Below are 72,089 nucleotides of genomic sequence, written 5' to 3'. Positions count from 1 at the left end.
GGTGTGCTGAATCACAAGAGATGAGGGAACGACTCATGACAAATTAGAAGCAGAGTTCACAGATTAGAAGTAGAGTATAGCTTTATAGGAAATTACCCTTTCTTAGATACCTAAACCCTAAGATAAATCAGAAGTAGACCTTCTAAAAAAAAAGAATAGAGATGTAATCAAACTTCTCTCTCAATTTTTCTTGTTTCCTCCACAAACCCTAATTTTTTTTCCCAATTAATTTTTTCCCAATTAAACTTTTCCACAAACCATATCACCTTCCCCAATTAATTTTTTCCCGACCCTCCATCCCCAATTTTTTTTCCTGACACCCATACACTCATCCCTTTGCTCTTCCCACCCCTCGTTCACTCTTACTCTCCCGTCCCCAAATTTAAAAATCCAAACAAATAATAATGAAATTTTAGAGAAGAGAAGCTTACCAAAGGAAGGACGCCGAGCCGGAGAAACCTAAAGAACGAGAGAGATCGCTGGTTTTTGGAATGAGAGAGATCGCTAATTTTATGGTTTGGGTATTGCAAGAGCGTGCTGAAGGCGAGAGCTGAAAGTGTGAGGAAAGAGAGGCAATTTTGGGTTATTGAAAAATTCATTAAAACTTGTTTTTGAAAATAAGCTGGTTTTTGGAAGATGATATTTGCAGTTTTAAATTTTTAGCTTATTTTCATTCAAAACTTTGAAATAAAGCTGATTTTGAGAGTTTATTAAACACCCAAAACCTTCCTAACTTTTTTTCATGCCCACTTTTTTAAAAATCACTTCAATCCCAAACCCTGCCTCAGTTTTCCTTCAACTGGCTGCAGGCTCCATCAAACCCTAGAAATCGTTTTGCCTTTTTTGGGCACCCTCCTTTTTCTCCCTGCTCCTTGCTTTCCCCAACCTAGAATCCTCCTCCTTTCCCCGAAAGAGAAATCTTAAATCCACAACCCATAACTCAGTCATAGTTGCCCAACAAAGGTAGATTAATTGAAGAAAGATTGCTCCATCAGAGCGGGCAAGATGGCTGGATGAGTATAATCCATTTAACTTGGTAGAGGTAAATTGTAGTAAGTTAGGTTACCCCTCTTCGCCTCTGCAAATAAATTTGATTATCTATCAATTTCCCTGAAATTATTTTTGGTTTCATGTGTGTTTTTTGTTTTAAGTGAAATAGTGATCAGTATGATCACGCGAGCTTGATGAAGTCAAAGGTAATCCGCAATATTCCTTACCATTTTTACTATTTTAGATTCTGGGAACCAAATGTATTGTTTATGTTAGTTTGGAAGATTTTTATATTTTGAATCAATTAGTTTCTTTATTGAAGTTGTTGTTAGTTCATCTCGGTTTCTTTATTGAAGTTGTTCTATTTGCTTCCAGTTGCTTCCGGTTGCTTCCATCTGCTTTCATCTGCTTCATCGCTCATGAAAAAAAAAAAAAAACCTGCGTTCTTCCAATCCTAGAATCCCGAAACCAAAATTCATCCAGATCGTTCCAATCAACGGCAAATCGAAATATACAGTCGCTTGATTCTCTCTCTAAAATACCCACTCGTCGTTGAAGCTTCAATTTCCATTTAAAATTTTCCCTGTTGAGGTAGACTCTCTGCTAAAACCTTCTAATTCATCCTTTATTTCTTTTTTTCAATTGGGCAAAATTTTTGATGGATTTATGTATTTTTTTTCCCGTTGAATTCGAACTCGAATCTGAATTATGGATTCAGAACAAACAAATTGATGAATTTTTTTATTTGCGTGTATGTCGGTCCTGTCACCGCATGATTTGATAATCCGACCGCGAAGCTAATCGTTTCTGTATGTTTTTGGGGTTGCAGACCTGGACTGTCGAATGGAGAGGATGAAAAGCAACTGCCGGAAAGCAGCAATGGAGACACGGCAGCAACATATTCAAGTCGATCTGGGTAATCTCATGGCCCTTGACCCTCATGACAGCTTCCCCTCCGTCCCCTTCTCTAAAGTTATTCTTCTTTACTTATTCAATATATCTCTATTTTTCGGTAATATTTTTGTATACTTATGGGCTTTTTGAAATGACTGCTTTTGAGAAATTAATTGAAAATTTACTTTTGGAAATTGGGATTTTATTTGGAGTAAATTGGCAGTCTTTAAGTGAAATAGTGATTTTTTCACACTATGCTGATGGGTTTTTGTGCAGTGGATGAAATTCTGCTTTGTTTTTTTTTTTTTTTTTCATGGTATTTAGGGAGGAATTAGTGAAGGAATGTATAACGAAAGGGACCGAGTTGGTTTAAGCTATTGCGAATAGCCTTTTAAAAAAACATCACAAGTACTTCCAGATTTAGAGAACAACTAAACCTCTATTCGTTTCCTATAATTGTAAACTCAATTTGCAATGTGAAATCCTGATACTCATAGGTGGTCTGATGTCCCCAAGTTGATTGTAAGCTGTCTTTTAAAATGTATCGTTTTTGGAATAAAAAGTAAATAAATTCGGTCTGCCGGTCATAACAATGTCTACTAAGTTCATGAAGAATATTGTTTACAATTTATTAAAAAAATGTTATATGCTCTTACAATACAAGAAAGGCTATTCTCACAAAATGTGTCAATTAATGTGCTATTTTAAACCATGCAGCTTTTCCAAATTCACAGAGCCTTTAAAAATACTGCCACCCTCTTCAAAACAAGCCAGTAAAGCTCAAATCTTGCAGACAGCAAAGAAGGTAACAATTGAAGAGTTTGGCTTTTTTATATCCTGATTTGTACAAGGTATTTAATCTGTTTATCTTTTGTTAAAAATGTTGAATGCATTTGATATTAATTAATCAAGACAAGGTCTCCTTGGGGCACTTGGGGCCAAGGAATTAAAATTAATCTGATTAATTAGTTTTAATTTCGAATTAAGTTTTTAATTAAATTAATTAAAAACGTTTTGATTAATAGACACAACTCTTTGGAAAGAGTTGTATAGCTTCAGATACATCCAAAAGGTGTTTGAAGAGGTATGAAAGAGCCTATATAACTGGAGTCCTCAGTTCCATAAAAAATCATCTTTTTCTTCCCTCTTGTCTTCCGTACAAAATTTCCAGAGAGTAAACACACAAAGCAATTCGCTAGAGTTCTATAATCCAGTGTGGGTTGTAGAACCACAACCACACGAGTGGGACGGAAATACTGTTCGAAGGACATAGTGTTTGCGCTAGCCTCTACCTTCAATTCATTCAAGTTAGTACCATTTTAATTTTTTGTTACTAAAACATAATTGCATTCTGTATTACAAGTATTTTTGAATAATAAAGTATAAATATTTCGGTTCTGTATTTCTGTTATTTTATTATTTTTAAATTGTTCTCCAACATTTCAAACAGTGATGTAGAAGATATCTCAGAAGAACATGTGTAGGACTTTGACCAAGTTCCTATCAAGCTTTTGAAAGAAAAAAAAAGTCGTCTCCAACTGCTGCAAAAACAGATTCCGGTTCTTCCAAAAAAGATAGGTAACTACTCTTTATACTTGCTTTTTGTAGAAGGTTTAATTTATATGTATACAAATTTATTCTCATTTTTCAATTTTTTAAGAAGCTGTCTATCAAACTTGCTATAGTCGAAATTTAAGATTCTTAGCACATGCTTTGTTTTGAATTGGTATCCTATTGTTCATTTAATTTTCCTCGAAAGCATTTTATCTGTTTCTGCCTTAACTGAAAAATAGTTGCCAAATGTTGTAATCTCACTGTCTTTTTCTAGCTTCTTACTTGAAACAACTCCTACTTATATTGTTTATTTCAGATCATTATCAACTTTCTCCTGTCCATTCTGCTGCACAAAGAACGTTGAATCTTCCTTTTGAACAGAAGTTACCTTGGCACCTCTAAACTATATGCATCGAACAATGTTTCCCTTATTTTTTGGTTATGTAAATAACTCTTTCTAATCTAGGTTCCAGCATTTTCCAATGCTCTCTGTCTAAATGCTGGCAAAAATGTGTAGTCTAGCTTGACCAATATTTTATGCGTGTACATAGTCCAGCATTTTCTAATCTTTTGTGTACAAATGCTTGTCCCAGTTGAAAATTGGGTGAAAGCAATGAACCGCAGTGAATGATTACAGTGTTTTGTATATCTAAATTTATTTTATTGTTTTCTTCGACTGTCTCTGCTTTTTTCAAGCATAGTAATCAACAGAGTTTTTGATCCCGCTGCACCGCGCAGGCAGCATTGCCTAGTCAATTCTATATGGCAATTCTTAAATGCTAAAGGTAGAATTCATATTTTTATTTATTTTTTTCTTTCGGGTTGAAGGGTTACATTGCTAAGTGGGTTATACTTTGTGTACCATATTTCAGAGAAAGCTTAGGCCTTGTTTGGCACACCCTATAAGGCACCGCATAGTACTAATAATACGGAGTACAGTGTTTGGTGTCCGTTTGGATTAAATAGTCACCGGATTAAATAATCCGGCACCACCTCCTTTATCCAACTGATACCCGTTTAGTTATACCGTTCAAAACTATGGTATTATTTAGTTAAGTACACGCCTCTCTCTGTTCCGCCCTCCTGCAACTTCTCCTCCTCCTTCTCTGATCACCGCGAACGGCGTAAGCAGTGGAAAGAGAAGAGTCGCGATGGACTGACGAAACTCGAATGGTTTTAGCCGTCCTGCAGCAAAGGTGGCAGTAACCGAGATTATCTTCTCTGCGTTACCCTTCGCCGCGGCTGCTGCACGTTGTTGTTCCGATACTTCGATGGCTGCAGCATTCCCGTTTTGGCTTCCGTTTGACATCGGCGGTGATGCTTCAAATGACAGAGAGGTGGAGATTTAAGAGGCTTCAGTGTAGGACTTGATGAGGACACGAACGGGCTTTAGGGTCTGCTTCTACATCTGAGGGCGTTGATGCTCTTTGTAGAGTGCCCGTCTCCATTTCATTTTGCTCCGGGAATGGGAGAAGCAAAGTGCTTCTTTTCTGCAAAGTGAAGAAACAACAGTATAAATATTTTGAATTCCATTAATCATCAAAGTGCTTTATTTTGAATTCCATAAATATTTCTGCAAAGTGCTTTTTTTCTATTAATCATCAATTTTTTATCTTAAAAGTATTAATATTTTGAATTCCTCTTATCTGGTATAATACCAAACACATTATAAATAATACGGTTATAAGTCCGATACTGCACCAAACAACCGACTAATTTAGGCAGTACTATCCGGTGGCTATTTATTCTATCTGATAGAAATAGTCAGTACAGTTCGAGCTGCCAAACAAGACCTTAAATCCAAAGGATTACTTACTAAGGGTACTAATTATCTTCTTCCTTGAAAACCCTTTTTTCCCTATTCTTTGCATTTGGAATTCAATTGCAAGTTGGTGTAATGAAGCATGCATTTATTTGTTAATCTTTTATAATCCAGATGTAAGTTTTCCAAAAAAAATCATAATCCAATGTCCAAATTGCCCCCCCTCCATTATAAATGGGTTTTTGCCCCTCCCAAGTTAGTTTGTCTTTATAATTATAATGGAATTCTGCTATCGTTTCCGATGTTGGTTCACTGAAAAATATTTCCTGAATAACTGCGTTAATAACTTTCTGTAACTTTTCAAGTCATCGTGATTGCGATCATGACCCGGTAAATGCGCAATGTTTCCGATGTTGGTTTGCTTAAAAATATTTCCTAGATAATTGCTTTAATAACTTTATGTAACTTTTCAAGCCACCGTGATTGCAATCACGACCCGATAAATGCGCAATGTTTAGTGAGTCGTATTTCATAATCATTCGGAAAGGATATATAACCACTCATGCACATTGCATGCTCAAAGGATGCATAATGTCATGCACACTTCATGCTCAAAGGATGCACATGTCATGCACATTACATGCTCAGCACATGCACATGATATGCACATTGCATACTAAAAACATGCACATTGCAAGATAAACACCGATCCTTTAAGTATAAACACTGTGAAGTGTGAAACACAACCCTTTTGACATGAATTGAGATAATCACCCTTGACAAATCAAAATACTAGCATTTCCTTAAACTATGGAGTGTTATTTACGTACAGCAAGCATCCCAAAAGATTCATAGCTATCACATTCCATTTATTAGCCGAATGGAGTACACAGCACAATACAGCCGATTTTTTTCAAGTTTGAGCACGCACATCGTGGAGCCAAAAATAATCACAAGACGACATGTGGATTTTTGGATATAAAAGGACAAAAATACCCTTGAGGTATATCGGGATTCCTACTCGCAAGCAGCGGGCAATCATCCCTCAACCAAGTCAAAAGTGCCCAAAATAGGTAATAATTCAAAGCCTATTTCATCTATCCTCATCAAATCCTCTCCACAAGATAACTCTCAAATCTTTCCCTTTTTATTATATTAATTGACTAATTAATTAGTCAATTATTCAATTATACCCAATTAAACACAAATCAAGAACCTAGCCCACAAAGAGAGCCAAGTGGCCGGTCCTCTCTAACCCAAGGAGGCTGGCCACACCCCTATAAAAGGCCTCTCATTCTCTCCAAAACACAATGCCAATTCTCTTGCTAGACTCTCTAAATTCTCCAAACACTTTTCCCTCAAAATTCTAACTTTGGCATTGGAGGTTCTTCAGCCAAAGCCTCCCCCCCCACCCCCCCCAAACACCATTCATCATGGGCTCGCGAGGTTCTTGGCCTTAATCTAAGGTGTTATTTGTTTTGTAGGTGCAATTTTGTTCAAGAACAAGAAAGAAGAAATTTGCATCCACACGTCATAAAAACTACTCGCTCTGTCTTGGCTGGTTCCCAAGGTTAGTACGTGGTCCAGTCTCTCTGTCCTGGATTGAGGTTGTGCCCTTTGGAATCGTAAGTAAATTCATCACATTCCCCCGGTGAAATTTCTTTGTGTTCAATGCCGTACCTCTTTGTTTTTAGCATCAAAAGTTGCAACAGAATTTGAAGAACGCCGTCGTTGAAATTGTACAGAATTTGAAGGGGGAAATGTAGAAAACACTAAGCATTTTGAGTGTCAAGCTTCTCCTAATATTTATTGCCAACAGTATCAACACCTACGAGCCTTGCCTCAATGTTGTGGATCTTAGTTTGCCTAAAACAATCAAATAAAATTTGTTAGATACACTAGAGAAACAAGAATGACAAATGCACCACTCGAATTCACAAAATAATGCACCCAAGGTTTTCTTGTCAATTGCACGTTCCCATTTTTCCAGTGCAACCATACTTAATAGTCAACACTGGACATTACATAATCAAGTTACAAAATATTAGTTCTCCAAGGCCCATGACAAATGCACCCAAACGAGAAATTTGAATGTAAGTGAAGTTACAAATCCAAGACCTAACATGTATATGGAAGTTGAAAGGTCAGATATACATTGTAAAACTAAAACAAAACAGAATCACTGAAAACGTATGTTTTGACAAGAAACTAAGCATATAGTACACACGGTGTGCATATTATGAGCATATCGTGTGCATATCATGTGCATGTCGCGTACATACAGTGTATATAGTGCGTATTTACATATTTGGTACTCTTCGCATTAAGGTAGTTTAGGGCATTGTAGGCGCTCAAGATAACAAGGATACATAGTCCTCGTTTATTATCATATAATAGTTAGCAAATACATTGCACAACTATATTACATTGCTTAACATTCTTGTAGTTGTTGACTGTGGCGAAGCCAGGATTTGCGGAGGGGAGGGGCGAAATTCAAAAGAGTGCAAAGTTCAATCGAAGCAGTTGCTTTCACATTGGAGAGTGCAAAGTTTTGAGTCAATATTCATAGCAGAAAATAGTCTCTCCATCAAAGCGGTTGTAAGCAATAATATCAAAGCCAATGTAAGAGGCTTAAATTGGCTACGATTAGATCCTCTTAAAATATTAGGCGCTAGTCAAATAACGGATTGGAACCTAGTAGCTAGGTGCCTACTGAGGCGAGATCTAGGCAGGAACTTAGATGGATTTAAACTATCGTAAAATAAGCATTAAACAATATTTACATTGTTTTTAAAAAGTAATACAATATTTATAAATAATGTGAGAGTTTAAGATAAATACGATGAGAGTCTTAAAAGAGAAAATAAAAATACATACAAAAGTAAAAAAAAATTAATAATAAATGAAAGAAATGGGTTAATAAACCACAAAAAAAAAAAAAAAAAAAAAAAAAAGGGTGGGGCCAGACGCAAACCAACCCTTTTAAACCCCCCCCCCCCGGCCCCAGGCCCCAACCTTTCCTCCGTCTTCGTCATTCCTTTGCAAATCCAACCAAATTATCGCCCTTCCTCCGCAAATTCGACCAAGACAGCAAATGGGCTGAACCAGCATTCCTAGGCGTGTTTTCCGGCGAGAGGAGGGGCGACCGCCACTCCTCGCCCTGCTACGCCACAACACTACATCTACCATGACTAAATGACCACAAACATATAAAGTCCGTTATAAAAAGTCAAATTTAACCACAGACATTTGAAGTTCGTGGTAAATAATTATCATAACAATGGGCATAAACAAACCCGTGGTTGAAATGGTTAAAATAACAATGCGAGTTTAAAGCCTGTTGTAATTTATCTAAATATTACCACAAGGAAAGCCCGTGGTTGCAAAAAGTTTTAACAACAATGCCTTTTTAATTGTACGACGGACTATAATTGTTATCTTTGTAATTTAAATTTTTTATTTTTTAATCAACTAGTATCTCTAATCTCTAATATTAGAAAGCCATAAATCAAGTTTGGTGTCTCAAGGCTTCACCAAAAATAATTAGACTAAAAAGCCCCTTAAACAAAAAAACCCAAAACTGGCTGAAAATAATAGAATCAAATTCTCATGGGTAATTTTGTCATAAAAAATAAAATAAAAAACAATTTTTTTAAAGGACTAAATAAAATGGATTAAAGCCATGTGGGTTATGTTAGAGTATAAGGTTGATTAGATTGTGACAAGTGTCAATTGTAAAAGAGTGCCATGTGTCAGTTTGTTATTAAGGTCTTGATGTCAGATGTTAGTTATACTGTGAGGTATTTATATGGTAGAAAAACTTGTAGTCATTCAATACAACAGAGATTGATAACTCTTCGTTGATATGGTATCTTCACTGACTAAGGTTAACACTGTCGATTGACGATCTTTTGCTTCTGCTCATTCATCCGTTCTCTGATAGTTGTTGTAGTCGTTACTGATTCAACTTGGTCGTGGTTGTCTTAAATGACTGCTTTTCTAGTTGTCGAAGACTCGAAGCTTGTTGATATGTGGCGAAACCCTAGAAATTTTGGGGGTTTTTGCAGCTAGTTGTTGTGATTGTTGTTCTGGCTGCTTGCGATACTGAGGTGATATCTCTATTTGATTCTGCATAAATTGTTGTTTCTTGTTCATCTGCTGTCTAAAATATTCGTATTTGGAGATCGTTTTGTGAATCATTGTTAAAATTCTTCAAGATTTGTGTAAATTCTTGTCAAGATTCTTCAAGATTGTGTTCGATTGTTTGGAAATGGTTACCCTTAGTCAGTTGGCTCTCACTCAATCACCGATTTCTTCTCTAATTCCCAGTGTAGGAAACATTGTCACTGTGAAACTTGATGATTCTAACTATGTGACTTGGAATTTCCAAATGGAATTAATATTGGATGGAAATGGAATTCTAGGTTTTCTTGATGGTTCAATTCCTTGTCCAGCAAGATTTGATAACTCTGATTCAGATCATGAAGCTGTTGATGATCCACTTACTTTGTCTGATGCTTATAAAGTGTCGAAGATTATGATAAAGCTTTGATGACTCTCATCACTGCTAATCTGTCCACTGCTGCTTTGTCATGTGTGATTGGTTGCAAAAGTTCTAAGGAAATGTGGACTAATCTTCGTGAAAGGTTTGCTAATGTCATTAGAACTAGCATTGTACAAATGAAGATTGATCTTCAAAACATAAAGAAGGGGTCTTAATCAATGGATGGTTATCTTTAACGAATTAAGGATGCTAAAGATTAATTAGCTACTGTTGGAGTACTTATTTCTGATGAAGATATTGCAATTGTTGCTTTAAGGGGTCTCCCTCATGAGTTGAATACAATTAAGGCTGTCATTCGTGGATGTGAAAATTTGGTGTCCTTGAAAGAACCAAGGTCACAGTTAAGGGCTGAGGAAGCCACATTGGAGGAAGTTCATAAGTCAGTCCCTGTCATGTCTGCTATACTTGCTCATACTTCTAGAATTGTTTATGAAGCTGGTGGTTCATCTGGAACAAAAACATTCAACTCAGGACAGAATCTTGGTGGTTTTTCTGGAAATCAAACAGGTTTAATGATGACTCATGTTCAGACTGCTACCCAGTTTCAAAAGTTACCCTTACCTTCTTAGTTTCAACAATTACCATTTCCTGGACATTTTGCTTTTGTGTGTCAAATTGGCTCGGGCACTTATAACAATTTCAGGGGAAACAATTACAAACCAAAGGGTAAAGGCAAAAAGTTCTTTTCTGGTGGAAATCAATACTTCTCGCAACCTGTTTCTGGTAATACTTCTATTTCACAACAGCATCAAGCTATGTTTCAACAACCAAGACATCAATTGCAGGCAAATCAGGGAAACCAATCACTTCAAATTTGTCAAATCTATGATAAGAAGGGTCATTCAGCAATAAATTGTTTTCAACATGGCTGCCAAATCTGTCATAGAGTGGGCCATACTGCTGGCACTTGTTTTGATATAAACAGTTCTTCTTCTCAAGGTCAAGCCTACCTCTCTTCACAGATCTATCAACAATTCTTTTAGAATTATCAACAGTATCCTCAACAATTTCAGGTTCCTCATTCTTCTGTGTATCAGAATGGTCAGAACTCAAGCATGCCTTTCATGTCATATTCATCAGGTCCTATGATGCACTCTAATACATATTCTGCACTTGCTATGCCTACTCAGTCCCACACACTGATTGCCATGAATGCTCGTACTAATGCCACTTCATCTACATCTTAGCAAGAATATTGGTTTGTTGACTGTTAAGCAACAAATCACTTGACACCGAATTTGTCTAATCTTCAAATGGCAGCTCCGTATCCTTCCACATAAACTATTACTGGTGTTGGTGGTGAAGGTTTGAACATTGCTCATATTGGCAACTCTCAACTTTCCACTCCAACTTATAATTTTCGATTAAATTTTGTATTTCATGTAGCTCGATTGTCACATCATTTATTATATATGCATCAATTGTGCAAAGATATTAATTGCAAATGTATTGTTGATGAGTTCTCTATATGTATACAAGACAAGGTCACCAAGAGAACATTATTCCAAGGACTGAGTAATAATGTTGTCTATCCACTTCCTGTGATTAAGCAACCAAAAGCCTTTCCAGCAGCATATCTTGGTAAAAAGGTTTCTTCTACCCTGTGGCGTTGTCGTTTAGGTCACCCTACCAATCTAGTAGTCAAAGCAGCCCTTGATAAATCTTCAATTGATTTCAGTTGTAATTCTCCTTCTTAGATTTGTAATAACTGTTTACATGGAAAGTTTACCAAACTTCCATTTCCTCCATATGCACCAAAGTCTGTCATTCCCTTTGAGGTTATACATACAGATGTATGGGGCCCTGCTCCTTGTTTGTCAATAGAGGGCTATAGGTACTATGTGTCCTTTATTGATGAATGTACTCGATACACTTGGATTTTTCCCATCATCAATAAAGCTGCTGTCTTTGGTATCTTTGTAGAGTTTCAAGCCTTTATTTCTAATGTTTTTGCTACTGAAGTTAAAATTTTGCAAAGTGATGGTGGTGGAGAGTATATAAGCAATATTTTTCAAACTTTTCTTAGGGATAAAGGTATTTTACATCAGAAATCCTGCCCTTACACCCCTGAGCAAAATGGGTTAGCTGAATGGAAAAATTGCCATGCTGTTGAAACAGCGATAACCTTACTTCACCAAGCCTCTTTGCCATCCAAATTTTGGTACCATGCTTGTGCAACTGCCACCTATCTTATCAATAGGATGCATACCTCTCTCTTAAAGATCTAATCTCCTTTTGAAGATTTATATCACTCTCCACCTAGGTAGATCATTTAAAGGTCTTTGGCTGTGCATGCTACCCCTTTATGAAACCCTATAGAACAAATAAGCTTGAACCCAAGACTGCTATGTGTATTTTCTTGGGATATGCAGTGCAATACAAGGGATATATTTGTTATTCTATCAAAGATAACAATTGATTGTGTCCAGACATGTATTGTTTGATGAAACACAATTTCCTCCCCCACAAACAATCACTCCTACTATGTCTTCATTATCCATATCTTCTACTTCCACACCTACTGTTATTCATCCCAATACTTTTGTGCATTCTCCATTAATACCAATAGATTTACCACTTGCTTGTGTACCCCCTTCCAATGCTCATATCCCTAGTGTTACTCAGTCATTCTCTCTCAGAAATGGTGATCTTGTCTCCACTACTTCCACACGTTCTGAGACAGCAACTCCACCAAATATTGAGATGGCAACTTCATCCAATTCCGAGACAGCTGATTTACAATATTCTGAGCTACATCCAGACATTACCACATCTCAACTTTCAACATTACAAATGGTGTTATTTCCTCCTCATAATTCTCATCCTATGCAGACTAAATCAAAGTCTGGGATTTTTAAGAAAAAGTAGGACTACATTGCTACCAAGTCTGATTCTAACATAGAACCAAAGTCTTTTACTGCCGTTTCCAAATCTATCTAGTGGAAAATTGCTATGATGGAAGACATGGATGCTTTGTTACAACAAAAGACTTGGAAACTTGTTCCACTTCCTCCAAGTAAAAATCTGGTTGGCTGCAAATGGATTTATAAAATCAAGAAGAATCCGGATGGTTCAATTGCAAGACACAAGGCTCAGTTAGTGGCAAAGGGATTTTCTCATGAAGCTAGTTTGGATTATTATGAAACTTTCAGTCCTGTGGTCAAGCCAACTACTGTGAGGTTAATGTTGTTTTTAGTAGCAACTCATGGTTGAGAACTCAAGCAATTAGATGTTAAGAATGCGTTTTTACATGGCTTTCTTGAAGAGAAGGTTTACATGTCACAACCTCAGGGATTTATTGACAAGAATCATCCTACCTATGTTTGCAAGCTAGAGAGGTCCTTGTATGGGCTAAAGCAAGCTTCCCGAGCATGGAATGACAAGTTCACCACCTTCTTACTCTTTTTGGGGTTTAACTCATCCTATGTTGATCCATCCTTATTTGTTAAACATGATAGAAAACACATTTTTGTGTTGTTGTTGTATGTGGATGATATAATTCTAACTGGAGATAGTTCCACTTGTGTTCAATCTGTGATAGCTCAGTTAACAACTGAGTTTGATATGAAGGATTTAGGTGTACTTCATTATTTCCTTGGTTTACAAATTGACTATCACGCTCATGGGCTGTTTGTGCATCAATCCAAGTATGTTCAAGATTTACTGCATAAAACAGACATGATGCAGTGTAAGCTGTGTATAACTCCGTGTCATCCCAATAAAAAACTGTTGAATCATAGCAGTCCTTGTTACTCAGATCCCACCAATTGTAGAAGTATTGTAGGGGCTTTACAATATTTAATGTTTACTCGACCAAACATTGCTTATTCTGTAAATCAGGTATGTCAATTCATGCATTCCCCTTTGGAGTCTCACTATGTTGCTGTCAAAAGGATTTTGAGATATCTTCGAGGCACCTTAGGATGGGGTATATGTTTTCGACCTGGTTCATTAGCACTAAAAGCATACACAGATGCTGATTGGGTAGGTGATCCCAATGATTGACGGTCTACTATAGGTTTTGTTGTCTTTCTTGGCTCAAATCTTATCTCTTGGAGCTTTAAAAAATAGCATACTGTTAGTAGATCATCAACAAAGGCCGAGTCAGGGCAATGGCAACTACTGCTACAGATATTGTGTGGTTGCAGCAACTATTAAAAGATTTGCACATTGACATTTCTTCTCCTCCTTTACTACACTGTGATAATATATCTGCCATGGCATTAGCAACAAATCCTGTCTTGCACTCAAAAGCCAAACATATTAAAGTTGATTGTCACTTTGTGCACGAACGTTTTCAACAAGGAACCATTTCTCTCCAATTTGTTGCTTCTGCAGATCAGCATGCAGACATATTCACTAAAGGCTTATGTTCTCCTTTGTTTACAACTCATTGTTCCAATCTTATGCTTGCTTGTTCTCAGCATAAGATTGAAGGGGAATGTTAGAGTATAAGGTTGATTAGATTGTGACAAGTGTCAATTGTAAAAGAGTATCATGTATCAGTTTGTTATTAAGGTCTTAATGTTAGATGTTAGTTATACTGTGAGGTATTTATATGGTAGAAAAAATTGTAGTCATTCAATACAATAGAGATTGATAAGTCGGTTACTATTTTCTCTCTCTATTTTCTTGTGCATTCTTTCTCTCTCTAAGATTTCTTAGCTTTGTTGATAGGTTAAACGTGTAAAGCGAAGGAGTTTTGCAGAAAAGAGATAGTCGTTGACCGTGTGATTCAAATCCAAAATTATCTCCACGTTCTACAAAGTTTTCCATCAGTTCAGGTTCTTTTCTTACTTAATTTATCAGGAGTGAATGATAACCATTACTACCTCTCCCAATTATGGTCCACATAACAATCCAAGATCATGGTAGAGGGATTGAAAACGCATGCAGGGAGTACTGCTGGTATTGTTTAATTTTCATTTGGGTTTTTCTCTCAAGTTATTTATATTTTTTTTTATTGTTGTTCGCTGCAGAAACGTAAAGCAAGCAAAGTCAAGAGAGTAAATTTGTTTACACAACTTTTATGTGCTTTTGAAATTATTCTCGGATTTTATTTTTTGTTTATGAATCATGACAGGTGTTTTAGAATCAAAATTGTGTTGCATGAACATGACAAAGATCTCTCAAAAAGGTATGTTCTTCCTCCTCTTCTCTCTCCCTACGTGTTGCTTTTCAGTCACTCTCGCTCATAATAATTTCATATGTTGCTTATTCAGTTTGTAATCTTATAAGAATAATTTCATACTTATTCTTTTTAGTTCAGTTATTGTTCATGATAAGTTGCGGCACTACAAGTTCGATATTTTCTCATATGCTACTTCTCCATGTAGGTACAAAAGCATGCAAACCACAGACTATCCCTCCACCTAGCCTTCCTAAAAGTTGCGTTAGGTTTTGGGTTCATTTACTTTCAAGTTTGGAAAAATAGGTGCTCATTCTATTTTTATTTAATCCACTAATTTAAATTGCAAATTGATCCACTAATTTACGGTTTCTATGTAATTGTGCATAGATAAAGAAGAACGAAGACGAGGGAGAATGGGGAGATCTACAGTAATTTACAAAGAGTTTTTCCCTTTGTTCTTCTGTTGTCTTATGGTATGGATCCCCTCATTTAATTTTGTGTTTTTTTTTTACATGAGCAATTTGAAGGAATTAAAATGTCCTCATTTGGTGTTGGTGGTCTTGATTTCTAAGCTTTATATTTTTCCTTGTTTGTCTCATATGTGGTTAGTGGGTCTAATTCATGAGGGTTTATAACTCAAATATCAACTACATTTACAGTCACCTGCAAAATTAAAGTGTGATTGGCTTCAGGAGATGTTTGTCTTCTTGAAGAAATGATTGCAAAGAAGACGAATATCATTGGAGGACTAAGGTTGGAACTAGGACTTGAGTTTTGTTTTAGAGTGTGAAGCAAAGTCTCTGCATATTTTGGTGATTTGGTATATTTCTTAATATAACTACTCATTTTGTTGTTAATTGTAGTGTAATATTTGAATATATGAATTTTAATAAAGTTAAATTTACAATTTTGTATATATATATATATATATATATATTTTAAATTTATTAAATCATTTTTAATTGTTTTTTACTTTTGGAAATTTTTTTATAACGAGCATTAGCTGTGATCAATTTGTAATCCACAATGGCCATAGCACGTGGTCTTAGATCCCAATCTACTACAGGCACAATCTGTGGTTACATTGCATTTAACAACGTGCATAGTCCGTGGTAGAAACAAAGACTTTATATCACATCCAGAATACTAACGGGCACAATGCCTGTGGTAGATTGCAATTTATCACGGGCATCCACCGTAATAGGTGAGCTTTTTTCTTCTAGTGCCCTCACGTAGCTTCGCCACTGGTTGTTGATGATATATGGTTGTCGAATTCCTCAAAAACAGAAGGGGATACCTGAGTAGGGCCTGTTCCCTTTAAGGGGATTGCCAGAATAAGGATTGTAAGGATTGGAGCACTACCCGAAGGCAGAATTATGGAAGGAACTTGGGTTGATCGATTCCTGTCTTCTGCTATCACCCTTTCAAATTCCTCCATTTCTTCTAAGGACTCCATTTAGACTGAAATACAGAAGGCAATGTCAATGACAAGTGTCTGATTGATAAGAAAAAATAAATCAAAGTAAGAAGTTGACATGCATATCAGAATCCGGAAATTTTTCTCTAGATCATTTCTTCCTAGCTTTCAAGGCTAAGATTTGAAATGAAGCAGTTAGAAGATCCTGATGTTGGCCCTAAGGGGATCATCTTTATACTGGGCTAGGAATTTGACCTCCCACCACACCATCAACTCTAAAACACACTCAAAGTTCATGATAGTGGGCTTATAAGAGATTTTAGAGACTATCTCATGCCTCATTCAGTTTAAAAAATAAATGAAAACTACTTGAGTTTTCAAAATTTGGCCTTGAGTTTTACTTTTTGATTATTATTTAGTTTTTTAAAACTGAAAGTAGTTACCAAATATTGAGGCCCAAAATGTTACATGTAAACCCAACCAAGTCTCAAGGCTCAGTTGTCATGTAAGCCTCAAGTCAAGCCCAAATACATGCAAAGGTGTGGGATCGAGAAAGGAATATATTAACAATTATGCCACACTACGGTAATTAAGCTAGATATTTATATAAATAACGCCATGCCATGCAAATTCGTCATGCTAAGCTTTATAACGCTAATCGCTATTCACGCTAAAATAAGCCTAAGTCAGATGCTTGGGGCTTGTCAAGTGAATTATGGTGTGGCTAGCTATAGAAGTTTATCGGGCCTATGTTGAGTCAAGATTATGGAAGACTTTGGGCAGCTTGGGAGCCCAAAAATCCAAGCCCATAATCTTTGGGATCCATGAAGGTGAGCTTGGGAGAGAATCCTTTTTCCCTAGGGAGTTACCAACTTAGGGAGAAACCAAATCCTTCAGCCTTGTAATCACGTGAATGCCCAACCAGAAATGCATTAATGGTTGACCTTCCCTTCCCACCTCAAGTAGAAGTTTAACATGCAAAAGCCATGAGGCATGCTACCAGAAGTAGCGCTTATGGAAAGTTGACCAATAAAGGCAGCACCTTGGTAAGAAGGCATGATGCAATTTCACAAGATGGCAATGCCTAACAATCTTGCACCAAAACGGGGGGTGGCAGAAGAACTAGGGAGAAATGGAAGAAAGAACCAAGCCACAATTAGAGAATCATCATAATGCATAGCCTCAAAAAGCCCAAAAAGTAATAGCCCTACAACCTCAGTGTTTTTCCATAGCTTTTCCTTTGAGCATTCTATCAATCAAAACATTATGCCTATACTTGGTACACTATCGTCGTGCCAAGATCCATCCAAACCTGGGAAGAGCTAGCACACAAGTCTTGTAAAAAGTAGTTCTAGTATAAGGAAAAAGTCACGACAACTTAGCTCTACAACACATGCCAAAAGCATAGGGAAGGTCCTGTGACTTTTGTCAAGAATTTTTGAGATCTCACCTTTGACTACTATGATGAGAATGATGAGGAAGCACTCGTGGGGATTTGTATCAACAACATCGTTGCTGACTACAAATTATACTTGGAGAACATTAGTATTGCCCAGTTCTCAAGGCTTTTTATGGCAGTAAGAAAAACCAGCATGTCGTTCAAGCTTTTAACAGGGAGATCCTGGAAAATCGACAAGAAGGAAACTCGTCATGCCCTAGCCATATATGATAGATCAGACTACAACCCACAAAAAATAAAGGAAAAAGATTAAGATAAGGAGACCTATCCTCCGCTAGAATGCAGTAATGAGGAATTCCTGGCTATCCTAGATACTATACTCATAAATGAAGTTATGAAGCCACCCATACCCTATAAAGTCTCTTCCATGGAAGATAGGAAAGATCCTAGGTACTGTTGTTATCATCAGTATATAGGACGCTTCTCTATCACTTGTCAAATTCTAAGAAAGATTCACCATGCAAAGATCTATGAAGGAACACTAGAGCTGCCATGTAAGATGCAAGCTATTGACACTGACCCCCTACCAAAACGTCGAGAGAAAAAGGTGGTAGCTGTTGTGATATGCTTTGGAGATGATGACGTGTACCATCTATGGAGCAATAATCCCAAGCCACCGGAGCCAGTTTGGGAGCCTTTTAAAAGCATCGAAAAGGCTTTCCGGGGCAAATACTCCAAGCTACAGAGCTACGATACACCATGGCCCCAAGTTGAAGGATGGGGAGATGAAGGTGAAGACATCATAGATTTCATCCTAAGCTACGGCGATGAGGTCTTCACCATCAACATACCAGAAGAATACAACTTAGGAACCCTAGAAAGACAGCAAATTAATCAGGAAAGAACGGCTATAACCTTGCACAACTTCTCTAATATGGAAACTAACATAGTAAAGTGCTGATTTTCCCAAGGTCAAAGACCTAACGTAACATAAGTCCTCCAGGGAAACCCAAAATTCAAATCTTTCTTCGATCAACTTGGGTATGATGCAGAGGCAATGACTACTGCTACTAAAGCTCTCACGCATCTTTCTAAGGACTATGGCCTTTAATGCTACGCTGCCCAGCCATGAAGAGCTTTCTTGGAGAACAACAACGTCATTGTTTTCACTAATGAAGACATAGAGCTGGTTTTCCCTGACCACCGAAGGCCAATGTACCTAGAAGAGCAAATTAATGACGTCTTCATCAGGCAAGCCTTGGTTGACATTAGTTCCTCTGTCAACATACTACCATTGGTGGTGCTCACAGCAGCAAGCATCCCAACTTCAAGGATAATAAAATCGTATATCTCCATTAACGGGTTTAGAAACAGCTGTAAGGAAACCATCGGATATGTCGAGATCGACTTGAAAATTGGGCCCATCAGGTATTTCACTGAGTTATATGTGATCGACATTAACATGGCCTACCATGCTTTGCTCGGATGACTATGGATAAACAAGCATAGGCTCATGGTGTCCACCTATCACCAATGTGTCAAAAGAAGGATTGGCATGAAGCCTATTCACATCCCAGGAAATCAAATGTCGTTTAACTAGATCGAGGTTCATTACTTTGATGCCGAGTTCTATAATGATTTCTCAAGTGCTGTAAGTGGGATATCGCAAGCTTCAGGGATACCTATACCCCCATGTGAAGAATTCTGGGATCTCAATGACCCATGGGAAGAAGTCTAGAATCAACATCTTTGCCTACACTCAATGTTGCAATGTCGTGCTATCTAATGGGTAAGTAGCTTACCGTTTATGGCAAGTTAGGGGCCCAACCACATCATGTGGAAAAGCCCCAAGTGTGTAAGTATTACACACCAAGCAAACGTAGCCCCTAAGAAAACTGAAGACGTTCATACGCCCGCTGCTGAGGATGGATCCCTACAAAAGATTATGCATGTGCCAAAATGCCTGCAGGATGGGTTTACTGCAGTGTTAGAAAAGCTTGAAGATTTAAACCTAAGTGATGATCATTCTATACAAAAAAATGATTTCCATTAGTGTTTACTTGATTGTCGAGGAAAGGAATGAGATAGGCAACCTACTGAAGAAGTTCAAAGATGTCTTCTCAGGAGATATGAAGAGATGTTAGGCCTTGATCCAAATTTGGTATGCTACATGCTAAACATTCAGCCAAGGATCAAACATGTGGTATAGTAAATGAGGAATTTCCATTCGAAGAATTGAAGCAAAAATTAAGATCAAGGTAAATAAGCTTTTGGATGTAGGTTTCATAAGCTTATGAATCATCCTCTTTGGATAGCCAACGTTGCCCTTGTGAAGAAAAAGAACACCATCCAAATACGGATATGTATTGAATATCGAGATCTTAATGCAGCATGCCTAAATGACGAGTCCCCCTGCCCAATATGGACATTATGATTGATTCAACCTTAGGGCAAATCCTGATATCATTTATGGACGACTTCAATGGGTATAACCAAATCAAGATGTCTTCCAAAGATGGTGAGAGATGGTTTTTCACACGCTATTCAGAAACTTCTACTCCACGATCATGCCCTTCGGACTCAAGAACGCCAGTACCATCTACCAACGAGCAATGATGGTAATATTTCACGACATGATGGGTAAATAAGTAGAAGATTATGTGGATGATCTTGTTTTGAAAACCAGGACCAGGGATGGGTACTGGAAGTACTAAGGAAGTGTTGAAGAGATGTTTATCATATGGGTTGATGATGAACCCCAAGAAGTGTGTCTTCTGCGTTTCCTCCGATAAGTTCTTAGACTTCTTAATGCCTCAGGGCGACATTGATGTAGATCCAAACAAGGTGCGCACCATTGGAGCCCTCATGTCACATCCCGACCCGGGAGGGACCACTTCCTGGGCCCACTCCACCACCGTAGCACGATATTATCCGTTTTGGGCCCCGACCACACCCTCATGGTTTTGTTTCTAGGAACTCACACAAGAACTTCCCAATGGGTCACCCATCCTGAGAGTGCTCTCATGCGCTACTCGCTTAATTTCGGAGTTCCTACGGAACCCAAAGCTAGTGAGCTCCCAAAAGGCCTCGTGCTAGGTAGGGATGAGAATATACATTTAAGAATCACTCCTCTGGGTGATGTGGGATGTCACAATCCAACCCCCCTTAGGGGCCCGACGTCCTCGTCGGCACACTCACGACCAGGGTTAGGCTCTGATACCAAATTGTCACATCCCGGCCCGAGGCGGAACCACTTCCTGGGCCCGACTCCACCGTAGCACGATATTGTCCTCTTTGGGCCCCCAGCACACCCTTACGGTTTTGTTTTTGGGAACTCACACGAGAACTTTCTGATGGGTCACCCATCCTGGGAATGCTCTCGCGCGCTACTCGCTTAACTTCGGAGTTCCCATGGAACTTAAAGCCAGTGAGCTCCCAAAAAGTCTCGTGCTAGGTAAGGATGTGAATATACATATAAAGATCACTTCCCTGGGCGATGTAGGATGTCACACCTCATGCCACCAATAAATGCAAAATAGCTGAAAATCATGATGGGGAAGCTATCATTCATTCGCCATTTCGTCCTAGGATTGGCAGAAACAATAGGAGTCTTCGCCCCACTACTTAGGAAAGAGAAAGAGTTCATGTCGACCAAGGAATGCACTAAAGCCTATCAGCAAGTCCAATAACTAGTCACCAATTTTCTCACCATGAAGGCACTAATCCCGAGAATCCCACTCAAGCTTCTCCTAGCCGCAACAAGTATTGTAGTGAGAGCCTTGTTTGCCCAAGACAATCTAGATAGGGAAGAAGCATCAATCTACTATGTCAGCAGACAATTAAAAAGGGCAGAAACTCGCTATAAAAAAATAGAAACCCTCTGCCTAGTACTCGTCTATGCATCCCACCAACTACGCCACTATTTCTTAGCCCATAAGTTGCATCTGATGGTAAAGTATAATCTTGTAAAGTACTTACTCACTAGACTTGTATTATCTGGTCATTTGGTTCGTTGATTACTCTAACTTTCTAAGTTCGATATTATATGTGTAAAGCTAAAGGCTAAGCTATAATAAACATGTTAGCATTGTTCCTTGAGGAAGAAGAGACCACCATTTCCATGGAAGTCCTCGGTGCACTATTAGAAATGGTTGTCGTCGCTGTGAAAGATGAGTCATAGGTCATGCATTTAAATGGTTCTTCCACAGCCACCGGAGAAGAACCTGGTATTGTACTTGTCAATCTAGAGGGTTAGGCTACTGCCCTATTCTTCAAGCTAAGTTTTCCCTACACAAACAATGTAGCTAAATACAAGGCTTTCGTCATGGGCCTTTCCACAACCAGGGAAATAGGTGCAAGAAGGATGTAAGTTATGGGAAACTCAAACTTAGTCCTGAGCCAGGTTTAGGGCTGATAGGAGCATATTCATGCGACTTAAATGGCTTGTTCTCGTACATTTACGTTATGTTTCTTTAGTTATTTTAGTTCTTTATGCTTCTTTTGTGTGTTTTCAGGTTCTAAGGGCTTAGGGAGCAAGAAAGTGCATTTTGAGGCCATTTGGAGCATTTTTGGGCATGGATTGGATAGCTTATCCATGGAGCCAAAGTTTGGACGAATTTGAAGGCCTTATTTTCACTTTGGACATAAAACAAAGGGCCTAGCCCATTCTCTCTTATTCTATCCCTTATAGCCATGCAAAGAACCATCCATTCCATCAAAAACAATCCATCAATTCACATGCAAAACCACCATTAACATACATGCACCCAAACAAAGCCAACCTAGCTAACCCTACATGCATTATTTATTAGCATCTTTACAAGACATTATCATTGCATAACATTCCACTTCCACCTCTTTCCAACCTAATTCACATGCATATCAACCCTACATACATTAATTAGTCATTCTTTTCATATTACACTCAAATGCATTCACATGCATTTCAAGAAGCAAAACAACATTGTGCCGTGAGCTTCCCTTGCATTTTCAGCTTTCCTCCTTGCATTCACATGCATAACCAACCTAGTGTCACTCCCATTCATTCCCTTTAATTATTTAGCCATTATCATACATTTATTCTCCCATAAACAACCCAACAATGCCGTGAGTTCCCACTCCCATTTCCAACTTTCCATAACTTTTCCTAGTTGTTTTATTACATACATTCCCCCTTCATTATTCCAAACACATGCACCCATAATCATTCATCCCCTCCTAGCTGCAATATTCCCTCTTTTGTTCCCCCATTTCACCTATAAATAAGCATCCAACACTCCTCAAAATTCATTCACTCTTCGATACACATTTTCAGTTACAAACACTTCCATTTTCTGTGCAGTTTTTCTCCTTCATTGCAGCCACTATCCAACCACTTCCCATCCCTCCAAAACACTTCACATAATCCCCAAAGCTCACCTTAGACCTTGTGCTACAACAACGAGGAAGAAAAGAGTGCTTAAACGTTCATACAATTCAAGTTTGAGTTGTTGGAATGTTTAGGTGTTTCTTTGATTTCAAAGTTTAAATTTAATTCTCTTTGTTTTGTACGTATGAGAAGGGAAGAGAAGAGTGCCTAAACGTTCATACAATTCACGTTTGAGTTGTTGGAATGTTTAGGTGTTTCTTTGATTTCAAAGTTATGAGGAACTAAACCCCCTTTAGCTAGGGGGTGATTCGAAACTATGTTTATATTTGCATTTTGAATTGATTACGTTTGGTTGGAATTTCATAAGTTGTGGATTCAATTCGTTTAACTGTTTGATTGATAACTTATTTATGTATGTTCATTGAGATTGCAAGCTTAATTTTCATGCATAAATATGACGCTAGAATATAAGTGAATTTCACCTAATCGTTATGAACTTATATTCACAAGTAGTAGAGGTTGCTTATAAACAATCGCGTTAAACGAATTCTTGGCATAAGTTTCATGCGTATTCCATAGTAACGAATGCCTCGTCGATGTTTATGATTTCCGTTGAACTTAATGATCTTGGTTAAATGTCTCTATCATGCGTATTCCATAGTTAGGGACTTTGATTAAGAATAATTTGGTTGTAATGCGTATTCCATTCAATCCAACGAATTTAGGGAAATCTGAAAGTTAATCTAAGCGGATCTAATTAACTTGGAGCATTGAGTTTCACAACTTATCGAAAGACCAACTGAGAATCAATTTTGTTTGCAAGTGTAACATGTGTGGAGAAGAACCCCTTGGCTATTCCATCATCCATATTTTTATCACATTCATATTTACATTTTGCCTTTAATTATATTCTGTCTTTTTAATTTAATATCGTCCAACCACAATTCCCCCCCTATTTTGTTAAGTCTTAATCATTCGTATTTGTTTTATTTTTGTATCTTTAAGCTTTTGGAGTCATAAACAATTGCAAATTCGTCTAAATCAGGTTCTAGCTTCTATTTGAGTCAATTTGATTGTTTTAGACAATTTGAGTTTTTCAAAGCCATTCTGAGTCATAGTAGTCTTGTTAAGAGTATTTTAATTTAGTTTTTATGTTTTTAAGTCAATTTAGAAGGTTTTAGCAAGCCCTCCTAATCCCCGGTCTAGAACGATCCCTCACTTATCCATTCTACTACAATTGTCAAACGAGGGTTTAATTTGAGTGTCAAGTAATTCTCGCATCAAATTTTGGCGCCGTTGCCGGGGATTAGCAACTTTGCTAATCCTTTGTCTTTATTTTTATATTTTGTTTTTCGTGCATTCTTATTTCAGATTCTTAGTTTGTTTGTTTCCTTGTTTTTTAGGTACTGTGTATGACTCGTAGCTCTCGGCCTATTATAGAGAACATCTCCGACTTTGACGGTGATTTTGAACGCACTTTGAGGAGAACGAGGAGTCAACAAGAGCCACCACAACCTCCACCACAACCTGGGCTTGAAGAAGAAGAAGTAGGTGTAGAAGAAAAGCCCACGGATCAGATTTTTGAAGAAGAACAAGCCATGGCAGCAGATAATAGAACCATCAAGAAGCTTTCGGCCTCGGGTTTGGATAATGCATTGCCTCTTTGTATCCAATACCCCACGGCTGCAGAGGGGAAAACTGAGGAATTTGAACTCAAGTCCAGTTTGTTACACCATATTCCGAAGTTCCATGGCTTGTCTATGGAAGACCCCAACAAACACTTGAAGGAGTTCGAGGTGGTTTGTTCGAGCATGACCCCCGTCAATGTGGATGGGAGTATATTGAAGATGAAGGCCTTTCCATTTTCACTTATGGACAAGGCCAAAGATTGGCTCTACGAACTAGCCCCGGGAACTGTGACTTCGTGGGAGAGTATGAAGCGTGCTTTCTTGGAGAAATTCTTCCCTACTTCGAGAGTGATTCTCCTACGGAAGAAAATTAGTGGTATTCAACAGAATCATGGTGAGACATTCCCGGCTTATTATGAGCGCTTCAAGGGCCTTGTAGCTTCATGTCCTCAACATCAAATGAAGGAGGAACTTCTCCTTCAATATTTCTATGAGGGCCTCCTTCCTATCGAACGTCAAATGCTTGATGCATCAGCGGGAGGAGCATTGGTGGACAAAACACCAAGGGATGCCAAGATTCTCATAGCCAACCGAGCGCTCAACGCTCAACAATATGAAGGAGTGGGCCAAAGGGAAGCCCCACGGCAACAAAGTATAAATGAGGTGAGTGCTATTTCTGAAATTCAATCACAACTTGCTAATCTTAATTCTCTTGTTTCTCAGGTTGTGATTGGTCCAAAAGCACAAGAACACCAAGTTTGTGGCGTGTGCTCAATTCAAGGGCATCCATCCGACAAGTGCCCTCAACTAATCGAGAATGGTGGTTGGGAATCTGCCAATGCAATTGGTTTCCAAGGACAAAATCAAAACAACCCATACTCGAACACTTACAATGCCGGATGGAGGGACCATCCAAACTTCAAATGGAGGGAGCCACAACAAGCTGCCCAACAAGGAGGCTTTAGGCCAAACCCCCCTGGTTTTTATTCCAAGCCGTATGCACCCCAACAATCCCAACAACCTTCGGCATCATCTCATTCAGGTACGTCTTTGGAAAGTAATCAAGCTATGCAATTACTAACCTCTATTTCGCAGGGGTTGCAAAATCAAAACAACCGGATAGAAAATAACGAGAAGGAGATGATGGATATGAAGAAACAAATAGGGCAGATTTCTGAGTTCCTTGGACAGATTAGAGAGCAAGGAAAGCTTCCTAGCTCAACCACAGTCAATCCAAAGGGAGGATTTGAATCCGCCAAGGCCATCACCCTAAGGGGTGGAAAAGAAGTTGGGACCGAGCCAAACAATCCCACATCTGCCCAGAAAGTAGATGAAGAGAAGACACAACCTGAGGCAGATCACCCTAACTCGGCCAAATCAGGTAATTTAAGTTCAAATTCATGTACTTCACGTCCTAATCTGCCCAATGTACCTTTTCCTCGTAGGTTCATGCAAGAAAAAAAGGAAGAAAGCGAGAAGGACATTCTTGAAACGTTCCGGAAGGTGCAAGTGAACATACCACTTCTCGATGCAATCAAACAGGTTCCAAAGTATGCTAAATTCCTCAAGGACCTATGCAATACAAAGAGAAGAAGGGCAAACAAAGAGGTAGTGAAGGTAAGCGAGAATGTGTCCGCTGTTTTGCAACGTAAACTGCCTACCAAGTGCAAAGACCCCGGTAGTTTCACGATTCCTTGTGTGATTGGACATAATCGTTTTGAACATGCCATGCTTGATTTAGGTGCATCCATAAATGTCATGCCTTATTCGATTTATGCATCTATGAATTTGGGTGAATTAAAACAAGATGGTGTAATTATACAATTGGCCGATCGTTCTAACGCGTATCCAAAAGGAGTTTTGGAAGATGTGCTTGTGCAGGTGAACCATTTAATTTTTCCGGCTGATTTCTACGTCCTAGACATGGAGGATTCAGCCCATTCTACATCTTTGCCGATTCTCCTTGGTAGGCCATTCATGAAGACGGCCCGAACGAAGATTGATGTATACAAAGGCACCTTGACAATGGAATTCGATGGGGAAGTGATTGATTTTAATATTTCTGAAACTATGAGATATCCCGTTGATGACCATTCTTGTTTTTCCATTGATGTTATCGATTCTTTGGCGCAGGTATACCTTGAAGAATTGAACGAGGACGCCCTGGAAACAACCATCACTAAGGCCATAGAGCGCAAAAATGAAGGATTTGGGCCAATGCAAGGCCACGGCAAGGAGGAGGAATTTTTTGCAATGGGTTCTAGTGAAGAAATAATTGAGGTTGTGGCAGCCCTTGAGTCATTGCCACAACAATATGGTAAGGTTCCACTCTCACTTTCAAATTCAGTTTCCACTAAGATGCTACCTTCTGTTGTTCAGGCACCATCACTTGAACTTAAGCCGTTGCCGGACCATTTGAAGTATGTGTTTTTGGGAGAAGGCGAAACATTGCCCGTCATCATTTCATCAAGTCTCACGGCAATGGAGGAGGAGAAGCTTGTGAGGGTGCTGCGAGAGCACAAAACGGCCATAGGGTGGACTTTGGCCGACATTAAAGGAATAAGCCCTACCACATGCATGCACCGTATACTTCTTGAGGAGGGGACTAAGCCATCCCGAGAGGCTCAACGCCGTCTCAACCCTCCGATGATGGAAGTGGTGAAGAAGGAAATAATCAAGCTTTTGGATTGCGGAGTGATCTACCCTATCTCCGATAGCCGTTGGGTCTCTCCAGTTCAAGTCGTTCCCAAGAAGTCCGGAGTAACTGTTATCAAGAATGATGAGAATGAGCTCGTGCCTACACGCATTCAGACTGGATGGCGAGTATGTATCGATTACCGGAAGCTAAATGCCATGACTAGGAAAGATCACTTTCCTTTGCCATTCATCGACCAGATGCTCGAAAGGTTAGCCGGTCATGCCTTTTACTGTTTTCTTGATGGATACTCTGGATATAACCAAATTGTGATAGCCCCGGATGATCAAGAGAAGACCACATTCACATGTCCCTTTGGAACATTTGCTTATCGTCGCATGCCATTTGGCTTATGCAACGCACCGGCCACTTTCCAAAGGTGTATGGTAAGTATATTTTCCGATTTTGTTGAAAAGATCATTGAGGTTTTCATGGATGATTTCAGTGTATTTGGGAGTTCATTTGATAATTGCTTGGATAATCTGACCTTAATTTTGAAACGATGTGTTGAAACTAACCTTGTCTTGAATTGGGAGAAATGTCACTTTATGGTGAAACAAGGTATAGTTTTAGGACATATTGTTTCAGAAAAAGGAATTGCAGTAGATAAATCGAAAATAGACCTTGTACGTCACTTACCCTCTCCTACTTCGGTTAGAGAGGTACGTTCGTTTCTTGGCCATGCAGGGTTCTATAGGCGTTTTATCAAAGACTTCTCCAAGATGTCCAACCCTCTTTGCCGATTGCTTCAAAAAGATGTGCCATTCAAGTTTGATGAAGAGTGTAATTCGGCATTTAACCAACTCAAGGAGAAGCTAGTCTCGGCCCCCATTATTGTACCTCCAGATTGGAGCCTTCCGTTCGAGCTCATGTGCGATGCATCCGACTATGCATTAGGAGCTGTTCTAGGACAAAGAAGAGACAAGCGGCCGCATGTCATATACTATGCCTCTCGGACTCTCAATGATGCCCAATTGAACTACTCCACGACGGAAAAAGAACTTCTAGCTGTGGTTTTTGCTTTAGATAAATTCCGTTCATATTTAATTGGTACTAAAGTAATCGTTTATTCTGATCATGCAGCTTTGAGGTACTTGCTCACAAAAAAAGAAGCAAAGCCGAGGCTTATCCGTTGGATTCTTCTTCTTCAAGAATTTGATATTGAAATCCGGGATAAGAAAGGAAGCGAGAATGTAGTGGCTGACCATTTAAGCCGAATGATCCACGAGGAGCATGAACATGCCGTGCCTATCCCTGAAACTTTTCCCGATGAGCAGCTGCTATCCATTGAGGTAAGTGAACCATGGTATGCAGATTTAGTGAATTACTTGGTGGCTAAACAAATTCCAAATGAACTAAACAAGCACCAACGTGATAAGCTTAAAAATGATGCACGTTTCTATGTTTGGGATGACCCTTATTTGTGGAAGTATTGCTCAGATCAAATTGTACGTAGATGTGTGCATGATTCTGAATTTCACTCTATTCTAAACTTTTGTCACACATATGCATGTGGTGGTCATTTTGGCACACAACGCACTGCCCTCAAGGTTCTAGAGTGTGGTTTTTATTGGCCGACTATATTTGGGGATGCTAGAACCTTTTGTATGTCTTGTGATCGTTGCCAACGAATGGGTAACATAGGTACCAAGGACCAAATGATGCAAACCCCTGTCTTTAATGTTGAAATTTTTGATGTTTGGGGCATTGATTTCATGGGGCCTTTTCCTCCATCTTATGGTTTCACTTATATCTTGCTAGCCGTTGATTATGTTTCAAAATGGGTGGAAGCAAAAGCCACCCGTACTAACAATTCTAAGGTGGTTGCAGATTTCGTGAAAACTAACATTTTTGCTAGGTTTGGAATGCCGAGAGTAATCATAAGTGATGGAGGGTCTCACTTTTGCAATCGGACCATTGAGGCGTTGCTAAGAAAGTACCATGTCAACCATAAGGTCTCCACACCTTACCATCCTCAAACAAATGGCCAAGCCGAGGTGTCTAACCGAGAAATCAAACAAATTTTGGAGAAGACCGTTGGACCAACAAGGAGGGATTGGAGCTTACGTTTAGATGATGCACTGTGGGCATATCGTACGGCATACAAAACACCCATTGGGATGTCACCTTTTCGGCTCGTCTATGGTAAGCCATGTCATTTGCCCGTAGAGTTAGAGCACAAGGCACATTGGGCCGTGAAGATTTTCAACATGGACATAGATGCAGCGGGAGTTCATAGGAAGCTCCAATTGAATGAACTTGAGGAGATTCGGAATGAAGCCTATGAGAATGCCCGGATGTACAAAACCAAGACCAAAGCATTCCATGATAAAATGATTCGAACCAAGACCTTCACAGTTGGGCAGAAAGTATTACTTTTCAACTCTCGCCTACGGTTGTTTCCTGGTAAGTTGCGTTCTAAATGGATTGGCCCGTTTGTTGTTACTAATGTTTTCCCTCATGGTGCAGTGCAAATCAAAAGTTCAAGGACGCAGCAAGAATTCAAAGTGAATGGGCATCGATTGAAGCCCTATTACGAGATGTTTGAGGAGCATGTCGTGGAGGAGGTACCCCTCCATGCCGTGGAACCTAGTCAAGCTTAAACGGAGGTACCGTCCAGCTGCAAGACGTAAAAGAAAGCGCTACTTGGGAGGTAACCCATGCATCCGAATAGAGAAGAACTTGGAAAACCCCTTTAAGAGACTTATTTTTATTCCTTTCTTTTTCTTTACTGCCTTACTTTGCTTTCTTTCTCGTATTTGTTTATTTGCTTGCTCTGTTGTGACTTTCTGCTTAAAACATTGAGGACAAGGTTTGATTTAAGTGTGGGGGGGTAAACAATTTGTATTTGCATGAATTTCGTGGGATTTATTCACCTATCACTTAGAATGTTGTTTCTTGCTGTTTTAAGCGTTTTTAGAGTGTTTTATAGTGTCTTGGTATAAAACTTCGAAAATTTGATAAAAAAAAAAAAAAAAAAAAAAAAAAAAAAAAAAAAGATCTTTTGAAAAACCCAAAAATATGTGTTTTTAGAGTCATTTGAGTCATTTTGGTGTTTGTTTGTGTCTTAGCGCTACTTAGGTTGTTTAGTTGTTATTGTTTGTTTGTTTATTAATTATGTGAGTCTATGATTGTAACATTGAGAAAATGTTTGATTTATTGATAGGCACTGCTAAACAAAGAAAGATGGTGCTTCACAAAGGGTGTTTGCTTGAGGCCCCACTACGTGGCTTTAATCTTGAAGCGGAAGGCGTAGGAGCAGAAGGCATCGGAGCGGAAGGCGTAGGAACAGAAGGCGTTGGAACAGAAGGCATAGGAGCAGAAGGCATCGAAGATAGAGCATTCCAGGCCTCAATACTTGGCCAAGCGCTGGATGAGCCAGGAAAAAGTTGCCTCTGGAGGAAAGACGAGAACCTTTGACGGTCACTGTGAATCCGACCTTCAGACTCTTGCAGCTCATCAAGCTTCCTCTTCATGCCCGTCGAATAGTTGTTTGCAAGCACGTGCAAACTTCTATTCTCATACTTCAGCTGCTGGATCTCCTGCTTGAGACTTTCCACCTCTGCCATCAATGATTCCACCTGACGGGAGCGGGCAAGCAGGCGTTGGCCCATGTTGGACACAGAACTCGCACACTGAACACTAAGTGCGAGGGACTCTTGAACGGCCAGCTCATCGGACCGTCCTGACAGCAGCCTACTATCTTTCGGAGTGAGGAGGTTCCTAGCTACTATTGTAGCTGTTGTGGCGTCCTGCATCACGGAGTCTTCACCTGTGAGAGGACCGTTAGAAGAAAAGAAAGAAGGGCGCCATACGTTACCTTGACGCGGCGCGCCCGTATCACTGCTAAGGCTCAATTCCAAGCTAAGGTTCGATGAGTTTGCCATTTTTCAAAAGTGTTCAGAAAGAAGGGGTGGTTGGAGTTAATTCTCAAAGGGCCGGAGTCGATTTTTCAAGAATGGGATTTCTTCAGAGTGTATTTGTTGGGGTGATCGATAGCTCCATAAAAAGCCATGGCGACGCGTCCACCGATTCAGAGATCCGGATTTTCCTCCGCAAATTTCGACGACGCTTTCGCGGTTTTTCAGAAAACGCGTTTAGCTTTGTCAAAAGATATCTGACAAAGCTGATAACACGTGGAGGCCATCATCTCAATTACACGTCTTTAGCCGACAAGCGCAAAGTTCGGCGACACTTTCTCAGCTTTTCAGAAGACGCGTGCAGCTTTGTCAAAAGGAGCCGCATCTGCACTACCACGTGTCGTTCAGCACTCGAAGGGGCGCCTGCTCAGAAATCGAAGAGGCGTGTTCAGAGATCGAAGAGGCGCCATTATTTCAAAAAGCCGGATTTGCGGGATCAAAACGTTTGTCGACGAAGGTAAAAAGTACCACCACTTGATATTATCTCTATATATGTCGACCTTCGTCTTTTATGGCAGGGTAAACCTGAAGAAAAATGCCCAACTCTCTCTCACCTCTGAGGGCGCACTCCCAGCAAAGCCTTTTGAATTACTCAAAATTTTCTTCTTCCCCAAAGATGATACCAGATACCTGGAGTACATATGACCCAGGAGGAAATACATGCGCTGATTCCTTCACCGCTTCTTCAAAAGCAAAGGTATCTCATATCATCAAGGTCAAAAGCAAAAGTATCTCATATCATGCTCTCTCCCTGTCTTTTTCTTTGTCCTTGTTCTTACTCGCATGGCAAAGTGAAAGAAGCAATCAGCCGGCACTTGGAGTCAGTCTTTCGATCTGGAGCCAACTGCCTGGAACCTATTCCTGATTGCTTACCTAGCGTTGCTCTCGAGTAGTCATCTTCAACGGTTCATACACTTCCAGAGAAGGGACCACTCCTGCACAGATTGAACAAAGAAACAGACAAAAGGGATAAGCTCAGACCTTCGGGGAAGACCAAAAGAATCCTCCAGCCCAGTAGCACAAAGGAAAATCAATGATGGGCGGAAACCAGTTCGAGAGTAAGCCTGTGGATCATCAAGATCAAGCCTCATTGCAATCAACAAAGAGAAGATGGAATTTACACTCCATAACCAGATTTGCGTCCCTAAACTCTTCTCTTTGTTAATTACATTTTGCCATGTTTAGTATGTTTAAGTGCTTTTTGTGTATTTACTTATGCTTTGTGTGAATCTATGCTTAAAACATTGAGGACAATGTTTGATTTAAGTGTGGGGGGGTAACTAAGTATATTTGATGCAAATTCGTTGGATTTTATCACCTATCACTTCACATGTTGTTTCTCACTGTTTTAAAACTATTTTAGTGTGTGTTGTTTTATAACTCCGAAAAGCACATAAAAATTTGAAAAATTGTTTTGAAAAGCCTAAAAAGAGTGTTTTGAGTCGTTTTTGTGAGTTTGTGTCTTAGGATACCTTCCAACACAATGTTAAGGATTTGGTTTATAATTGCATGACGGTTAGAAAGAGTTATTAACATAGAGAAAAGTTTGATTTACTCTTGGTTTATGCTTAGTTATGGTTATAATATATGACTTCACATGCAATCATAAAAGAAAAATTCGTTTTTGTAACATGCTTGAAGGAAGGAACTCAAACAAACGCTACAACCCTGTGAGACTCGAGCCATTACCTTCTTTGGAGAGTTATTTTCTGTGATTCTTTGTTTTCTAAAGTTGTTGCATGATCTCATTATTCCTTGCTTGGTTACTACTTAGAATGCAATTGTATCATGATAGAACTAAATGCTAGAACTTATATCCGTTTCATTCAAAGCATGACATTGAATTGCATAACATATATCAAGATGAAGTTGTGTAGTTGCCACCATAACCAAATAGCCTTACTTCCCATATTTCGTATTTATTGTAAGTTTTAACCCCGTTGAGCCTCGTTTAGCCTTTATTCTTTGTTAACCCACATCACCCCTTACCTAGCCTAGAGTAGGACTTTCCTATACCCTTGTTCTTAAAGGATAGTGAGCATGACTTAATTGAATTCCTTTTTATTAATATGTTGCAGAAAATAAGTGTGGGGGAAGGGATTTTTGTGTGTATGTATGTGCCTAAGTCTTAAAGGAGGCACGGGAAAAAGAAAAAAAAAAAAAAAAAAAAAAAAAAAAAGAAAAGAAAAGAAAAGAAAAAGAGTGAAAATAAGTGAGAATGGACTCACAAGTGTGATTGTTGATGAAAGGGCCCAAAAAGTTTGAATATGGCCCTAAGTGTTGTGACTTCCCCTTGGGTGTTCAAAGTTAACTTCTGCGTTCTAAAGGGAATTCTAAGTGCCTAATTCAATACTTTGCTCACTATTGCTTTAAGAACGTTTGTGTACTCTACCTTTCTTTGTTAAACCATTACCCTTAGCCCCGTTACCTCCCTCAACTTCTATCTTGAGTGTTATGTGTTTCAATTTGCGGAGTTTGAAATTGATATGAGCTTATGGAATCACTGGTTCTCATTCTAAGTAGTAGCATTCCATTCATGAGATCATACCTAAACATGCTTATTAACTCCAGAAATTGCTCTCTTTATGATACATATATGTGAGTGTTCGTTTTCATGTTTACATCAATCTTCTCACATATGACTAGATTAGGGTGTGTAGTTAGAAATTCTGAGTGAAAATCGAGTGCATATCTTGTAAGGAATTGAGCAAATTCTCTAAGGCATGTTACTACATTCAAAACATGGTTTTAAATGCTTAATTGTGAACTAGTATATGGTGACTATGATTAAGAATGTACTTAAGTGTGAAGATGACTAAAAATCTGTGAGAATGATGATTTTTAACATGTCATGTGCATTGGAAATCCCTAAGACGGTTGTTGGAAGGTTTAGGTTGTGTTTTACGTGTTTAGTGTCGTTTTGTTTATTTGTTTTTATTCTGTTTTGCTCGAGGACTAGCAAAAGCTAAGTGTGGGGGTATTTGATAGGAGCATATTCATGCGACTTAAATGGCTTGTTCTCGTACATTTACGTTATGTTTCTTTAGTTATTTTAGTTCTTTATGCTTCTTTTGTGTGTTTTCAGGTTCTAAGGGCTTAGGGAGCAAGAAAGTGCATTTTGAGGCCATTTGGAGCATTTTTGGGCATGGATTGGATAGCTTATCCATGGAGCCAAAGTTTGGACGAATTTGAAGGCCTTATTTTCACTTTGGACATAAAACAAAGGGCCTAGCCCATTCTCTCTTATTCTATCCCTTATAGCCATGCAAAGAACCATCCATTCCATCAAAAACAATCCATCAATTCACATGCAAAACCACCATTAACATACATGCACCCAAACAAAGCCAACCTAGCTAACCCTACATGCATTATTTATTAGCATCTTTACAAGACATTATCATTGCATAACATTCCACTTCCACCTCTTTCCAACCTAATTCACATGCATATCAACCCTACATACATTAATTAGTCATTCTTTTCATATTACACTCAAATGCATTCACATGCATTTCAAGAAGCAAAACAACATTGTGCCGTGAGCTTCCCTTGCATTTTCAGCTTTCCTCCTTGCATTCACATGCATAACCAACCTAGTGTCACTCCCATTCATTCCCTTTAATTATTTAGCCATTATCATACATTTATTCTCCCATAAACAACCCAACAATGCCGTGAGTTCCCACTCCCATTTCCAACTTTCCATAACTTTTCCTAGTTGTTTTATTACATACATTCCCCCTTCATTATTCCAAACACATGCACCCATAATCATTCATCCCCTCCTAGCTGCAATATTCCCTCTTTTGTTCCCCCATTTCACCTATAAATAAGCATCCAACACTCCTCAAAATTCATTCACTCTTCGATACACATTTTCAGTTACAAACACTTCCATTTTCTGTGCAGTTTTTCTCCTTCATTGCAGCCACTATCCAACCACTTCCCATCCCTCCAAAACACTTCACATAATCCCCAAAGCTCACCTTAGACCTTGTGCTACAACAACGAGGAAGAAAAGAGTGCTTAAACGTTCATACAATTCAAGTTTGAGTTGTTGGAATGTTTAGGTGTTTCTTTGATTTCAAAGTTTAAATTTAATTCTCTTTGTTTTGTACGTATGAGAAGGGAAGAGAAGAGTGCCTAAACGTTCATACAATTCACGTTTGAGTTGTTGGAATGTTTAGGTGTTTCTTTGATTTCAAAGTTATGAGGAACTAAACCCCCTTTAGCTAGGGGGTGATTCGAAACTATGTTTATATTTGCATTTTGAATTGATTACGTTTGGTTGGAATTTCATAAGTTGTGGATTCAATTCGTTTAACTGTTTGATTGATAACTTATTTATGTATGTTCATTGAGATTGCAAGCTTAATTTTCATGCATAAATATGACGCTAGAATATAAGTGAATTTCACCTAATCGTTATGAACTTATATTCACAAGTAGTAGAGGTTGCTTATAAACAATCGCGTTAAACGAATTCTTGGCATAAGTTTCATGCGTATTCCATAGTAACGAATGCCTCGTCGATGTTTATGATTTCCGTTGAACTTAATGATCTTGGTTAAATGTCTCTATCATGCGTATTCCATAGTTAGGGACTTTGATTAAGAATAATTTGGTTGTAATGCGTATTCCATTCAATCCAACGAATTTAGGGAAATCTGAAAGTTAATCTAAGCGGATCTAATTAACTTGGAGCATTGAGTTTCACAACTTATCGAAAGACCAACTGAGAATCAATTTTGTTTGCAAGTGTAACATGTGTGGAGAAGAACCCCTTGGCTATTCCATCATCCATATTTTTATCACATTCATATTTACATTTTGCCTTTAATTATATTCTGTCTTTTTAATTTAATATCGTCCAACCACAATTCCCCCCCTATTTTGTTAAGTCTTAATCATTCGTATTTGTTTTATTTTTGTATCTTTAAGCTTTTGGAGTCATAAACAATTGCAAATTCGTCTAAATCAGGTTCTAGCTTCTATTTGAGTCAATTTGATTGTTTTAGACAATTTGAGTTTTTCAAAGCCATTCTGAGTCATAGTAGTCTTGTTAAGAGTATTTTAATTTAGTTTTTATGTTTTTAAGTCAATTTAGAAGGTTTTAGCAAGCCCTCCTAATCCCCGGTCTAGAACGATCCCTCACTTATCCATTCTACTACAATTGTCAAACGAGGGTTTAATTTGAGTGTCAAGTAATTCTCGCATCAAGGGCAGCTTCACTGTAAAGAAGATAACCTAGGCACCATATCACATTATGGCAGAGAAACTCATGGCAAGCTCATCTTCGTTGAAGATGCCTTACCTTGTGATGACTCGGATAGCCTTTGGCATCGCAATGGTTCCCCACTGAATCCTTTGAGGTATAGTATTGCCTTATCCATGAAATATCTCTTGGCTGTTCTTTTGAGTTTGCGTGCGTCTTGAACATTATTTGGCAAGGCTTCGCCAATAAAAAAGGTAAGGTATGGGGATCTCTAATCGTATGTGGTGGAAACTGTAAATGCTTCCCCTGGAGAAAACACTTTGCAGCATCTTAGACATTCAGCTTGGGTACATATAGTTTGTTGCTTTATCTATGGCCAATAATTTATTTTGTAGCCAGCGATATAGACTTACGATTTGATCGACTCTGCATGTGGCTTTGTGAATCTCCTGCAATTATCTCTGTGCTTTCGTTAGCCCAAGACATCAAATCAGAACTCCTCCAGACAAGCACTTTAAAAATGTCCTAGTAACGTTGATGTATTCTTTTTTGTGCTTAATGTTGATCTCTCTGCTTGGCTTAGAAAGTTCTTTCTTGATGACATTCCTCCAATCACCGTCATTTGACGTTTCTTCTGGGAAGGCTATGTCGATGACTGGGGCATTTCTTTTGAATATAGTAATATTGGGTTGTTCTTCAACGAAGATGAGCTTGGAGCCTAGTGTAGGTAAGGCATCTACATATCTATTGGTTGTGTTGGGAATGTGTTCTAACACAACCAATAGATATGTAGATGCCTTACCTACACTAGGCTCCAAGCTCATCTTCGTTGAAGAACAACCCAATATTACTATATTCAAAAGAAATGCCCCAGTCATCGACATAGCCTTCCCAGAAGAAACGTCAAATGACGGTGATTGGAGGAATGTCATCAAGAAAGAACTTTCTAAGCCAAGCAGAGAGATCAACATTAAGCACAAAAAAGAATACATCAACGTTACTAGGACATTTTTAAAGTGCTTGTCTGGAGGAGTTCTGACTTGATGTCTTGGGCTAACGAAAGCACAGAGATAATTGCAGGAGATTCACAAAGCCACATGCAGAGTCGATCAAATCGTAAGTCTATATCGCTGGCTACAAAATAAATTATTGGCCATAGATAAAGCAACAAACTATATGTACCCAAGCTGAATGTCTAAGATGCTGCAAAGTGTTTTCTCCAGGGGAAGCATTTACAGTTTCCACCACATACGATTAGAGATCCCCATACCTTACCTTTTTTATTGGCGAAGCCTTGCCAAATAATGTTCAAGACGCACGCAAACTCAAAAGAACAGCCAAGAGATATTTTATGGATAAGGCAATACTATACCTCAAAGGATTCAGTGGGGAACCATTGCGATGCCAAAGGCTATCCGAGTCATCACAAGTTATGCGGGAAGTGCACGTCGGAGAATATGGAAAACATCAAGGAAGGAAGAAGCTACACAAGCAACTACTATACCTAGGGTACTACTAGCCCATCATGAAGAAAGACAAGCACAATATGGTCAAGAAATACCATGCATGTTAAGTGCATGGAAAATTAATCCACAAACCTCTAACATTATTGCAAGACATGGACACTCCATGGCTATTCCATACTTGGGGACTTGACTTAATCAGAACAATTAACTCGGCTTCCGAGGGCCATATCTAGATCCTAGTAGCCACTGAGTGCTTCACGAAATAGGTAAAGGCCATTCCACTTCAAAAAACAACACGAGCTGCAGTATCCAATTTCGTCAAGGAATGCATTGTTTGCCAGTTTAGGATACCTTACAAGATAGTGAGCGATAACGGCACACTTTTTGTGACACAAGTAAGGAAGTGCCACACACAATGGTTACGGGATCAATCACCGCTGCTCCACGTCGTACTACCCTAGAGAAACAGTCAAGCTAAAGCCACGAACAAGACAATGCTAAAGATTTTAAGCAAAATGGCGCATAACTATGCTAGGGGCTGGAGCACACATGTCCTAGATGTTGTGTTGTCCTATCGCACATCTCCAAATAATGTCCTGGGTTTCTCTCCCTATTCCTTGGTGTATGTATCTGAAGATATTGCCCTTTTGGAAATGATGATACCCATGGCAAGAGTCTCAGCAGTCAACGATGCAGAGTGGGGATGCAATAGCTTCTGCATACTAGAGGTGGAAGGAAATCAATTCACTTGAGGAAAGAAGAACATAAATGGCTAGGAAAGCAACCTCATACCACCAACAATTTACCAGAGCCTACAACCACACAGTCAAGCCATGAATCTTCAAGGAATGAGACCTTATCCTCAGAACAATATACCATATAAGAAGGCAGGTTTCCAGATCTTCAAAGTTTGCCCTACACTAGGAATGAAGCCATATTGCTGCTAAAAGGCTCATGTTATTTCTTCACGCTTATTTAGAAAAACAAGCTCCTTCAATGCAATGATCATTTTGTTTACTCTCTGAGGCCTTGTAAAGTCATGCACTACTTAATGTACCCTAAATTTTAATGAAATGAAGGGCATTTTGTCAAAATCTTTAGTACATTGATCTAATGGTATTCCTCTTCACTTGTAAGGGAGAGGTCTTAGGTTCGATTCTCGCCAAAGGCAAATTTGAACCATATTATTATGGATGTGTTATGCAAGAAGGCAAATTTGAACCACATTATTATGGCTGTATTATGCAAGAAAAAGCAAGTGCAGGGTGTGTTGTAAGAAATTATCTTGGTAATATGATTGGGGTTGTAGCTGTTAACTTTGATGGTGCTACAATTAATGAAACTGAGGCAAAGGGCTGTAAAATAGGGGTTAATGTATGCTAGGAGGAAGGGTTTCAAGAAGATCATGATGATTCTCGTCTCATCATCCAGGCGGCCCAAGGTCAATTTGAGATTCTTTGGAATCTCATTTCTTTAATTGAAGATATCCGTTGGTTAGCCTCGAACTTCACTGATGTCCGGTGGAAACACATTTTTAGAGAGACAAATTTTATGACGGATGCTTTCACTCGACAGGGTCTTCTCGTTCAACATAATCATTTTTAGGAGTTTTGTATCCTTTTATTTGCTAAAGCTGCCTTTGTATTTGTTAAAGCTGCCTTTGATTTAGACTTTATTGACTCTAGTTGTAGTGAGTTCTCTCTTTAATAAAGTTTTTTCTTTATTGAAGATATCCGTTGGTTGGCCTCGAACTTCACCGATGTCTGGTGGAAACACATTTCCAGAGAGACAAATTTTTTGGTGGATGCTTTCACTCGATAGGGTCTTCTCGCTCAACATAATCATTTTTGGGAGTTTTGTATCCTTTTATTTGCTAAGCCTTTGATTTAGACTTTATTGACTCTGGTTGTAATGGGTTTTCTCTTTAATAAAGTTTTTCATCTATAATTAAAAATAAAAATAAAAACTTTGGTGGGTTCTCACTTTAATAATGTTTTTCTTCTATAAAAAAATAAATAAATAAGCCACCCATGATAAAACATAGACCTAGCAATTTCTTACACGACTTGTTAACACGATATGTAAACGACACGAAAATAATAGGTTTCAAGTCAACATGATAACTAACCGGGTCATTATTAGGTCACACGATAAGAACCCGTTAATAATAGATCGTTAACAGGTTTGCGCGAGGGTGACACGTGGGTAAACCATTTCAACATGTTAAGAAAAAAGTTATTTTGATGATTTTAATTTTTTAAACTACTAAAAATACTTACTGCAAAATACAATAGCCATAACCTATATGTATATATTGTGTCTTATATGTATTATTGTATTATTATTTCATATAAATACAATAGCCATAACGTATATGTATATATTGTGTCTTATATGTATTATTGTGTATGTATATACGGTGTTACCTGACGCCGTCAATATATTCCATCAAAGTTGATGAAATATTCCCCTTCTTTTCCAGTGGCTTCACCGAAGCAGCCACCGACCGCCGTCTGTGTTGCTGGTTTTTGGAAAATTTTAAAACTTCAATATCTCACTCATTTTTCAACCAAAATTCACGAATTTTATATGGATTTGAAGCTCTCAGAGGATAGAACCTAACCTTACCTATTTGAAGACCTAAAACCAATGAGAAGTTGTCGGAAAATTCCTCGAAATTCTGGCTAAACCTGGAAACCCACAGTCGAGCTTATTCCGACATCCAAACTTAACCAAAACTAGTCTAAAACACCAAAGGAGTTGTGTTGATACCTTTTTGAGTCTCAAAAGCAAGTCGAACCTAAATAATCATGTTGGGGAAATAGGGTACCCCTTCAGAGCTCCCAAGTTCTCGGGTTCCCATGAACTGTTCTTCGTTCCAAAGGTGTCACTAGAATACTGGAGTCACAAGGAAGATGATGATGACCTCAATCACCCGATCTGTGAGTGTTTGATGGTGTTTGAAGGCTGGAGAGGTCAGATCGTACGGACAGAAGAGTGTTCGAAAAAAAGGGAGAAATATGGTGAGGATGTACACGTGTGTGTGTGTGTGTGTGTGTGTTCGGATTGGCCAGTTTAAATGGCCTCAAGCCCTAATTGGGCTGCATGTTTAGGGTTCATGCAATTGGGTCCAATCAAAAGAAAACAACCCAATTTCCTTATTCCTTCATAACATTTTCACTACATACCCGACTCGGCCCTAACTCGCGTCGACCCTCTCGTGAGATCGAGTACAATTCAATTACGTCCACGGGAAATATAATTTAAAACTATGTACATACATCCCCGTCACTAAGTCTCGAAGGCATAATTGTCATTTCCACGCATTTGAGGATAATATATATATATATATATATATTAATTCGGGAAGGGTCGTCACAACCTACCCCCTTAAGAAAAATTTCGCCCTCGAAATTCTATACACTAACATAACAAACCACTAGTATCCATAAAATAAGAGTGGATACATATCTCACATACAATCCTCCGTTTCCCAAGTGGCTTCCTCCACTGAATGGTTCCTCCACAAAACTTTCACCATGCGCACAGTCTTGTTCCTAAGAACGTTATCCTTCCAGTCTAAAATTGTCACTTGCTCCACGTCATATGTCAAGTCTGGATTAATTTCTAGTGGTTGAGGAGGTATCACGTGTGGCGGATTAAAGACATAATGACGAAGCATAGAAAAGTGAAAAACGTCGTGCACTCTTGATAGTTCTGGAGGTAACTCAAGTCTGTAGGCAACTTCATCGACTCGTTCCGTGATCTAGTACAATCTAATGTAGCGAGGACTTAATTTACCTTTCTCACCAAACCGTACTACACCCTTCCATAGAGATAGCTTCAGAAATACCCAACCTCTAACTTTATACACCCTATTAGTGGCGTGTTTATCAGCAAGGCATTTTTGTCAATCCTGGGCCGCTTTCAGGTTAACTTTAATTACCTGAATATTCTGGGTAGTCTCATCAACAATCTATAGGCCCACTAACACCCTCTCACCAACTTCTGAAGAGGAATACGGCATGATTTACCATATAGTGCCTCGAAAGGTGACATACCGATACTAGAATGGTAGTTATTATTGTAGGCAAACTCAATCAAATCCAATCACTTATGCCAAGTGTCACCAAATTGCAATACCGAAGATCTCAGCATATCTTCTAGTGTTTCGATAGTTCTCTCAGATTACCCGTTTATCTGAGGATGATACGACATACAATAGAGCAATCTTGTACCAAGAGCTTTCTGGAAAGCCACCCAAAACTTAGAAGTGAACCTAAGATCCTGATCAGAAATAATACTAACCGAAACCCCGTGGTACTTAACAATCCCTGATATAAATAACTCAGCTAATCAGCTTAAAGAATAGTTATCTCGAACTAGTATAAAGTGTGCTGACTTAATAAGCCGATCCACTACAACCCAGATGCCATCGTAACCATTTCGTGTACGAGGAAGCCTTTACACGAAATCCATGGTAATATTTTCCCATTTCCACTAGGGAACAGGAAATGGCTGCATTAATCCAAAAGGCTTCTTCCTCTCAACTTTGACTTACTGACAAATTGCACATCGACTCACATATTCAACAATCTCTCTTTTCATGCCAAGCCAGTAATAAAAAGGTCGAATAGTGTGACACATCTTGGTACTCCCAATATGCATCGCATAGGCCGATATATGCGCATCACCGAGTATATCTTTCTTTAGTTCTGCAATATTCGGCACGTACATCCGACTTCCCTGCATAAGCATGCCGTCAGATTCTCGAATTCTGAGATCTTTCTTCTTCCCTCGTGACACTGCCTCTGCTAATTCCTGAGACTCATCATCCTCCGCTTAGGCTTCTAGCACGCAATCTATTAAAATTGGTTTGACCTAGAAACTAGCAAGTAAGCTTCTTCTCGATCTATCACTCTCACATCAACTCCAGTAGATCTTAATTTTTTGAGAAGAGGGATATAGGAAGCATATAAAGCATTAAGTCGGCCAAGTGATTTTTTGCTAAGTGCATCTGCCACCAAATTTGCACGACTAGGGTGATACTCAATCGTGCAATCATAGTCGCTGAGTAATTCTATCCACCTCCACTGTTAAAGGTTAAGATCTTTCAAGTAAAAAGGTACTTAAGGCTTTTATGATCTGTGAAAATTTGACACTTTTCTCCATACAAATAATGCCTCCAAATCTTCAAGGCGAAAATAATGGCTGCTAGCTCGAGATCATGGGTAGGGTAATTCATCTCGTGTGGCTTCAATTGTCATGAAGCATATGCAATTACCCTACCATGCTGCATTAATACACAGCCTAAGCCATTTAAGGAAACATCACTGTAAATCTCAAAATTACCACTGTCGTCTGGAAGCGCCAAAACAGGTGCGTGAGTGAGTCAATACTTTAGTTGCTGGAAACTCCACCCACAATCATCGTCCCACTCAAATCTAACATCTTTTATAGTCAACCTCGTCAAAGGTAGCACTATAGTTGAAAAATCTTTAACAAACCGTCGGTAATAACCGGCTAAGCTGAGAAAACTTCGTACCTCGGTGACAGTTTATGGCTGCTCCCAATTTTTAATTGCATCTACTTTCTGTGGGTCCACTTGAATGCCTTGAACTGATATTACATGCCCCAAAAATGCTATTTGATCTAACCAAAACCGGCATTTGCTGAACTTAGCACATAGCTGATGTTCCCTCAATTTCATCAAAACCAAAGTGAGATGTCAAGTATGCTTTGCCTTAGACTTAGAATACACCAAAATATCGTTAATAAAGACAATAACGAACCTGTTGAGGTATGGCTTAAATACCCGATTCAACAGGTCCATAAAAGTTGGAAGTGCATTCGTTAACCCGAATGGCATCATGAGGAATTCGTAATGACCATATCGAGTCCTAAAAGTCGTCTTAGGGACATCTTCACTTCTGATCTTTAATTGATAATACCCATACCTCAAATCAATCTTGGAGAACACGCAGGCACCTCGAAGCTAGTCAAATAAATCATCTATTCACGGCAATGGATAGCGGTTTTTAATCATTACCCAATTCAGCTGTCGATAGTCGATACACAGCCTTAAAGTCTCGTCTTTCTTCCATATAAACAAAACTGGAGCTCCTCAATGTGACATTTACGGTTGAACCTATTGCTCATCAATCTAACCGAAGCCACCTAATGTGACCTGTACAACACTAAACCTGCACACAAGTTGGAACCACCTAATGTGGTCTGTACGACAAGCTGGGTGTAAATAAGTACGCTCAAGTGCTACGATCACGTGAAAGCTGTGCAACAAATCGTAGGTCAACTACCAGTCTGAACCATCTAATGTGGTCTGTATGATAAACCGACACCTGACTTGGATCCAAGCTGAGCGTGCGGTGCAAGAAATGAACGATCACGTGAAGGCTAAGCCCTGGCCACGGGCAGAGCACTAACACCGGGGTGCAAGACAATGAGCTCTACATGCATCAACTTATAATCAATTACCATGCAACCATACTGCCAATTTATACTCACCTGAACTTACCTAGGCCTTCGCAGCATCATGCAAAATTATGCAAAGCTATACTAATGCATATGCTAAAATGTAAAGCAAACATGACATGGCATTTTAAACGAAATTCCATTTAAAATATATATACACACACATATATATATATAATTAAAAGACCTGAGTCTTGCCTGGCTACACTCGTCCTCCGAGAACCTCTCACTTATATGTGAAACAACTAATTCAACGTTAATTTTAAGCACATAACCAAAACCGTGCAATAACTTCTCATACGTTACTCAATTGGGGTGTTTGAATATATCGTCGTGGCCTACTCAACACCACGAGTATCCCCATATTTTTAGAATAACTTTCCGACGTCCCACGCGCCGGCCAAGGCACGGCCACACGATACCACCTGACACTGTCAATATATTCTGTCAAAGTTGACGAAGTATTCCCCTTCTTCTCTAGTGGCTTCACCAACCACTGTCTGTGTCGCCGGTTTCTAGAAAATTTTAAAACTTCAATATCTCACTCATTTTTCAACCAAAATTCATGAACTTTATATGGATTTGAAGCTCTTAGAGAAGTTATCGGAAAATTCCTCGAAATTCCAGCTAAACCTGGAAACCCATAGTCGAGCTTATTCTGACGTCCAAACTTAACCAAAACTAGTCTAAAACACCAAAGGAGTTATGTTGATACCTTTTTTAGTCTCAAAAGCAAGTGGAACCTTGACGCTCATGTCGGGGAAACAAGGTACCCCACCAGATCTCCCAAGTTCTTGGGTTCCCGTGAACTATTCTTCGTTCCAAAGGTGTCACTAGACTCATGGAGTCGCAAGGAATGATGATGACCTCCAATCACCCAATCCGTGAGTGTTTGATGGTGTTTGAAGGCTGGATGGGTCGGATCATACGGACAGAAGAGTGTTCAAGAAAAAGGGAGGGGGATGGTGAGGATGTACACGTGTACGTGTGTGTGTGTGTCCGGATTGGCCAGTTTAAATGGCCTTAAGCCCTAATTGGGCTGCATGTTTAGGGTTCATGCAATTTGGTCCAATCAAAAGAAACCAACCCAATTTCCTATTCCTTCATAACATTTTCACTACAATCTCGACTCAGCCCTAACTTGCATCGACGCTCTCATGACGTCAAGGACAATTCAATTACGTCCACGGGAAAAATAATTTAAAACTATGTACGTACATCCCCGTCACTAAGTCTCGAGGGCATAATCGTCATTTCCACGAATTCAAGGATAAAATATATATATTAATTCGGGACGGGTCATCACAAGTACACAATCATCATTCAATCGGATAAATTCATTAATTGACATAATATGTACATTTCACTTATCACATCAAATAGTGCACAAATGTGATACAAAAAAGAGTTCTTTAGATATCGACCCTTGCAACTCTTATTTCTTAAACAAAAACCCACCTAATTATAAACATCCAAATAAAACCCAAATTTGAAAATGACTGCAAAGTAAAAAAGTAATTGACCTATTATTACAAAATATTTACAACTTGTACCACAATATTCAAAATAAATCAATAAATGTTATTACTCACCTTAATTACAATGAACAAATAATTATGCACATATTATTATCCCTAACACACACAAACACACATATATATACGTTCAAATGTATATAGCACACCCGTTTGCAATAAAATAATTTGGTAGTAGAGAAGCTAAATTTTTTTACAACTCTAATATGATAATATCTAGTCTCAGAGATATGGTAGAATCTTATAAGGATATCTAGATATGTTAGAATTTATGCAATCACATTTCTAATCTAAGAGGACTGCAACAAAAACTACTTTGTTGAGTTTTCAAAATTTAACCTTGAATTTTTACTTTTTTATTTTTTTTATTTTTTGAAAAACTAAAAGTAGTTACCAAATATGATTTCAGTTTCTGTTTAAAAAATAGAAAAATAAAAAAAAATTAACATACCCAAGTAATTTCTGATATGTACCTAAATGTTGACGACCTCAACGTATTTTAGTAAGCCTAATCAAGCACCGTTCGCAAACTTTCTCAATTTGATTCCAAAAATGTGCATATCAATATAATCGCACCGAAATGACTGATCATATTATTTTTCAACAAAAACAGTGGGCCCATTGACGGGCAATTTGCAAAAAATGTTCCACCAAAACAAACTTGCATTTTGTCAGATTTGTACAACCAGTGCCTTTTTTACTATAAAGTTGATATAAAGTTGATAAACAAAATTTTAGTTTTTAAAAATGTAAAAAATTAAAAATAAAATGATTATAAAAAGTAATGACGGACTTAAAATTTAAACTCACTGCAATTGTGATAAGGGAGATATTGTAACATGTTTAATTACATATAATTCATCATTGGTTCTTATACTTTGAACTCATTATTGTACGATATCATTATTATTATCGTTACTAGATATCTCAATGTATACAAATAAATTATAACTATATATCTTCACTGTATAATTAGTTAGACTCTTTCCAGTCAAGCATTCACAACTGTTAATTTGATTTTCATAAGCAAATACACCAACGTTTGTGAAAGACTATTGATTGATAGAGTGTTTGAAAACTAATGGAAATCAAATAAGAAATCAAAAGCACGAAGACATAGGACTTAAGCTGAACCTAATTGTTGGATGGGATCAGTACCAAAAATTATAGGAAGTTTTAACAAAAAGCTCATGGTACTGTTTATTTTAACAAAAAATCACATTTTTAAATTAAAAAGTCAAACCTAGTACTATTCACTTTACCCTTTATTTTGTCATTTTCGTTAAAATTCAAAATTTTCAAATTTTTTTCATTAATTTTCCTAAAATTATATGGAGTAATACAGAGTTGTTGAGTCGGGTCAACCCATTGACCCCCCTTCCCTTCGCTACTGACCGAACGGCACCTTAAATTTGAAAATTCCTCACCAAACATACCCCAAGTGATCTCAGACATGTACGTAAATGCTGACGACCTCGGCGTATTAAAAATAAGCACCGTTATTACTTCGTACACTTTTTCAATTTCATTGCACAAATATGCATATAATAAAATCAGTGACTCATATTATTGGATGAGGATCTTCTTCGAATGCTCTTTGTGAGAATTTGAATGATTAATTCATTATATCTGTTCATCGTATATTGTGCGGTCAGTTTTTATTAAGTATTGTTTATATTTAATTTAAAATAAAAAATTTTAAATAATTTCTGATCGTATAATTTACGATAAACGAACACAATTGATTGAACAGTTGGATCCCTACAAAGAGGATCCAACTAGGATCATATTCCCATATTACTTACACCCTCCAACTAGGATCATATTCCCATATTACTTACACCTCTAAAAAAATAAAAATAATAATAAAAAAAGACTAATCTTATGCCCGTTGATGGGCAATTTGCAATAAACTAAATTTGTCAGATATGTACAGTGCAATGTTCACACTAGTGCCCCTTCTACTATATATTTCGCTACAAAGTTGAAAGATGATATTTGAAGTCATGGATCCTTCTGTGTACGAGGCAGCAAGATCGGGTGATCTTGGTTTCCTTAAAAAAATTGGAGAAGGTGATCTGTCGATTAATCTTCTTCTGCAGAAAACACCTAAAAATAACAATATTCTTCACCTTGCAGCTGAGTTCAAACAAATCGATTTTTTCAAAGGCGTCCCGATCGACAATCAATCTCCACTATTTTGGGACACCAACAACAAAGGCGACACTCCCATGCACGTAGCTGCCAAAGCAGGCTGTGATGAAGTAGTACGATTGCTCATTAATCATGCAAGGATGCTACACACTGAAGGAGCAGATGAGGAAAGTGCATTGGCCGGTGGCAAAGCGTATAAAGAGTTACTCCGGATCAAAAATTTGATTGAGGATACAGGATTACATGTTGCCGTCAAGTACGGTCACCTCAAAGTGGTGATTCTGTTGGTTGAAGCTGATCCTGAATTGTGTAGTTTTACTAACAGTGCCAACGAATCCTCATTGTTCTTAGCTATTAGCAAGGGCTTTCCGAACATTGCTCGCTATATGTTAGACAAGTATCCAACATTTACTTCTTTCCAGGGAACTAATGGTGTCACAGCTTTGCACGCCGCAGTAACTCACAAAATCAAATGCAAAGGTAAATGATTTCTGCATACTCTTGTAATTTTGGTTCCTAAATTTTCATTTTATAAATTAAATTAAAGGGGCATTTTCATTAATATATAAGTCCAAACAATTCATGTACTATTGGCTTAAATCCAATTTTTTAAAATTTCTGATTTAGGTCCACTTATCTTTTTTAAAAACTACTTTCGCCTATGTTTTCAAATTTTGAAGGTTTAAACATTTCCAATCTACTAACTATCTAGAAAACCATTTAATTCGTTAATTTGTAATAGAATAAATTATTTTTACCATAGATCAACTTGCAAAATTATACAACCTAACTAAATGCACAAACACTACAATATACCTATAAGCAAGATATCAAACAAATTATGAAAAAACAAACTGTCTAATCAATTGGTGGATAGGCCAAATGATTGGTACAAATACATAATTTATGTACTTATAAGCAAGACAAATTACCATGTGAAAAAAAATAGAAGTGATTTGTGATAAAGATAGATAATAAACATGGAAAAAATACACTACGTCTACGATAGAGTAGGTCACAAAGAAAATCCTGTGATACAGGTGGATTAATATCGGCCATGAAACCAATTAATTTGGGTGGAAATACAACTCAAATGATGATCCAACTTTGACCATAAAACTAATTTGAACAGAACAAGCAATTTGTTGAAAAAAGCCAATCAACCTCCATTCTCCGATCAAACATAATCAAATTTCAAATTTAGTGGAAGCATGAGAAGAAGAAAGTGAAAAATGATATCGTGAGGCAGAAAAAACACACAAAACGAAACAAAAAAGAAGACGACTAGCAAGGTAAATATTCAATCCTAACTAAGGGTTTTATATAACAAGAAGAAAAGGAAGGAATACAAAGAACTATTATATAGATTTGTTTAGTAATTTGATTCCAACAGTTATTCTATTATTACGCGAATTTTTTATTTTTTAAACCTCAGATAGTCAAAACTTATCACAAATCCTAAAATCAGCGGATAATATCGATTACTTACAAGTGATTTTAGGTGTAAATTTGGTATGGAAATGAAAGGAATGGAATATCATTGGACTTTTGAGATGAGTGGCTCACAAAAATTCAAAGGCTAGAAAAAAAATTGCTGTGGAAATCACTTCTCTTGAAAAACATACTTCAATTAACTAATACGTCTCACTTCCTACCGGCCTTTATGTTTCCATACAATTTAGGCATCGTGGAGATGATGGTGTCCAGCCATCCTGAAATAATCAAAGAAACTGACGCCAACGGATGGACTCTGTTACACTATGCAGCGTTGAGAGGGAACGTTAAAGCAACTCGATTATTGATGCAGCAGGATAGTTCTATTTCTTACATCTTGGACAAATCTGGAATGTCAGCTCTTCATGTTGCGGCGTACGCAGGCCGCAAGAAAGTGCTGGAAGTGCTGACACAATTCCGGCCTGATACTTGTGAATTGGTCAATCACAAAGGCCAAACGGTTCTGCATGCAGCAGTTTTGGGTGGCAATTCTTTTACTGTCAAATACATTTTGAGGACGCCTAAGTTTGCAGGACTTATAAATGAAGCAGACAACGACGGAAACACGCCTTTGCATCTTGCTGCTATTCAACGTAATACTAATGTCCTAAGACCTTTGGCATGGAATCCTAGAGTGGATAAGACTGCAATCAATAATCAACTCTTGAAGGCTGCCGACGTTTACCTTGGGGACGATATTGAATTTGTAAGAAATATAGCTGCGATAGCTATTTCATTTTGAGTAATTATAGCCTCTCGTCTTTTGTTTAGATTCATAGTTTGGCAACATAAACACTTGTTTGGCAAGAAAACATCATTCCTTCTGTATTTGTGTTTAGACCCGGTTAGCCTAACAAAGCGTTATACACTCTAGGGCGCCACCGGTGGACGTGCGGATTTGAAGCGTCTGGGCCGCCATGTTGGTGTGCCAATCTTCCAACAACAAATCCGCCGTGATTTTATGAAACTGGAATCACCGGAGAAGAACGATACACCAAAAAGCACGTTGATCATTGCAGAGAAGAGAGCACAAGAAGCCCATTGGGATGACTCGAGCAAGTTCGACACCAATCTAGTGGTAGCAATGCTTATTGCAACCGTCACGTTTGCAGCAGCTTTCACCTTGCCTGGAGGATTCAAAAGCAACGGAATGCCCGTCTTGTACAAAAGGGCATTTTTCCAAGTGTTTGTGGTATCCGACGTCATCTCCTTCTTTCTATCAACTTTTGTGGTGTTCAACCATTTTATGTTGGTAACTCTCTCACTAACCCAAGCGACACCACATACCTCTACAATTCTCATTCAGTATTCCATTGGAGGAATGATGGTAGCATTTTCTTCAGGTATGCTTGTAGTGCTACCCAAATACAGTCCACTTGGTATTCTGATCATTCTAGCATGCTGCATAGCCTGTTACGTTGTCATCGCAAGGTTCAGAGTTTTTGCTCTACCGACCAAGCGCCAAATAAAGATCCGGGGATGGCTCCGATCCCGCATAATCTGATGCTACTTACTTGAAAAACAGTCTTTACTCGTTTCATCTTTCATTTGTACAAGTGATGGCGTCTTTGCTTGTCTTATCATGAAACTCCAAGTTACCGAAACTACCTGCTAATCAAGCCGTGGTTTCGGTCCGTTACAATTTGCAATAATTTCCAAGTACAAATTGGAGGTATAAAATGTGCACCACAAAACCAATGAGAAATGCTCGAGCGAGGGCAGACAAAAGTTAATTGCAACACAGCTTGAGATATCTCTTACATGTCAAGGTAGCAAGGAACTTTAGACATGATTGTTAAAAATGCACTACCAATGAACTACTCAAAACACTTGATAAGTTACAAACAAACCCCATCCTAAGTGTGCCTTATCAATTCATTCATGCAGAGCATCCCCAATGTAAATATGGCACGAGAAAACCGCTTCCAACTGGAAGCAATGGTCGAATTTATTAGTTAAGCCCCAGCTTACTTCTAATCCCAACAGCTTCACAGAGTTCCTAGGTTCATAGACTCTAAGCCATATTTAATCTGTCAAAAACATTGCCAATATATCATTACCAGAAACACAAGGGAATTAAATGTCAATGAAAAAGCAGAAATACATCACTCCTTAATTAACAGATGCATATCCTGAACTTGGGGGTTACCCTACACGAAGAAATGAGAGAAATTATATACTCTCTTAACGTATCCAAATTCCCTGGCTAACAGTCTAAAGCAAAGCACCATTACCAACAGCGTACACTTCTAAATATGCATTAAGCAACGAGGTTCATGTTTTCTACATGTATTGCACAACTTCCCCTTGAATCAAGTAATGAACTATATACGTGCACGAATAACATATAAACCACACTTAAACAAACAACTCAATACAAATGCCGAAAAATCAAATGACCTAGAATTTTATCCTCAAGTGTTCCATGAGATACTCTTCCATTGAGATTCGCACAGATGCTCCATGTCCATAAAACCTAATATGCTACAACATAATTTAAATTATTAATGACTTGTGTCTAATGCGAAAATGAAGAGCTCGAGAAGAGATACTAAAATGCACGGGGGCAACCGTTTCCTATGTTATTGTGTTCTTGTATTGTATGATCAGTTCATCAATGGGGCAATCTTGTGCGTTATCCATGCTCACACACATATGCATATTATTCAAGAAAAAGAAGTAACCTTTCCCACCATTTTTCAAACATTCACCACAATCTTCATATATCATATAGAAACATTTCTGTAGTGAAACATAATTAATTATTCAACAAACGTATCGTTGCCCATATCACATGCCAAGAATGCACAACAGCACGGGGAAACTATCGAAAACAACTACATGTTTGTAAAACTTAGTTATGGAGTAATTATGGAGAGTAGTCAAAAGCATTTACAACAAGGATCGCAAAATGAACCTCAAATTCTCCATCTACTCGATCAGCTCTCACTCGTGCATCTTTATACTCGCTGCTTCACCCAGTCCCTCTTACAAACTCCTCAATGCTGTGACCACTGAATACTCTTGATATCGATCCCTTCCTTCACCATCTCATACAGCGGGCTCAACTCCCTCAACTTCTTCACCTGCTGCACTGTCAGCTGAACCGCCCTGTCAATCTCCTCCTCCGTGGTGAACCGCCCAATCCCAAACCGAATTGAAGTATGAGCCATGTCCTCATCCACCCCCAATGCCCTCAACACATACGACGGCTCCAAACTCGCACTGGTGCACGCACTCCCACTCGACACCGCCACCTCCTTCAACCCCATCAACAAGCTCTCCCCTTCCACATAACCAAACGACAGATTCAAATTCCCGGGATAACGTCTCTCCTCGCTACCATTCACCACAACCATATCAAGCTTCTCCCTAATCCCCTTCAACATCCGATCCTGCAACTCTCTTATCCTCTTCTCATCGTACTCCATTTCCTTCTTCGCAATTTCGCAGGCCGCACCAAATCCTACCACCAACGGCGTAGGAACTGTTCCGCTTCGAATTCCTCTCTCCTGCCCACCTCCATTCATTTGGGGCTCCACCCGAATTCTCGGCCTCCTCCTCATGTACAAAGCCCCGACCCCCTTCGGCCCGTAAACCTTGTGCCCCGAAAGCGACATCAAGCTCACATTCCATTTGTCCACATCAATTGGGATCTTCCCAAGCGCCTGAGCGGCGTCGGTATGGAATGGAATTTTGAACTCCTTGCAAATTTCCCCAATTTCCTCCATGGGCTGAATAACCCCAATCTCGTTGTTCACCGCCATGACCGATACGAGCCCTGTATCGGGCCGAATGGCGGCCCGTAGCCCATCGAGGTCGATAAGCCCGTCGGACTTCACCGGAAGGTAGGTCACATCGTAGCCCTCTTGCTGCAGATGACGGCACGAATCCAGAACGCACTTGTGCTCCGTCTGGGTGGTGATGACATGGCGCTTCTTGTCCTTGTAGAAGTGCATGACGCCCTTGACGGAGATGTTGTTGCACTCGGTGGCGCCGGAGGTGAAGACGATTTCTTTGGGGGAGGCGCCGATTAAGTCGGCGACCTGGGCGCGGGCCGTCTCAACGGCGGAGTCGGACTCCCAGCCGTACATGTGGGTCCGGGAGTGGGGATTTCCGTACCGGGTGAGGTAGTAAGGAAGCATGGCGTCGACGACCCTGGGGTCCACCGGCGACGTGGCCTGCATGTCCAGGTACAGAGGCCGGCCGTAAATTTTCACCCCTTTCATTGAAACTCCATCTGCGTCGTCGAAGGGTTCGGCGACGGCAGCCGCGGTGGAGACGGTGCGGACGAGATGGGAGGCAGCGGAGGCAGGTTTTGGGGTTAGGGTTTGGCGGCGGAGAGCGGAAGCGAGAAGCTTCGCTGCCATTTTTTTTTTTTTTTTTTGCGGGTCGTCGTTTGCGTCGTTTTGGCGGTGTTGTGATGAAGTCGCAAAGGGCAAAGTACCATTTTGAGTTGGAACTAAGCTAACCGACTTCCTCGATCTCGAGATGGACACGTGGCGGGTCGTGAACCCCGAATCTGGTACGTGCCAAATGCAACGCCGTCGTATTTGGAGGAAATAAGGCAACCGATAATGTAAAGCAAAGGGTTTGGATTTGGGCCACGTCCCCACTTGCCTTAAAAATTTATGACAGCAAGCCCGGTGATTTTATGAAACACCCCCCCCCCCCCCTTCTCCCCTCTCTCCTTCTCTCACTAGAATTTGATGGTTAAATTGTCGTTTTATCGAGGTTGCAACTCCCAAATTTGCACTACTACCAGATTCCAGATCCAAATCCAAGGTGGGTGGGAATAAGCAGAAGAAAAGGTAGCATTTTAGTGCTCGTAGAGTTCCAAGTGTCTGCATTTCTAAAAGGAGCATACCTACTACTAGTCCTAAAAGGAAAAGTTTTCTACTTTTCATCCTTTGGCAGAATCCAGCCGCCTGCAACTCCCTCTGGTATTTATCTCTCTCTCTCTCTCTCTCTTGATTGGCATTCTGACTCGGTGTTCTGATTTAGAAACCAGGAACATGATTAGATCTGATGGTAATTCTGTTAATGTCTTGGATTGGAATGTGAAAAAGATTACTGATTTGGTTAGATAGTGATCAAACCCAAGTGGGATTTCTCTGGAATTTGAAAATTCTCGTTAGTGATTGCAAAACTGACCAATGTTGATAGCTTTTCATGTGGAAATGGATTTCTCTGGTTCTTGTCCAGTTGAATTCAGGATTGCTGATTTCGGTTACATCTGTAAGAGTTTGATTCATCATTCACATAATTACTGCTACGCAAACACATTTTTGCAGTTATAAGTAGATCGGTTTAAGTGAACATGTTCTTTTTGTACTAAATTTTGTTTTTATGACTCTGGGAAGATTTCTATTTTGTTTACCCGTGTTTGGATGCGAATCGAAGAATTAAGAAAAGTTTAACTGTTACTCAGGTTTTGTTTAAAGGACGTATTGGTTGGAGCCTGAAAGAGATTGAGGATGTTCAAGCTATCTCCTCGCAGGAGCTCGAGATCTAGGGGGCTGAAGGTCAAGCATGCACTGCAGCTGTTTCTTTTGCTGGGTGTGTGCGTCTGGCTGGCTTACCAAGTCAAGCAGTCTCATGGCAAAAAAGCGGAGTTCAGGGAAAAAATAAAGGATGGTGGGGATCAGATCCTCAAGTTAGGAAGAAAGGATCTCAAGCCTGTCGTGGAGGAAATTGTCGATAGGAATGCAGGGCAGAAGGAGGAGGAAGAAGAAGAACAAAACAAGCCTGAAGAGATTGATAATGTTGGAAGAGGCACTGGAGATGATGAGGTGAATGAAAATGGTGAGAACAAAATTGATGAGAGGACAAAAGATCAAGGTGATTCGGTAGAAGGTGAGAAAGAAAGTGAAACGAACAAGGTGGTTACTAGTGAAGAGAGCAATGTGAATGAAAATGAAGAGAGTAAAGAGAACGAAAATGGAAACAGGAAGGATGAAGACGACAAAGCCAAGCAGAGTGAGGAAAGCAATGAGAGGGAGACCGAAGGGGCCAAAGAGAAAGAAAGTGAAGAAAAGGAGACTGTAGAGACTGTAGAGAAAGAGAACAGAGAGACCAAGGAGATGGAAAGTGAACAGAAGGAGAATGTAGAGACTACAGAGAAAGAAAGTGAACAGAAGGAGAACGGAGAGTCCAAAGAGACAGAAAGTGAACCAAAGGAGAATGTAGAGAACAAAGAGCAAGAAAGTGAGCAGAAGGAGAACGGAGATACCAAGGAGATGGAAAGTGAACAGAAGGAGAATGTAGAGACTACAGAGAAAGAAAGTGAACAGAAGGAGAATGGAGAGTCCAAAGAGACAGAAAGTGAACCGAAGGAGAATGTAGAGAACAAAGAGCAAGAAAGTGAGCAGAAGGAGAACTACGAGACCAAAGAGAAAGAAAGCGAGCAGAAGGAGAACTACGAAACCAAAGAGAAAGAAACTGAACAGAAGGAGAATGAAGAGATCAAAGAGGACAAAACTGAAGAGAAAGGAACATCAGAGGAGACTCAAAGGGTGGATAATAAAGAGGGAGAGGAACGCAATGATACAGATGATAAAGAAAAGGAGGCCGAGGAGAAGGAAGGTGATAAGATTGAGAAGCTGCTTTTAACTGATGATCGGGTTCGAGATGGAGGTGAAACTGATGAGGGGGCAAGAGAAGAGCCTTACAAGGCTGATGATGCTTCCAGTGCTATGGCCCACAAAACTCAGAATGCGACACAAGATAATGAACACGGCAGTTCAGAAAATTCTAATGAAGAAAAGCAGTTTGGAGACAAAGAGATTAATACAAATAGCACTGAAGTGGTTGATGTTGATCAAAACAAGTCTGTCTCAAATGTGGAAGTGACTGAAAAGATTGAACTGAATGGTAATGAAAAGGCCAAGGAAACTGAAGTGGGCAGTGGTGAGAGTAATCACTTGGAACCAGACAATGGTTCGACGCCTAATCCAACGGAACAGAAACAAGTGGACACCAAGACAGATGACTCTACACCGAAAAATTCAACCGATCAGCTGCAAATGGACACAAAGATGGATGACTCTACACCGCAAAGTTCTACAGATCAGCAGCAAGTGGAGACTAAGTCCGATGACTCTACACAGCAAAACGTTGTATTAGAGCAAACCGAGAGATCTGATGTAGCTGCCAACAGTGAGCAACAAGACTCTAGCACAACAGCTTCCACTATAACTGAGAATGGTGATGCTACAAATGGAGTAACCCCAGATACTTCTAGTAATTCTGAATCTGGTGTCTCGGATAGTCAGACTGTCAACTCCAGTACACCTACGGAAACAGATAAAAGTTCTGCACCTTCAACCATGAGCATTGTTCAGACTCAAAAGCTCAGCAGTAACACCGAGGTAGAAGGAACACAGGAAAATATACTCTCTCAAAAAACAAACGAGAATGAAGATGCTGGCCAAAAGCAAGGTGGTGATTCTTCTTCCTTTCAACAAGAGAAAGATGCCCCCTCAAACCCAGATAACAAATTGGATGCGAGCCAGAACGAAAATGGCAGTGGTGTTCCAAACAACACAAACGAAAACGCTGATACAGGTGCAGGCCATAAGGAAGAATCAGTTGACTCGTCAAATTCTTCAGCATCCCAGGACAAAGAAGAATCGTCAAACGCCAATGCTAATGTTGAGGACAAAACTGCATCCCAGGACAAAGAAGAATCGTCATATTCTTCAGCATCCCAGGACAAAACTGCAACTAATAACAGTGATCATACGGCCGCTGAGTAAAACATTTCAATAAGTTCACCATTCATTTCCGCAACCATTTATGTCATTTTGATTTTTTTTTTTTTTTTCTTGTGAGGTGATTCTGCATAACTGTAACCTTCATTGATGGCTGTACCTTGTTGTGATTATAGTGCGAAAGTTATTATATCAATCTTGACTCTTGAGGGCAATATTTTGACAGGAATTTTTTTGAAATTGCATAGTTTATAACTTCATATCATCCACTCTGATGATGTATTTCCTCTTACTCTTCTAGAGAAATTCTTTAGGTTCGGACATCCAGACCATATGACTCTCTCCGGAAACACAATCCTTAACCCTTGTATTTTGTTCCAACCTGCCCCTTATGTATAGTACCCCTATACAAGCATAGGGAAACATGAATCTTTTTTGTTTTACCTGTCTTTTGCCAGGAGTAGGATTCTCTTTCCTCCTAATCCCCTGCTCTCACATTTCCTTTATTGGCACTCTTTATAAAAAAAAAGAATTAATATAAGATGTTGACGTGACTTAATCGTAACCGTTTAAATAAGAGGGAAGAAAATCTTACTTGTTTTTGCCAAGGGAAACAAGAATCTCTCTTTCTTGTTTTACCTGTCTTTCGCCAAATGTTAAGTCAAGGAAAGGAGAGCTTCTTGGGTACGGCACCCGGATTGAAGGCGGTGTGAGAGGAGGGTGGAACCTCAATTGGCCAAGGTTAGCATGACAATTCAAGGGGTGTGGGGGTAGTTGGACGTGGGATAGGGGAAGGTATTTTGTGTCTAGGCCCTTACGAATTAGGTGGTCCAGTAGTTTGACCTTTAAATTTCTCCGGAGAAAGGACTTGGTCACTTGAGATTATTGTTTCGGTAGGACATAATATCTTTACTTCGAGTGCTATTGCCGAATGACATGCACCAAGTCTATACTCCGTATTTGTTATCAGGCACTTGTTCACCACAAACCTCATTTGTGGTTTTGAGTTTTCATTTGCATCCCGAATTTTCATTCTAATCAATCAGTCAATAAATTTCTCCGAAAAAGCAGTGTCGGACATAATGAGGAGACCGAAAAATCTCCATATTCGGAAGAAGATAGGCATATATTGAAGAACAGGACGCCGGAAAGGGAAACAAACCAACATGTTATCATCTTATTTATCTGTGTCAATGGTTACAGACAAACATAACAAAAAATTGAACTTGCCACAAGGTCTTGATCCCGAATTCATGTTGAAAAATAAGTGCAAGTATTCATATCGAAAGAAATTCAAAGACAAATGAATCCATCTGACATGAACGTGAAACAGAGTTATTCCAAATGGTGCCTCCTTCGAATGTCCCAAATGACAGTCTAGTGCTCATGCTTTGCTTCAAAAAGGCCATCTGGACCTGAACAACAAAAATATAAACGCTCCGATATTTGATCAATGTTTATTACGAAAGAGAATAAAAAGGTGAAACCTAACGAACACAGATCCAGAAAACAATAACGCTTCAACATCTCAAATTGGTGGATTAGACAGCAGTACAGTGCACAAAAGCAATTGAAATTTCTGTTCTTGTAAGTTAATTAAGAAAGTCAAAAACAGGTTATTGAAAGTACCATTTTACCAATAAGCATACAACATGTCTACCCAATATCTTTAAAGGACAACTATCTAGAATATCTGAAAAGGACAAAGGCTCGTACTATATCCGCAAACAACAACAATGTACCAGCTATAACAATGACTTCAAAGTTTTGCACATCCTCAAGTTAAAAATATTCAGGCATCAAATATGGCAGTCCGAACTCGATACACTGTAAGACACTACAGAAATAGGTGCCTACATTATTAAAACATGTCAGCACTACTGCAGTAAATAGTGAGCCATACTATTAACGATCATTTAGCTTATTAGCCCCCACTCAAGACAGGGCCAAACCATTATTATCAACAGTTTGAGGTTAAATACAAAAATCTTACTTATTCGTTTGACCAATGTGTGGGAGAAGAAATTTCAAGACAGGAAGATCATATCTTTCCTTGCTACCAAAAAACTTCATATATTTCTAAAAGCCAGTGGTAGAATAACTATCAACTTGGGGCCACATCACACATATATGGTACAACATTGGTCTCCCTTTATCCTTTTTAGGGTTATAAAAATGCATCTAAGGTCATTAAAACAATTCAAACATGCTCCTTCCACTAACTGAACAACCAAAGAATGACGTTTTTCACTAGACACACTGATCAACTATAACAAAACCCACAACGATAAGTAATAGGTACCGTGAATACAATCAAATAGAATGCGCTGCACGATGTAGAACTTTGCAGAAATATTAAAGTAAAGAAAGAACAAAAAATATTCGAGTCATAGAAGATTATTATAAATTCAGGCCATAATGATGTTCAGAATCATACCCCATGGGAATTCCTTATTGCGGATGTGCAGGTATGGGTAAGCCTGCAAACATAGACAGCAGATAACGAGGAATCACTATCAAATGCATAAGGTAAAGCTATATATAATATCAAGGAAAACAAAGTGAAAAAAAGCACAATGCTTGAGAAGAAAGCTCACGGGAGGAGCATCGTAGTGAGGATGCGGCTTTGACAGGTTAACAAAAGCTAAAATAGTGCAGGAAGCGATGCCCAGGTAAGTTATCTTCTCCCACTTGGCCGTCTCACCTGAATAAATGAAAGAGAAAAACAGATCAAATACAATGTAAAACCACTAAAATAATCGGCGATGCCAACGTATTAAAACAATGAATTTTCTGCTCCAAACCCAGATGGATCTGAATCCTTAAGCTGTCACCATGGCATTCAAAATTATTCAAACTAACCGGAAAGGGTTTCCACTCCACCGAAATCCGAAATCAAATTCATCTATTATGGCACATTTTGCTAATTTCCACTACAATATACACATATCTATAGAATCATTGAACAAAAAGGGAAAATTATCACAAACCTAAGAAACTAAGGTCAAAACCTAACATGTACCCGCAAATGCTAATTGAATTTTCTCAGATTAATAAATCTCGAATTAAAACTAAGAAATAATAATTATCCATCAAAGATCAACAATTAAATAATCGAGTCGCATATATTCACGTGGGTGTGTGCGCACGCGACGGAGACAGATAGAGAGATAAGAAATTACGAGCATCGTCGTGTCCAGCAGAGGAGGAGAATGAGCGCCTTGGGGGAGCAGCGGATCGAGAGCCGCCACGCAGGGCGGTTCGAAGCCCAGCAGATCGGAACATCGCCGTCGCCATTTCTTAGCAAGACTCTTATCTTTCACCTTTTGATGTTGTTTTGTGCAGAGAATTTATGGCGAGTGAAAATGCGAAACCCTTTTTTGACAATTTCGTTGCGGAAAATGCGTAGTAGAGGAAGTCAGGAATTAAAAAGATAAAAAGGCCCATTTATCTAACTCTAGTTTCTGTTTACACCCAACAAGTTACAGGCCCAAGGTTGCCTATTGCAAATGCATGTTTGTCAGCAAGGATAATACTAGCGAGACTAAATATGACATATACTAAATTTTGTAAACTAAATAATATGAAAGTTGATGATTGAATTATTAATTACGTATTGATTAACGTGCTTATTTCTTATTGATGATGTATCATTTAATTTATAAATTTCGTCTACAAATTTTGTCCACCTAACATTTATTTTTTATGAAGAAGAAATTTATTAAAGCTTAAAACCTCTAATACAATTGTTTCCCATACAATCAAAATTAAAAGCCTCCATAGCCGAAATCGGAAGACAAAAATCCCAAAATTGTGGGTTGGCAAGTGAGGCCCATATGAGATAATGCGTCCGCCACGAAATTAGCTTCCCTATGAATATGCTTCCAACTGATATGCTGGAATTCAGAAGCCAGCCATCTAATGTCCTTTGTGATAGGTTTAAGATGCCAAGGGGGCGTCCAAACATCTTTCTCCACCTGGATGATAAGCTTAGAATCCCCTTCCACCATCAGCTTTTTCACACCTTTGCGCCTAACGAACAAAATTCCTTCCTTTAAAGCAACAGCCTCTACAACCGAAATGTTGGCGCCATCAAAGTTCAAAGCCCCAACACCAACAGGTTGCCCTTCCGCATTTCTTAAAACAAAAGCAATTGCAGAACGATCCAAAACTAACCGACCTATCAAAGTTTAATTTCACATAGCCATGGGGAGGAGGACGCCAGCAAATGGGTCGTTGGTGGCAAGGATCACCCCCTAGAGATCTTCTTACAATTATCCTTAAAAAAAGATAAGCTTACACTTACGGCAATGGAGATACTCCTAGTCGGATTAGGAATCATACTTCTAAAAAAATTATTATTTCTATCATTCCATATTTGCCAACAATTCAAAATAGCTTTACTACGATCACTCAAATCATTGCATTCAACATTGTCAATTAGTTTCATCCAATCTAACACATTATTAAACTAAGTCAAATTATTCTTCCAAGGACTTACCGGAGAGATGTTCCACATTTCTTTAGCATGCTTGCAATTAAGAAAAAAGTGATTTTGAGTCTCATCCTCATTGCCACACATAGGGCACAATTTGTCAATATTTTGAATAAATTTACTCAATTTCATCCTAGTATGAAGTTTTTCATGAGTAAAAAGCCATGCAAAAATTTTTACCTTTGGAGGTATCATTAACTTACATAATCTTCTTAAGGAGCTTCTGCCTTTTAACTTCTTGATTATTATTACTATGAATCCAAGTTGCTGACTTGATTGAGAACTCACCAATAGAGGAGTGTTCCCACACAAAATTGTCACTTTTATTTTGAAGGGAAATAGGCATCAAACAAATTTTCCTCACAACATTCAGGTCCAACACTTGGGAGAGACGAACTCTATCCCAACTTTTATTATCAATAAACTCACTCACTTTAGTGTCCCAATTTATGTTCTGCCGTTGATTTTCAGGAATTAGCTAGAACAATGGATAAAGAAAAACCCAACGATGGGTCTAAAAAAAGGATATCTTCACCATTACCCACAACCCATCTAATTCCCATGTGAATAACATATTTACTATTCAAAATCTCTTTCCAGGCCAAAGAGTGGTTTTGCTTGACTTTGCAACTAAAAAAATCATCTTTCCTTAAGTGTTTTCTTTTAACAATTTGCACCCACCAATTGTTTTCATCCTTTAAAACTTTCCATACTAACTTAGTCAAACATACTAACTTAGTCAAACATGCATTATTGAAATGACCCACTCTTCTTACGCCCAACCCCCCCTTATCCTTAGAAGTACACACTTTTTTCCAAGCCATAGGTTTTAACTTCCTATCTCTCCCCCAAAAGAAGTCCCTACACTTGTTTAAGTTCTTAGTTACTCAAGTAAGACATTTAAAGCAAGACATAATATGGCTCAGCATACCAAATAAGTTGGACTTAATGAGGGTTAGTCTTCTTGCCTTAGGGAGAGTATTAGTCTTCCACCCAACAAGCTTTTGCTTAATTCTTTTGATTAATTCACATTCATTCATTGGATATTTCCAAAAAAACAATATTATAAATGCCCAGATATTTGCCGATAGTAGTTTTATGTTGAATATGTAAAATATTAACAATAGCATTTCTAGTTTGAGCATCAGTATTTTTTGAAAAATAAAGTGAGGATTTGTGGAAATTTACCTTTTGACCCCAAGCTTTGGCAAACATATTAAGAACATGAAGTACATTCCTAGCACCTTTTGTAGTTGCCCTAGCAAATAACAAACAATCGTCTGCAAAAACTAGATTTGATATTCTAAATCCACCAGGAGATGACAGAATACCAACATGCGATTTAGGGGTAGTGGCCATTTCGTTAAAGTGTTTAATCAACGGTTCCATGCAAAGAATGAAATTATAAGGTGATAAGGGATCCTTTTGCCTTATTCCTTTCTTAGGGTAAAAGTAACCATGAGTAGAACCATTAATCAAAACCGAGAAGGAAGTTGAAGTAATGCATTCCATAATTAAGCTCGCCCATCTTTCCGCAAAACCAAATCTAAGAAGCACATATCTAATATACTCCCAATTAAGATAATCATATGCTTTTTCTAAATCCAACTTTATTCCTATTGGTCCAGTCCTTCATTTCTTACCTTTAAAACTAGAAAACATTTCATGCGCAATCAAAATATTATCATAAATAGAACATCCCAGAGCAAAGGCCCTTTGGTTTCCAAATATGAAATGGTCGAGAAGTGGCTTTAACCTTTTAATGATGATTTTCGTGATTATTTTATAGCTAGCTCACATTACAAAGACTAATTGGTCTATAATTACTTACCACCTCAGGATTTTCCACTTTTGGGATGAGGGCAATGTTGGTATGATTAATAAGCCTCAAGATAGTACTATTTTCAAAGAAATCCTTAACCATAGCACTCACCAAATCTTTGATTGTATCCCAGCATTCACGATAAAAACTTGCACCAATTCCATCCGGACCTGGTGCTTTCAACGCACCAATTCTTTTAACTAAAAATATGACTTTAACCCCTAAAACTTAATTTTTTCCACATAAAACCCAACATAATAAACTTAATTTTTTCCACATAAAACCCAACATAAGTTTTTTACTCGAATAAAACTCATTAATAAGATTCCACATCAGTAAATTCATTAATTATGTTTGACTTTACACATTTAAAAAATTTTGAGGCCTAAAATACCCCTATTTGAATGTTTGATGTCACATCCCCGCCCAGACCTCCACCACATCCCGGGCTCGACTCCACCGTAGCACGATATTGTCCGCTTTAAGCCTCTACCACGCCCTCACTATTTTGTTTCTGGGAACTCACACGAGAACTTCCCAGTGGGTCACCCATCCTGGGATTGCTCTTGTGCGAACTCGCTTAACTTCGGAGTTCCGATAGAATCCGAAGCCAGTGAGCTCCCAAAAGGCCTCGTACTAGGTAGAGATGGGAATATACATATAAGGCTTACAGGATCCACTCCTATGGGCGATTTGGATGTTATATTTGATGTACACAATTAATTCCATACGGATTGTAAAGGAGAGTGAATGATTTTACAAAAATAAAAAAAATAATAAATTCATTGCCTAATATATATAATAACAATAAAACTTGCCTAATATATGTAATAACACATGCTTAGTTTAGTCAATTATATTATATTTTATATATAAATGTAGGTAAATTATTTCACACACACACACACATATATAACCAAAAAAAAAAAATATATGCATTCTATATGTAAAAATTCAAACAAAATAATTTACCTATAAAAAAATGTTATTTGATTCAGTGCACCTACCATTCAACTTTTAAAATGTTTTTTTTTTTTTAGTCGAAAAAGATGTTAGATTTCAAAATTTTAAGTGTTAGATTGCTTAAAAAAGTAAAATAATTTACCCAATAAATATAAAGTACATGCAAGATAATTTACCTACAAAATAAAGTAAATCCCAAAATACATGGAAAATAATGTACCTACATACAAAATAATATTATTTTATTGAATATGAGTTTACCTATTATTTGTACATATATCTTATAATAATAAAAATGTGCCAAATATATGTAATAATACATGGAAAATATATTACCTACAAAATAAAAGAATGTTATTTGTTTCAATATTAATTTACCTACAAAATATGCATTATTGCTGATCATAAATTTACATATAGGTAGATTAATTAGTTAATATGTTTGAACATATAGTAGTACTATATATATATATATATATATAGATATATGTTAGGTGTCACATCCCGGCCCGGAGCGGATCACTTCCCGAGCCCGCTCCACCACCATAGCACGATATTGTCCGCTTTAGGCTTACCATTCCCTCACGGTTTTGTTTTTGGGAACTCACGAGCAACTTCCCAGTGGGTCACCCATCATGGGATTGCTCTAGCCTCTTTCTCGCTTAACTTCGGAGTTCCAACGGAACCCGAAGCCAGTGAGCTCCCAAAAGGCCTCGTGCTAGGTAGAGATGGGAATAAACATACAAGGATCACTCCCCTAGGCGATGTGGGATGTTACAATCCACCCCCCTTAGGGGCCCAACGTCCTCGTTGGCACACACGCGACTAGGGTAAGGCTCTGATACCAATTTGTCACATCCCGGCCCGGGGCGAATCACTTCCCGAGCCCGCTCCACCACCGTAGCACGATATTGTCCGCTTTGGGCTTACCACTCCCTCATGGTTTTGTTTTTGGGAACTCACAAGCAACTTCCCAGTAGGTCACCCATCATGGGATTGCTCTAGCCCCTTTCTCGCTTAACTTCGGAGTTCCAACGGAACTTGAAGCCAGTGCGCTCCCAAAAGGCCTCGTGCTAGGCAGAGATGGGAATATACATATAAGGATCACTCCCCTGGGCGATGTGGGATGTTACATTAGGGGTAATAATATGTGCAATAACTATTTGTTCATTGTAATTAAGGTGAGTAATTACATTTATTGATTTATTTTGAATATTGTGGTACAAGTTGTAAATATTTTGTAATAATAGGTTAATTACTTCTCTACTTGGCAGTCATTTTCAAATTTGGGTTTTATTTTGATGTTTGTAACTAGGTGGGTTTTTATTTAGGAAATAATAGTTGTAAGGGTCTATATCTAAAGAACCCTTCTTTTAATTGCATCCCATATTTCTATATTTTCAACAGGCTTGAGTAAAAGTTCATTGTGATGGTGGTCAATACAAGGATCAATAATATCTGCAATAGAAGAGATATCCATGAGAGCACGGGGACTATCACAAGAAAATTGCAGTTTAAAGTCCTGCACAAAAACCTGTTCTAGACCCTCACCCTCATTCCACCAAAACCCACAACTATCCTTTATCTTTCTAATTTCATTTCTCTTATTTCGAACAATTGCCACCGTTTGGAAATACCTTGTGTTCTTATCACCTAATTGCAGCCAATTGAATTTAGCTTTCTGTGCCCACATGACTTCTTCTTGTCTTAGTATTGAATTAAGTTCCTCACTAAGCTTTATGTCTAAATCAATCTCTGAATCAACATTTTGGTTTTTCACGATGGTTTCTTGCACCTCAGCAAGGTCCCCAATGATTTTTTTCTTACGCTCCTTTAAATTACCAAAAGTTGTTTTATTCCAACCTTTAACCATATATTTGAAAGTCCCAGCACGCATCTTAAAAGTGTCCATTGAATTTGGTCCACTTTGTTGAATTAGGTCAATTCACTGATTATCCACCTCAGTTTTTTTTCATTATATTTTTGTTAAATTGTGATAAATATAATCTCTTACGTATATGTTTATCTTTTACTTAATTTTAGGATTAAATATAAGAATTAAATATTGTTTCTCCTTTTTTCCTTTCCTAATTCGTATCTCAAATTTTTACTCTATCTCCATCACACGTTAATTGTGTTAACTAATTTATGTTGTAGGTACTATATATATCATTTTCATTAATGATAGGTAGATTAATTTTCATTTATTTTCATACATACTTGTATAACTGGTTAAATATATTTTATCAATCTATGGTATAGGTATCATATATGATGACATATAAATTTTAGTTTAACTATTTTCTATATAAAATAAAAAATAAATAAAAAGTGGTGATTTTCATATTCAAATTAAAAAATTAAAAAATTATGAAGATGTATAAATTAAGAAATCTAATTAAAATTGAAAAATAAGAAAATTTGAGTAAATCCAACTAGAGGTCAAATTTTTAGACCTAAATCAAAGTACCCTTGATTAAATTAAATAAAAATAACGGATATAATTAAACAGGAGTGTGCAAGAAAGTAGAAAAACAATCTTTATTCTCAAATTCTTGCCTCTTGAGAAGATGATAACACTCTTTGTTAAGATCCTCTTGTTTGCTCTGTTCTATCAAATATTTACTGGAGGTCCTTCCCTATGCTGTTCTCGAGATCATAGTAATCTTTGTTAATCTCTTGATTATTTATCCTCACTTTGTTTAGTGCCGACATCTGGATTCTACTAATGGTCAAGCTTCTTAAAAGTAGAGTACGTTGTTTGGGGTAGGGGCAGTACAGTCCTTTGCCCTTCATTTGACTACATAATTTAAACACAACTAGGATTTAAAGAATGAAGCTACAGAGATCATCTACTAGAATTATCGTTTGTAGACTGCATAAATATGAACCACAAGTTGTGGTGATTGATAGTTGATTTTTTTTTTTAAATCACTAAATAAGAAATCCAATCATCAACCGCCACGTCATATAGTTTACAAAATATAATATCACTAGCATTTTCTAGATTTAAATTCTAAAAAAAAAAAAAACCAAAAAATGTGAAATACGGGAGTTATTGGGTAGCCAAAGATGAAGTTTAGTAAACATGTGGTTCATAAATGAAATTTCAATATAGATTTAACCTAGTTGATATTCAGTGTGGAGACATTCTCGAGTAGACTACCGACATACGATTTGAAAACTAACGTATTCATGCATTATTGGACAAAAGATTTGACGTTTTTAGATACAAATTAAATTTATTTGGCAAATCGTGAGAGTACAAACTCGAGTTAGTTTAGTGAAAAGTAAGCAAATGTTATGAATCCCAACTTGAATTTTAAATCTATCAAATGCATTTTAGGGCTACCGACTTTGGCTTGACATACTATTTAACCCGAGGGCCAAAAGTGTTGGAAGATATTAGTGTTTTAGATTTATTTTATTCATTGAGTATTTTAGGTATGTCAAGTATTAGGTCTTCTAAGGTTTCATTTCTTAAAAATATAGCTTCAAAATTGGGTCTATCAAAATGTAATCCTTAGTTTTTAGTAATTTTGGCAATATATGCTTGTCCAAAAAAAAAAAAAAAAAAAGAAAAAAAAAGAAAAAAAAAAGAAAACTCTAGCAAAATGCAAATCGTACCACATTTGTATTATCTCTCTAGTAAATAGAACACACACATGTTTGTGCGCTATACCTCTACTAGAGAGATAGTAAAATGTTATATAAAAAATTTGATAACGTAGCATTAATCAATAAAAATATAATTCATTTAGCAACTAGTTTTTAACGGCTAAATGTGGTTATCTTGTTCTAGTAATCTGCAGCTTTCCACTCCAACAACCAAACAATTAGACTCGCAGACTCAGATTTGTTTTGTCATAAAACAGATAGGCAAAAGAAAAAAAAGAAAAAAAAAGAACAAGGAACAAGAACAACGACAAGATTCAAGAGCCACTGTCATATTTGAGCCAATTAACAAGGAAAGTTGATGTTTCATATACTTAACTACGATGGTAAATAACAATGATACGAAACAAAACACGCAAAAAGTTGTGGCTTCAAATTAAAGACGCAACTGAACAATTATCTTTCATTTGCCGACTAAGAAATTACTTTCGCTGCATTACAGGCTGATGTTACTTCATTCTATATTCTAGTCCAACGAAATCCTTGTTAATGCATAAGCTGGACTTTGATTGGAGAAATGAATATGTAACTATGTAAGCTCTAGGTTTTATGGCTCTAATGAACAATTACCTTTCCATGGATGTTTGCATGCAATGATATAGCGGCAAGTATGCACTTGAAGTTGATTCATAATAAGGCACGTGTGACGCTTTTTATGTGATTGTTTGTACACCAAGTTATGCCGTTCATTTAGCTAACAATGTTTAACTAATATATAGAGGCATGACGAGGGACATCAATTAAGAGTCCTGTTTAAAGAAGACTCTTAACAAGCAAGAAAAAAAAAAAAACTAAAAGCTAAAATCTGAAAAGAAATCATTATCGAACAACTTAATTTATCATGTATAGCTTTCCAAATAATATCAAAATATTTCCATCCTAACTAATTAAATGCAATCACATCTGGTGAGATACCTTCTATATTAGAATATAAATAAAATCTAATCTAATATCAACTGAATCTAAATGGGATGATCCAATTATGATTTGAATAATTGATAACATAACTCGGATTATAGATCTAATTATAAACCCGAATCCAATATTTTTCCTCTAGAAGAAGCGCATAGCATGGTACTCATCCCGTTCCCTCGAGACCAAGGGAGTCCATCGCATCCTCTTTGGTCCAACCCCCACGCAACAAAACCATAGACAGTCCCTTCACGCGCCACCCCACGCCCACCTCGTCATAACTATCTCCCGTCATGTGGGGCCCACTTCTCACCTTCTCACCACAGCCGTCCATCATCATCATCTCCTTAACCTCCTCCTCCTTCCACCCGCCCTCCCTCAGCCTCCAAAACACCTCCTCCAAACATTCCGCCAAGTCCTCCCCACTCCACCACCCGCGCGTCTCCTCACGCCCCACCACCTCGCTCCAAAACTTGATCCTCCGCGCTGCCTTTGGGGCCCATGCGGGCACGTGCACGAACCCAAACTCTTGGCAAAAAAACCGGGTGATGTCACAGCTCAGAACCCTGACCCTCTCCGCGTCAATGTAGAAAACTGGATTCCCCGCCACGTTCGGCCTCGAAGGCACGTAACAGTTCCGGTAAATCGGAACGAGAACCGGCGCTTTCATCACCAGCTGGTTTGCCACGTCAGCATCACAACGCTTCGGACCCCACGACTTGCACCAGAGGGTTCCGTTGGAGACTTGCCTGAGGAGGCTTCGGGATGGGAGGCTGAGGAGGATCCGGAGTTGTTGGTGGGAGGAAGAGCGCCAGTTGGGGAACGCGGGGCCCACGGGGAGGCCTTCCTGGAGGATGGTGCGGAGGTCAGGTGGGAAGGTGAAGTCAAAGGCGGCTTCGAGGGAGGCGAGCTCTTGATCGGTGAGGCCTTGCTCGATTGGGATGTTGTGGGGTGAGGAGTGGAGGTGTTTTACGACGGATTTGGCGTAGGCTGCGACGGAGAAGCAGACTAGCGGCTGTTTGGCTGCGGCAGTCGTGGATTTAGAGTTGGGTTTTGGTGGCAGCTTGTTGATGATCGTGTGGTGGTTGGTTGGTGCTGACGGTGCCATTCGGTGGAGATGATGAAGATGTGAAATGGAGTTTTTTTTTTTTATCAATTAATTTTATTTAGTTTTGAATCTTTTGACTGGATGATTTGGTGGAGGAGCAGGACGAGAAGAGGGGAAGATGATGCTTTTTTCCTTTTTTTTTTTTTTTTTTGATGAACTGTTTGGGCGGAAGAGTCGTCGAAGGAAGCGTACGTTTTAACGTCGACTTCTAGATTTAGGTGGCAGAAGCAGTGTATATCAAAATATATGCGTGAGTTGGATTTTGCTTAATCGGAAAACTCCCGCGTTGGATTTGCTTAATCGGGAAGACTCCCGCGTCCTGGTTTCGTTGTAGAAGGGGGGAGTTTGAGTGCATGCTTGTGTGTATATATCATGGAACATGAGGCCTCACCTCCTGGTTTCGTTGGCATCTTATTACATATACGTATGTATGCGTTGCATTTCATGCCTCTTTTGTCTCGTAGACATTTAAAACTGTATATTAATCGCAATAGGGATTAATTTGGCTTGAAAGGAAATAGTTTGGATTAATTTGGCAATAGGGATATATTAGTCAAGGAAAAATAAACCATAAAAGCAATGGGAATACATTGTGTTTAAAATTAATTTTAGGTAACTAGATACAGTGATATCTAAGATTCTGTAACAAGTAAATACTTTCGCAGAAGCATAATTTATTTTCTGGTTAAATACATTACGAGATGTTTTTCCATTGAAATGACTAAATACAAAGAGTCTTTTGAAATCCACTTGCTTGCATCTCTAACTTGCATATGTAAGAAAATCAATTTGTGTAGAGTTGGCCTTCCGCCAAATTGTTTGTTACCCACCCTAGCTAGAACAAGATTATCGAGTTTTTTTTTTTCTTTTTCTTTTTTTGTAAAATAAATAATACGCCTTTATATGTCAAAAAACATAACTAAACACAATCTTTTGAATTTTAGTTAAGTCAGTTAGAGCATTGTACTCTCCTCTACACCCAAATTTTTATCACCCCATTTCCGTAATCTAAATGAATTAAGAGTAATTATCCGATCATTTGTCAATATTTTTTATCTACGCACCCTAGAAATTGATTTTAATCTCACTTTGTTCTCTATAACTCAAAAGCTCTTACTTTACTCCCTGAAACTCAAAGTTCACTTCACCTTGCCCCATGAAACTCAATTGTGATCCCATTTTGCCCCCGGAAACTTGAAAGTCGTCTTTATAAAACTTAAAATTCACTCCACATTGCCTTAGATCTGTTAATTTCTTGTGTGAGATTGATTTTGGGGCGCCATACTAATTAATCTTTTTTATTTTTGTCATCTCTTCAATTTCTTTTAAACTTAATATTCTCTGATTGTTAATTGTTTACGCATAATGGAGATTTATAATCGAATTTATTCTAAGGTCCACATATATTTTAGGAGGTGACCTATAAATTTCATGGAGAAAAGAGTGTCCACAAGTCAAAGTAGAACAAATTTTGAGCTTCAGAGAGTAAAGTGATCACTTTTAAGTTACAGAGGGCAAAATGAGATTAAAATGGACTTCCAAGAGGAAGGATAGCTAAAAATAAAACATTTTTCCTTTAATTCTAATACAACTATAAATGTTAGCATGTTGTTCATATATAATCAAGCTTAAATAGTGGTAACTATCACCCAAGAAACAAAAATACACCATATTGTTATCCAAAGCATATAAAATGTACAACAGGCTTATAACTGAAGCAA

At 38.5% G+C, this 72,089-nt stretch overlaps 6 protein-coding genes and 1 long non-coding RNA gene across 9 annotated transcripts; 3 read left to right on the top strand and 4 right to left on the bottom strand.

Annotated features, from left to right (window-relative positions):
- The first annotated feature begins 739 nt into the window (after positions 1-739).
- LOC137746569 (uncharacterized) lies at positions 740-3,860 on the top strand. Of its 3 annotated transcripts, none has more exons than XR_015955969.1 (6): positions 740-1,196; positions 1,820-1,906; positions 2,209-2,292; positions 2,602-2,689; positions 3,335-3,462; positions 3,755-3,860. It is a non-coding gene; the product is annotated as an uncharacterized LOC137746569 (long non-coding RNA). The 3 variants fall into 3 exon arrangements; XR_015955971.1 differs by having other exon boundaries at positions 2,602-3,191; XR_015955970.1 differs by lacking the exon at positions 2,209-2,292.
- A 44,149-nt stretch (positions 3,861-48,009) lies between these two features.
- On the top strand, positions 48,010-51,443 carry LOC137747888 (protein ACCELERATED CELL DEATH 6). The gene is made up of 3 exons (XM_068488021.2): positions 48,010-48,667; positions 49,870-50,387; positions 50,556-51,443. The coding sequence occupies exons 1-3, from the start codon at positions 48,025-48,027 to the stop codon at positions 51,183-51,185; spliced, it is 1,791 nt and encodes a 596-aa protein (XP_068344122.2). The 5' UTR covers positions 48,010-48,024; the 3' UTR covers positions 51,186-51,443.
- Positions 51,444-52,376: 933 nt separating this feature from the next.
- On the bottom strand, positions 52,377-54,124 carry NFS1 (nitrogen fixation S (NIFS)-like 1). The gene has a single exon (XM_068487706.2). The coding sequence runs from the start codon at positions 54,049-54,051 to the stop codon at positions 52,681-52,683; it is 1,371 nt and encodes a 456-aa protein (XP_068343807.2). The 5' UTR covers positions 54,052-54,124; the 3' UTR covers positions 52,377-52,680.
- Positions 54,125-54,262: 138 nt separating this feature from the next.
- LOC137747247 (uncharacterized) lies at positions 54,263-57,608 on the top strand. Its single transcript, XM_068487320.2, has 2 exons — positions 54,263-54,624; positions 55,113-57,608. Exon 2 carries the CDS (start codon positions 55,159-55,161, stop codon positions 57,436-57,438), a length of 2,280 nt encoding a protein of 759 aa, XP_068343421.2. The 5' UTR covers positions 54,263-54,624; positions 55,113-55,158; the 3' UTR covers positions 57,439-57,608.
- A 931-nt stretch (positions 57,609-58,539) lies between these two features.
- On the bottom strand, positions 58,540-60,808 carry LOC137747136 (cytochrome c oxidase subunit 6a, mitochondrial). The gene is made up of 4 exons (XM_068487160.2): positions 60,576-60,808; positions 59,991-60,097; positions 59,831-59,873; positions 58,540-58,808 (listed from the first exon to the last, which is right to left on the bottom strand). Exons 1-4 carry the CDS (start codon positions 60,688-60,690, stop codon positions 58,771-58,773), a joined length of 303 nt encoding a protein of 100 aa, XP_068343261.1. The 5' UTR covers positions 60,691-60,808; the 3' UTR covers positions 58,540-58,770.
- Positions 60,809-66,030: 5,222 nt separating this feature from the next.
- Positions 66,031-66,570, bottom strand: LOC148698644 (uncharacterized). Its single transcript, XM_088678562.1, has one exon. The coding sequence runs from the start codon at positions 66,568-66,570 to the stop codon at positions 66,031-66,033; it is 540 nt and encodes a 179-aa protein (XP_088534688.1).
- A 2,597-nt stretch (positions 66,571-69,167) lies between these two features.
- On the bottom strand, positions 69,168-70,758 carry LOC137748964 (uncharacterized). Its single transcript, XM_068489149.2, has one exon. The coding sequence runs from the start codon at positions 70,366-70,368 to the stop codon at positions 69,427-69,429; it is 942 nt and encodes a 313-aa protein (XP_068345250.2). The 5' UTR covers positions 70,369-70,758; the 3' UTR covers positions 69,168-69,426.
- Positions 70,759-72,089: the final 1,331 nt, after the last annotated feature.

This window comes from Pyrus communis, chromosome 2, assembly GCF_041283825.1.
Source record: "Pyrus communis isolate YQ-2024b chromosome 2, ASM4128382v1, whole genome shotgun sequence".
Taxonomy (NCBI): Eukaryota; Viridiplantae; Streptophyta; class Magnoliopsida; order Rosales; family Rosaceae; genus Pyrus; species Pyrus communis.
This window is presented reverse-complemented; position numbering and strand designations above follow the sequence as displayed.

Bases quoted from the DNA above. Each gene is read 5' to 3' on its own strand.
- NFS1 (XM_068487706.2), bottom strand. From the start codon at position 54,051: ATGGCAGCGAAGCTTCTCGCTTCCGCTCTCCGCCGCCAAACCCTAACC.
- LOC137747136 (XM_068487160.2), bottom strand. From the start codon at position 60,690: ATGGCGACGGCGATGTTCCGATCTGCTGGGCTTCGAACCGCCCTGCGT. The intron at 60,098-60,575 runs GTAATTTCTTAT...TCATTTATTCAG, and splicing joins TGCTGGACACGACGATGCTC to GTGAGACGGCCAAGTGGGAG. The intron at 58,809-59,830 runs GTATGATTCTGA...TTTGTTGTTCAG, and splicing joins CAATAAGGAATTCCCATGGG to GTCCAGATGGCCTTTTTGAA.
- LOC137747888 (XM_068488021.2), top strand. From the start codon at position 48,025: ATGATATTTGAAGTCATGGATCCTTCTGTGTACGAGGCAGCAAGATCG. The intron at 48,668-49,869 runs GTAAATGATTTC...CATACAATTTAG, and splicing joins TCACAAAATCAAATGCAAAG to GCATCGTGGAGATGATGGTG. The intron at 50,388-50,555 runs GTAAGAAATATA...TATACACTCTAG, and splicing joins TTGGGGACGATATTGAATTT to GGCGCCACCGGTGGACGTGC.
- LOC148698644 (XM_088678562.1), bottom strand. From the start codon at position 66,570: ATGCGTGCTGGGACTTTCAAATATATGGTTAAAGGTTGGAATAAAACA.
- LOC137748964 (XM_068489149.2), bottom strand. From the start codon at position 70,368: ATGGCACCGTCAGCACCAACCAACCACCACACGATCATCAACAAGCTG.
- LOC137747247 (XM_068487320.2), top strand. From the start codon at position 55,159: ATGTTCAAGCTATCTCCTCGCAGGAGCTCGAGATCTAGGGGGCTGAAG.